At 44.1% G+C, this 72,089-nt stretch overlaps 2 long non-coding RNA genes across 3 annotated transcripts; both read right to left on the reverse strand.

Annotated features, from left to right (window-relative positions):
- Positions 1–26,666: 26,666 nt before the first annotated feature.
- On the reverse strand, positions 26,667–37,464 carry LOC120099839 (uncharacterized). Of its 2 annotated transcripts, XR_015646865.1 has the most exons (4): positions 37,425–37,461; positions 34,665–34,758; positions 32,778–33,000; positions 28,814–30,218 (listed from the first exon to the last, which is right to left on the reverse strand). It is a non-coding gene; the product is annotated as an uncharacterized LOC120099839 (long non-coding RNA). The 2 variants fall into 2 exon arrangements; XR_015646864.1 differs by lacking the exon at positions 34,665–34,758 and having other exon boundaries at positions 26,667–30,218; positions 37,425–37,464.
- Positions 37,465–54,696: 17,232 nt separating this feature from the next.
- LOC148007706 (uncharacterized) lies at positions 54,697–59,986 on the reverse strand. Its single transcript, XR_015646873.1, has 3 exons — positions 59,951–59,986; positions 57,190–57,283; positions 54,697–55,531 (listed from the first exon to the last, which is right to left on the reverse strand). It is a non-coding gene; the product is annotated as an uncharacterized LOC148007706 (long non-coding RNA).
- Between the last annotated feature and the right edge of the window lie 12,103 nt (positions 59,987–72,089).

Consider the following 72,089-nt stretch of genomic DNA (forward strand, 5'->3'; position numbering starts at 1 on the left):
TGTTCCGGATCTTTTCATGCATGGAGTCTTCCAAAGATGACATTCCCACGGTTACCTGGGAGGACCCACTTCTCTGTACCAGTCGTTTCGTTCTGCCTTAGACTCTAGCTGTTTGGCTTGACCAAGAACAGCAGAAACTTGTTGTGAATTCTGAGGTTTCCTCCCCCGTTTGTAGCTCCCCGTACGGTCTGCCTGCTCTAGCCAATGCCGTCAATGTGTATTTCACCCGCGTTTTGATAGAGTTGAAAAGTTTATACTGCCAACAATGAAGTCTCAGCATCTCAGATCCACAGAGGAATCAATACGTTCTTGTGGTCTAGGAGCTGCTATATAGAAAGCTTTACTCCCTTATTACTATTAGTCTCCGTCACTGTTCCCCTCAGCAACAGTTTTTCCTCCTTGGCTCTCTTCTGTGCACGCGGCATTTTACGGCAGGAGACATAGCATCTCCATGTGAAACGCGCACACGGTGAGCACCTGTGCTGATGAGACCTTCACCATGAGTGTGCTTTCCTGTGGCCTGGCTGTGACTTTATACAGATGAGTTATGTCCTGCTCTCTGAACGTGTGTTATATGGAACATGATCCGAAGCTGCGCACTCTTCCTGTGCTAGATTGCCGAGTCATAACCATGCACTCGCCATTTCTATTGCTGTAAAACTATACCCAGTACTGTTCAACATTTGACAATTTTTTTGCATGCTTAAAAGGTTGCTGGATTTTGTGATGTTTAGCAAACTTATAAAATAAATAGAGGTACTCCCGTGCCGATTTTTTTAAGGTTTTGGAAGGCAACTAGAATTGCACCGCAGCATAATCACAGGTGACGTCACAGCCACAGTGTCAAACTACCGATTTTAAAGGTATTAAAAGCTATAAGGAGAAAAGGCCAACTCACCCACAAAGACACCAGAGCCAGGAGGAACGGAACGATAGATTTTCAAACCCTGAAAGTAAACAACTGCTAACAAAGATTTCTAGATCCAGAAAGGCCCAGAAAGACTGTCTTTTTACATTAATGCAGAAAAAAGGATTTTTTTTTAATACAGGCACAAACTTAGACAGGTCACAACCACAAAACCACCATTGGAGAAAGTACAAGAATTCTATGCACAAATAAGAGAGAGTTTCAACCGGAGAGGCTAGGAAAGAAATTTTCATGAGAAAGAGGTGCCTGGCAAGATATAAGAGGCACGTGGGACGTGACAGGGCCAAAAAGAACACCTCCACAATACATAGTAATCAAGCCATAAAATTTACAGATTAAAAAAAGAATATTAAAAGTTTTGAGAGAAAATGATCAAGTCACGTATCAGGGTGGGCCCATTAGAACCAAGCCTGAGTTTTCAATAGAGACTCTGAAAGCCAGGAGAGCCTGGGTGGATACTCCTAAAGCTCTGAGAAACACCACCAGACTACCATACCCAGCAAAAGTATCAGTGGCAATGAGAAAGAAAAATATCTCAGGATAAAAATGTTTTTTAATTTAATTTAAAGGGGGTGGGGGGCAATTTATGACCACCGATTCAGCTAGCTCTAAAAAGGATAATCAATGGAAAACTCAAGTACAGAGGAAAGTTTTACCATAGCAAAGATGGTCCCTATAACAAACCATCCCAGAAGAGCTAATCCAAGGGGGTGGGGCAAACACCACAGCAAAATAACAAGAATTAATAGAGTTTTCATTAATAACTCTCAATATTAATGGTCTCATTTCCCCCACTAAAAAGCCAAAGATGAACAGACTGTATTAGAAAACAGTATCCAGGGGTTGGGGATTTGGCTCAGTGGTAGAGAGCTTGCCTAAGAAGCACAAGGTCCTGGGTTCGGTTCCCAGCTCCGAAAAAAAAAAAAAAAGAAAGAAAACAGTATCCATCTCTCTGCTGTATCCAAAGAGGGCACCTTACCACCAAGAATAGAAAATCACCTTATGATAGAAAGATGAAAAAGGGTATTCCGAGCAAATGGAAGAAAGAAGCAAGTATAAGTCACCATTTTCATATCTGCAAAACAGACTAAAAACCAAAACTAATCAGAAGAGGTAGGAAGGACACAGCATACTTCTTAGAGGAAAAATTCAAGAGGAAGGCTCAATTCTAGACATTTATCCACTAATCTCAAGAGCACCCAAGTTGATTAAAAAACAAAACATATCTAAAAAACAGTATACAGTTTAAAATTACATATTGGCCTTCATATAGTGAGAGTGAGTGGTTTCAATACCCCTGTAGGCAATAGACAGGTTTTCAGGGTGTTGGTTTATATATGCCCAGGGAGTGGCCCTATTAGGACATGTGTCCCTGTTAGAATAGGTGTGTCATTGTGGGTGTGGGCTTAAGACCCTCACCCTAGCTGCTTGGAAGTCAGTCTTCCACTAGCAGCCTTCAGATGAAGATGTAGAACGCTCAGCTCTGCCTGCACCATGCCTATCTGGATACTGCCCTGCTCCCACCTTGATGATGGTGATCTGAACCTCTGAACCTGTAAGCCAGCCCCAATGAAATGTTGTCCTTTGATCATGGTGTCTGTTCATGACAGTAAAACCCTAACTAAGACATCCAGTGTGTTGGTTTCAATAAAAATTGCCAGTAGATTCATATATTTGAAAACTCAGTCACTAGGATTATTTGAAATGATTAGAAGGATTGGGAGGCATGGCCTTGTGGAGGGGGTGTGTCACTGGGTGTCAGCTTTGAGGTTTCAAAATCCCATACTAAACTCAGAGTAGCTCTCTCTGCCTACAGATAAGGATGTAACTCTCGGCTATTGCTCCAGTCTGCAGGAATGCTGGCAGGAGTACCAAGATGATAAAGGACTGAACTTCTAAAATGGTAGCAAGTCCCCAATGAAGTCTTTCTCTTGTAAGAGTTGTCATGGTCATGGTGTCTCTTCATAGCGATAGAAGAGTAGCTAAGACATCCAGACAAAATCTAGCAGAGAAATGCTGAAATTAAATAATATAGTAAATAAAATATACCTAACAAACAGATAGCTACAGAACACTCTACTAAAGGGTATGCTTTACAGACTTATAGAATATGTATAGAATATACTTATACAAACACTAAAGATTATACTTTCAGGAAGACAACATCCAGAGACCCACTTGATGCCAGAAGCCTGCCTGCCTCCATACTGTGTGGTGGAGCCGGTAAGCAGAGGACACTCAGAGGCCAGCCTGCCTGCAGACACACAGAGATCTGCCAGCAGCCCCACCAAAGGTGTGAGTGTGTGGAGGACACCCACAGACCTGCCTGCCACCACAAACACAGCACAGGCAGAGAACAACATCCAGAGACCCATTGGCCACCATGTCTGTGCAGACACACAGTAGCTTGCCCGAAGGCATGCCATGTAGTACAGGCAGGTAGAGGACATCCAGAAGCCCACTCCCACAGCAGCAGGAGCCCCTAACGATGTGCAAATATGTGGTGGGAAGATGAAAGAAAGAGAAGTGAAACAGTTTGAGCATTATGAAGAGAGATGGAACTGGAGACACAAGGGTGGGGCAGCTGGGCCTGCTACCTGAGGCCATGGTGAAGGCCCAGCCCACGCTGCTGCTGAGAGCCTTGTCCGGGTCAAAGACCACAAAGCAACAGGGGGGTCCGTGTTGATGTTCATGACTAAAGACCATGTGGGCATCTCTGGTCTGGGTTGCCAACTGAGACCAGGTAGATGTCCAAGGACTGTGCAGAACTGGCCCTGCCCCTTAACTGGCCTTGGCATTCTGGAGAGGGGGCTCCACCTTTAACAGGCTGCAGCACTTGGGAGAATGGTCTCTGTATCTCACCTGGGCAGCACAGTAGAGCTGGTCCTGGTGGCAGGGGTGCAGATGAGCCTGTGTGAGCACAGGAGAGCTGGCCCCACCTGACATTTGAGATAATGTGAGTCCCTTACCATTCACCAACTGCAGCACTCAGGAGAGTAGGCTCAGAACCTCAGCTGAGCAGCACAGGAGAGCTGGCTCTGGTTGTGAGTGCCGGTAAGATGACCCCAAGGGCATGAGAGCAAAAGAGTTGACACTGCCTTTGCCAGCTGCAGCACTGGGTCAGCTAATTGGGACAGTGCTCGAGAGCTCACCCTGGTGGTGCCAGTATGGCAAAACTGGCAGATTCACCAACTCAGCCATCACTCAGGCTCAGACGCAGGGTTTTGTCCCTTCCCAAAATCTACCTCCTCCATGAACTGCTGCAGTGTGTGAAGGGGCCAGTCCTGCAGATCCAAAGTTGCAGGATCTCCATGACACTGGGCCACAACAGGATAACTGAGAGGAGTCCTGGTCAAGATCCAGTACTGATGGTGTAGCAGAAGCCAGAGGCCTGGAGCCAGACCAGTGGCTCATTGCAAATGAATGTTTGCAAGTAAAGATGTGGGACGCACTGTAACAGACCACAGCTTCCATGACAAGATGTTTTCTATGCTTCTGCTGTTTGCTTGTTTGTTTTTCATTTTCTTTTGGGAGGGAGGTTGCAGGGCAGAGGGTGGATACGAAAGGGACAGGGAGGTGAATGGGATTGGGTGCAAGATATTAAACTCACAAAGAATCAATAGAGTTGAAATGAAATAAAAAAGAATAAACTTACTTCTCAGCATCCCATAGAAATTCCACTAAAACTGACTACATAGTACTACACAAGTCAGGTTTCAACAAATATTTTTTTTAATTGAAATAAAACCCTGCAGCCTAACTGGCTACCATGAATTAAAGATGGATATCAACAAAGGAAATTTCAGAGAAATTTCTGAAATTTATGAAAACTGGGCCAAGACAGAAATCAAGAAGGAAATTAAAAACCTCAGAATGGATGGGACTGAAAGCAAACGTACTACGACTCTTGGATTCATCCCCAAGAGAAAAGGCCACACATATAGGGACCGACACACAGGGAATAATCTGGAGAACCCTCGCACTCATCACTTAGTGACACACTTGAAAGCTGCAGAAAATCAACTAGAAACACTGCCCCAAGACAGCAGAGGAGAAGAAATAACCACCCTCAGGGCTGAAATCAATGAAGCACAAACAAGCAAACAACACAAAGAATCAACAGAATGTGTGAGTTTTTTGAGAAAAAAAATAACAAAATTGATGACCTTTAGACTAATTAAGCAAAAGATTCACAGAGTGAGAATCCAAATTGACAAAACTAAAGACAAAATGAGGATATTACAACAGATACAGGGGAGATTCAGAAAATCATAAGTATGTACTTTTTAAAAAAAAAATCTTGATTCTACCAAAATGGAAATTCTAAAAAAAAAAAAATAAAATAAATGCAATTCCTTGATATCTACCAAAGTTAAGTTAAATCAAGTTGAAACAAACTATTTAAACAGACCCAGAAGCCACAGTGAAAGAGAAACAGCAATCAAAAATATCCCAACCATTAAAAGCTCAGGACCAGATGGAGGCAGACCAGAATTCTACCAGTTCTTCAAAGAACTGACACCAATCCTCACTCCTCAAATATCTCTGCAAAACGGAAACTGAAGGAGAATTTCCTAATTCTGTTTACAAAGCCATAACTACCCTGATACCAAAACAACACAATGAGCAGGAGCAAACAGTAAAGGAAAACTACAGACCAAGATAATATCCCCTGCGAACACAGAGGCAACAATTCTCATTAGAAGTCCTGCAAACCAGACTCAACAACACATAAGAAATTATCTACGGTGAACAAGTTGGCTTCATCCCAGAAGTTCAGGGATGGCTCAACATGCATACGTTGATAAATGTGACCCACCACATTAAATTGACTGAAAGACAAGAAAATCACATGATTATTTTATTAGGAAAGGCATTTGACGAAATCCAATATCCATTCGTGGCAAAATTTCCGGAAAGACGAGGGATACAAAGGACATATGTCAATATGATAAAGGCGGTTTACAGGACGCCTACACTCAACACCATCCTACACAGGGAGAGACTCAAGGTATTTTCACAAAAATCAGGACCAAGGTAAGGATGTCCACTCTCTCCATAACTATTCATTACAGGGACTGAAGTCCTAGCTAAAGCAGTAAGACAACTGAAGGAGATCAAGGGGATGCGTATGGAGAAGGAAGAAATCAAAGTGTCCTTATTTGCAGATGACATGATTTTATGTATAAAAGATCCTTAAAACTCCATCAGGAAACCTCTACAACAGATTAACACTTTCAGCGAAGCAGCAGTATACAAACGAATCCTCAAAAGTCAATAGGCTCCCTATACCCAAAGGACAAATGGACAGAGGGGAGGAAATCGGGGAAACTTTTCACAATAGCCCCCCAAAACCCCACCCTCTGTGGGGCAGTGGACCATGCCAGGAAACTTGGTAATGTTGAGTGGGTTTGATACCCCAGCACCCAAGTACCAATCTGAGAATGGTAGGCATCTCCCTGCTCCCTACCAAAATGTCTGGCCCAGAGCCTATGACTACACTCCCCAGAAAGGGACTTGACCAATGGTCATGTAGCCCAAAACAGACTTCTCCATGCTAATGAGGTAGCTAGAGGCCCTGAAAGTAGCCAATAAACTTCCAGGACATTCCTCCCTGCAAAACGTATGTAATCTCTGGTCCAGTGTGAAGAGGTGGTATGCACCCATTTTCCACGATGAACAGTAATAAATGGTATGGATAAGCATGAACTGTCTCTCTCATCAAGAACTGCCACCAGATGATGAGCAGAGAGTGGGGGGATCTGAAGCGCTCAGTGCTCATGGGATGCGTTCATCAAATTCTCTCCTCAAGGCTCAGAGATCTGTGTGGAAGAGGAAATTTTAAGAGCCAGAGGTGGTGGATGACTCCAAGTAAACTATGACTTCCAGATGTAACAACACTAACATACATATGAACTCACAGAGATGGTGTAAGCCACAGAAAACCTATACAAGTTCAAACCATAAAATACCCCAGCAGTGAGAAGGGGAAGTAGTCACAGTCCCACCCTAAACCAAGGAACGATCTGCAACTGACGCTGATGATTGCTGGGAAGGGAAAGTCCGTTCTGTAGGGGAGTGCCACTGGGTGTATCAAGCACAGCTTGGGGGAGCCCATGCCAGCAGCTGTTGACCAACACAAAACAATTTGTTTGGTTTGGTTTTATTTTAGGTTTGTTTTTGTTTGTTTGTTTTTTAGAAACACAGAGAGGAAAAATATGAAGTGGGGTGGGTAGAGAGATGGGAAGGATCCTGATAAAATAAGAATGGGTTATAAAATAACTACATATACACATACACATACACACACATACACATATACACACATACATACACATACACGCACATACACACACATACATGCATATACACACCTACACACACATATACACACATACATATACATACACACACATACACACACATATACATATATATGAAATTTTTTGATTTTCAGGAAGTTTCTATATAAGGCTTTTCAAAAGACTTTTAGTATTACCTGTCCCTCCATGACTCTGCCCTCCCATCTCCTCCTTGATGTGATGGTATGTCCCAGGTCTCCTAGTACCTCGTTATGCTATGTTAATGGTGTGGTGGTTGATGTCCCTGGAATACCTACTCTTTTTGGAGGGGAGGGGAGGAAAACTGCGGTTGGGGTGTAATATATGGTAAAATTTTTAAAAAGTGGGTACAGACATGCATATCTTGTCAAGGTTGGACAAGGCAATCCAGTAGGAGGGAAAGGGTCCCATAAGTAGGCAAAAGAGTCAGAGACAGCCACTCACACAAGATTCCCATAAGAACACCAAGCTACTCGGCCATAATATATGTGCAGGCGACCGAGGTCAGACCCTTACAGGCTCCCTGATCGCTGTGAGTAACATAGCACTGGGAAGCTGGAAAAACAAGACAGATTCTTGCAATTCACTGCTCAGTCAACCAAGCCAATCAATGCACCATAAATTCAACGAAAGACCCTGTCTCAAAAAACATGGAGAGTAGTTGAAGAAGACATGCAACACCAATTTTTAACCTATGCACACACACACACACACACACTCATGTATCTACACAAGCACATGAACACACACACTCTCTCATGCATCTACACAAGCACTCTCATGCATCTACACAAGCATGTGAACACACACACACTCATGCATCTACACAAGCACGTGAACACACACACACTCTCTCTCATGCATCTACACAAGCATGTGAACACACACACACTCATGCATCTATACAAGCATGTGAACACACACACTCATGCATCTACACAAGCACGTGAACACACACACACACACACACACACACACACTATAAAAGGCAGGAAGATAACTCAGCAAATAAAAGTGCTTGCTAAGTAACTGAACAACCTAAGTTCAATTTCAGAATCCACAGAAGCCTGAAATCAATGGGGAACATCTGTAACCGTAGCGTCCCTATGAAGGAGGGAAGCTTTTCATGAGTGTGGAGACCAGAGGAGAACTTGCAGGGTTAGTTCTCTCCTTCTGCCATTTTGTTTCTATACTGCATACTTCAAGCTAACTAGCTGGTCTGTGAACGTCCTGTTAATTATCTTGACTCTAACTCCCATCTCACCACGGAGACGATGGGATTACAGATGTCTGTGATCTTAACATTTTGCAGCAAGAGCAGAGACAGAGAAAGGAGAATAATAAGGAAGCTCCTGAGCCAGCTGTTCTGCAGTACATAGTACAGGACACTCTGTATGTGTGTGTGTGTGTGTGTGTGTGTGTGTGTGTGTGTGTGTGTGTGTGTATAATGCATAGTTTTTAAAAGAAGTTATTACATTTGTATACATGCACACACACACACACAAAGCACTGAGACTTCTAATTTATAAAACAACTCTAGAGAACACAAAAGGTCAGATAGAACCTGATATAGTAAGAATGGGGCTATCTCAGTACCTGCCTCCTATCCCTAGATGGTCATCTAAACTAAAACTCAGTAAAGAAGCCCCAGTTAAACTATACCATAGGTTAAGTTAATTTAGCAGGTGTACATCGACTATTGCATACAACAGACACAAAATATGCCTTCTTCATGGCAGCCCATGACACCTTCTCTAAAACCGACTACATTCTAGGCTGCTAAGAGAGTCTAAACAATTGTGAAAGAATAAAAATACATTTTGTACCTAATCACACTGACGTAGAATAAAACCAGAAATCAGCAGCAATCCCAGAAACTGCACAAATACTGGAGCCTGAGCAATACACGCTCGAGTGACCCATGGGTCTGTTAAGAAATGGAGGAGAAACTTAAAAATTCACAGAATCAAGTGCAAATGAGAACCCAGCGTACCAGAACCTCTGAGATACAGCTAAGGCAGTTCTTTTTTTTTTTTTCCTATTTTTCGGAGCTGGGGACCGAACCCAGAGCCTTGCGCTTGGTAGGCAAGCGAAGGCAGTTCTTAGAAGGAAGTTAATGCTGTGGCTGATATTTAATCTCAGTCAGGGGGTTGGCAGTTATAAGTGCTCACACAAATAACCTAATGATGCACATTCCAGCCTTGGGAAATAAAACCGAACAAGCCAAACCCAGCACCAATGTATAGAGTGGACGTCTATAGGATCAATCAAGCGGCAAGATGGTTCTCTGAAAACATAAACAATCTCAGCAAACTCTTAGCCAAATATTCCAAACAAAGGCCCAAATTAATAAGAATCAGAGATAAATAAGGCTGTTATAACAGATCCCAGGGAGACCCAAAAGTTGATTAGTAAATACGTTGAAAGTTTATATATTTTTAGACCTGGGAAATGCAGAAGTAACGAGTAAATTCCTAGACAAACCTGACCTGAAAGATAGATACCTCAAGAAGATAGAAAAACACTTTAAAAGATTCACAACGGGGGCTGGGGATTTAGCTCAGTGGTAGAGCGCTTACCTAGGAAGCGCAAGGCCCTGGGTTCGGTCCCCAGCTCCGAAAAAAAAGAACCAAAAAAAAAAAAAAAAAAAAGATTCACAACGAGCAATGGGGTTGAGGCGTACCGAAGTCTCCACGGAAAGAAAAGCCCAGCAGGAAGATAGTTCCAGTGGTAAACGCTTGCCGTAGTTCAGCTAGCCAACACTGGCATAAAAAGTCAGGTCCAGCATTGTGCAACTGAAATTCTGGAGTGCAGTATGGGGTAGGATTGGGGGTACCATCTCCAAAACAAACAAACAAATGAACAGATAAACAAGATGGATTGTGGTGGAGAGAAAAGGACACTTGACATTGATCTTTAGCTTCCACATTAAAAAAAATAGTAAGAATAAAGATAGAAATAAAAGTTTAGGGCCAGACATATTTATTAACGAATAAATTCTATCCAACATTTAAGGGAGAACTCACATCAATACTTCATAAACTGCTCCACAAAAAAAAAATGGTGAAAATGAAATACTGCCAGATTAATTCTACAAACCAGTATTAACCTGGTACTAAAACTTGACAGAGGTACAACCAAACAAAAACAAAACTACAGATTAATTCCCCTGATAAATATGGGCCCCGAAATTCTCAATAAAATACAAGTCAAATTCATGAGGACATGATAAAGACTGTACTCCACAATCATCTTGGTTTTACTTCAAGGACTCTCTAAAGTTGATTTCAACATACAACATTTGCATAACATATTGTGTGTAATGTAGCACATACATAAACCCGAGGGATTACGTGATTAAAGGGTTTGTGAACTCTCCTCTCCAATGGTGTTTGCTCAGCATTTTCTATCCTTGGCTTGTTTAGCGTGACCTTCCTGTGTGATGACTTTTGTGCTTGTGTCGGAAAACATGTTTTTAAACAACTCAATGCTGTGTCTGACATCGCTGAACAAAGATATATGTGCTATTCCCCTGGAATCTGCCTCCGCACGCGTCTTCATTCTTCATGAAAAAGTGGCCGCAAATCATCTTGCAGATGGGGCTTGAGAAGTGAGCCCTTTATGTAATGAAAGGAAACGGGGGCTGTGAACACCTCGTTCGGCTCTCCTGGGCTCTGCCACTTCTGCAGCCTCTGAGATGCTAACACATCGTGTGCCTGCCGAAGATTTATAACTATTATAATGTCACCTCTCTAGCCCTCCCAGTTTTAATCTACAGATTGATCAACACAATCACAGCCATACAGACTGGGCTGAAGCAGTAGGCTCAGAATCTAAACATTCGGCTGCACTGGCAACGTCACCCGGCTGTGTAACCAGGGGCAGAAGATCCCTTTTCTTGTGTGGATGTGGTGGTGATGCCTAGGGTTGCCAGGAGACTTGAAGGACAGAATGGATGGAAAGGCAGTTCAACACACACCGCTCCTGTGAGATGGCACCAACACGCTTGTACAGTTGGCTCTCGGAGAGTTTCCTTCTTGGCGTCGTGTTCTGCAGTCGTGGGTTGACTTTAACACCTCCCCACCAGATACCACACCAAATAAAGACATACGCTTACTTCCCTAAGATGGTGTCACATTTAGAAGCTGAAGGTAAGGGAGGTAGAGTCTTACAAAATCTCACCACCATCCTGGCCCCTTAGTGCCACGTTTCTTCTGAAATGTGTGAAGCATTTCTTCTGATGGTCCTGGCGCTTCCTGGCTGGCATCAAGGACCACTAGTGGATCAAGAAAGAGAGGTAGGCACTCTGCTAACCCTCGACTTCTGCTCTGACTGAACTAGCTATGTGTCATTTAATTGGTTTCTTTGTAGGTTTTCGGGAAGGTTGTTGTTTAGGGTTTTCTTTTTGTTTGTTTGTTTGTTTGTTTGTGCAGTTTTATTCTGTAGCCTGGGCTGACCTCAAACTCACAGTCTACCTGCCTCAGCCTCTCGGGCATAAGGCTACATATATGCACCACACGCCTAGCACATCCAATCTATTTCTATATGACACACCTAAGTTTCTAGATTGAGGAGGGGCAGACAACAACAACAAAAGATAAGTGTTTACATCTGAGATCCAAGACCTAGAACAGGCAAAGGCCGATCACGAGTGCTATATAGACCCGTAGCTAGAATGTATTCCAGGCCAGTATCTTCTCCACCAATTCCCTCTCCATGGTGCCTCAAGACTTTGTCTCCACCTTATGACAAGAAATAGAACCAGTCACTGGCCAACGGGAGCAAGAAGTCACATCAAAGATTTCTAAGTCAAAGAAGCAGTGACCGTGAATGAAGGCAGATTTAACTCACCTTTGCATCCTTGTCGAGGACTGGTCCCTTTGCATTTTCTAATTAGCATAAAGATTCTGTATCAACTAGCCTCAGCCATCTCTCCAGCATGACCAGTAGAGAGTGCCAAAGTTCTGCTTCTTTCTTCTGACCCCTTTCAGGAAGTTCCCATTTCATCCTGCCAGCACTATCTCTCAGGAATAGGACATAGGACACATGAGTTTGGGATAAAGCCAATCTTTTTATTTATTTATTTATTTTGTATTGGGTTTTGTTTGTTTGTTTCAATAAGTGTGTCTTCCAAGTTAAGTAGGACTAGAAATTGTAATAGCTAGTTCAGGCCACTAGGGTGCCATTTAGGAAATTACTTCCTAGGTAAAATGGTGTAAATTACCATTGTAATTTAGTGAGAGAAGCCTACCCTTGGGCAAATTAGTGCCTCAATGCCGTGGGCTCACTTAATGCATGCAGCCCAGTGGCATCCTTGTGACCTGTGATCCTTAATGCTCTTCTAAGTGCTCACACAAAGGAGGCATTCCTGTCAGAGAAGGCATCCAGGTTAATTACCTTCTGTGGAGAGGAGAAAGACCCAGCATCTTTCTGAGGTCACAGAGTGCCCCCACTCTTCTCTAAGTAGGACTGATCTCAAACCTCCACAGACATCCTGTATGACTGGTCCCAGGGCAGAAGAGGCAGAGCACTGAGCAGCCCTGCCACTTTCAGAAAAACAACCTTGAAAGCAGGAAGGAAAGGAATTTCCTATGGTTGATAGGGTCAGAGATTTTAAAGGAATCCAAATGGTTGTTCATGCCAATAATAAGAATGCTTTCGAAGTGTCCTGGCACAATTTCCTGTTGGTATGCAAAGAACGCCCAGGAGACCTGAGATGAGATTCTCCTCAGCTCAGGAAACTGCTGTGCAAGGAGGTGACTAGTAATACTTCCGACATTCATCTCACACATTAATTACAGGCCAGTCTCCCAACAGATATCAATAAGCACAATTTTGCCTTCCTAGCTTTCTGAAAACATTCATCTTTCTCCCTAAAATCTTTTTTTCAACACCCCAACACACCAAAACACTGGAGATTATCTTTCTTTGCAAAATAAAGCTATTCTTCTATAGGCGAGCCCTGCTATCCGTGGTTTCCTAATAACGCGTGCTCTTGAGATGGATGCCTGTGTAGTTCCTCGGTCCTCTTTCAACGAAATCATTCAATTTAGGAAACTCTTGCTGAGAGGAAACTTTCTCATCCTCACAACACAGAAAGAGAATTATCAAAGCACATCCCCCTTCTCTCTCTCTCTCACACACACACACACACACACGCACGCACACACACACACACACACACACACACTCAAACACACTCACAGACATACACAGACACACAAACACGAACACAGTCACACACAGGCACTCACACACACAAACGTAGACTCAGTTAAGGTTCCTTCTTCCCAAATAACTGGCTTGTGTCAAGTTGAAAAAAAAATAAAAATAAAACATTAATTGGGACAAACTTCTTAGGAAACTACTCTTAGCTCCCATAGTTCAGTTCGCTAAATCTCAAAATGGCTTCTCCCTTGATTCTTTTCTCTCCATTCATATTCACATATGCCCACATCATCACTCATACACACACACACACACACACACACACACACACACACACACACACACACACACACTTCAGCATCCCAAAAGAGACGACAATTCACCTGATCTATGATTGGATAGTTTTTTTTTTTCCAGAGCTGAGGACCGAACCTAGGGCCTTGTGCTTGCTAGGCAAGCACTCTACCACTGAGCTAAATCCCAACCCCATGGATAGATTTTTCTATCCAACATCCATACATCATCTAACCTGCTATGGGCTGGCTCATGTGCCTGACATTCTAAAGCCCCTGGTCTTGTGGGCAGACACTTATCTAGAAATAAGGCCTTTGCAGATGCAGTCAAGTTGCGTGTGCTGCTGAGCTTTCATCAAGTTGACACAAACCAGAGTCATGTGGGAAGAGAGCCTCTCGGTTGGGGAATCTCCTTCATCAGACTGGTCTATAGGCAAGCCCTGCTATCCGTGGTTTCCTAGCGCTCTGGAAGCCTCATCCCCATGTCATTCCCCACCTCATTCTAACTGCCCCCTCCCGTAGAATCATCTGTTCATCAGAAGCAATTCAAGTTCCAAAACAGACTCCATGAAAGCCAGCCCTGTCTCAACCCGCAGTCTGCTCCCCACACAGCATCTACGCTTCCCCGTCACGTCTACTCTGGATGGAAATGCTGACACTTCCTCTTTCCTACCTTGGTTCCACCAGAGAGTGTTGGTCACCTTTGTCCAGGTCAGACTAGTCACGTGTTGATAAACAAAGGACAGCTGCAAGACCACCATCAAGTGGTTATTGGGAAGAGCGGGTAAGCGTAACTCGGTTATGATGTGGGCACAGCATCCTTTCCATGGGTTCTGTGAGTCTGTATGCACATGATCATTTTGCATAGGAACACACGCACACACGCACACACACAGGCACACACATGCACACACATGCACACACGCACACACACATGCACACACACGTACACACGCACACACACGCACACACGTACACATGCACACACACATACACACATACACCACACACACACATGCACACACAGACACACATGCACACACACGCACACGTGCACACATGACACACGCATGCTCGAGAGCACAAAATGTACATATAATTAATGACGTTTGAGCAATGTTTGTGGATCATATCATTGTTGCTTTTAGGCTTGAGATTATACAATAGTTATAAAATGCCATGCTGGAGAAACTGGGCGAGGAGTGCATGGGGCTTTCCTAAGTGCTTGTGCCCAGAGCCTACTTTATCTCGGCTTCATGTTGATGAGAGGAGACAATGAGACCAGTCTTGACTCCCATCTCTCTCAGAGAAAAACAGATCCTGAGACCCCAGGCTCCCCAAAAGGTGCTGCCAACCTAGCCATCTTGCCACCACCTACTCTTCACCAAACGCACTGGAGTGCAACAGGCTTCCTTCCAGGATGGTTTCCAACTTGCCCTGCCCCGAGAAGCCCCTGATGGGTTCTGACATGGTAGGACCCCTGATCATGCAGTCCTGGCTCCTTGAAAATTTTCTCTTGAGGTACAAAAAAAATTCTCATCTTCCTTATCACATGATGGACTCAAAGTTGTCTTTGATCATGTTTAGATCCTAAGCATCTTGTGTTGGGACTAGAACCTAGGAAGCATTCAGTAGGATTTCCTTTTTAATAAATAGGTGGATGACTGGAAGGGTTTTAAGCAAGGCAACAGTTTGGCTTGACATTTTAAAAACAGACTTTTTGTTTTAGGACTTATTACAGAATAAATATGAGAACAGAGCAGTGCTCCTGTTTCCTCATTATGAGCATCTTACTTCAGTGCGATATCTTCACCACAATTACAGAACTGGTTTGGACAAATTGTGATGAATGGAGTCCATACTTCATTCAAGTTTTTTCCCAAGGGTTAGCCCATAGATACATTGTCTCTAGTTGTCATGCCTCCTTTGACTTTTCACAGGTGTGACAATTTGTCAGACATTCTGTATTTTTTTAAGGCCCTTATGTTTTAAGAATTTAGAACTAGTTGTTTTGCAAACTTTAATTTGGAAATCTGCATGTTTTCCTCACAATCAAACTAATGTCTTTTGAGGAGGAAGAAGGGGCAGAGGGCCTTTCCCCACCATGTCATGTCAAGGTCATACACTGTCACCACAGTTGCTGTTCACAGTGACTTTGACCCTTAGTGGCTGGGTGCCAGTCTGTCCCTGGTGGAGTTGGTCCTGCCCCTCACACCATCCTCATAGCACGAAAGTCACAGAGTATAACTCACACTTGGTTACCAACTTCTTAAGAACTCTGTGGTCCATAAGTTATAATGTTTCCACTCAAAAGAGCTGCTCCTCTTCCCCCATCAATGCGGAGATGTATTTTGTGAGCGCTTCTTTATTTACCGACAGATGCACCAGCCTCAAATCTCCAAGTTCTAGACTCAGCCATTTTCTTAAGGAACCTTAGTTGCTTCAATTGGAAGATCATATTAGAAACCAATATCTACACACCATACATATTCCTGGCTGCTGAGAAGTCATTGCTGTCGAGGCTTTGCAGCTGACATGTGAGTACACGTGTATATTAACCTGTGTTGGTACCTGTATATATTTCTGGATGTAGACATCTCTGTCTATGTTAGAACAGACGGGAATTCACGCGGTGCTCTCTACCCCTACCTATTACTACCTGGGTCCTTACGGCCTCTCCTTCTAGTTATTTATAACTCAGCATTCTTACAGTGAGAAGTTTCCATCATCTGTTTAACTTACCTCACTTTTTAATTCCAATGTATAGGACCCAGTTTCAGAACTGTCAGGCCACACTGCATGGGACTAACTTCATCACCGCCTGCCTTTAGTTTTGTAAACTCTGTGTCAACTTTGATCACTGTGACAAAGTATTGGAAAATTAGTTTAAAGAGGGAAGATTTCTTTTGCCTCATGGTTTTAGAGTGCTCTGTCCGCATTTAATGGGTTCCATAACTTTTAGGCCTGGAGCAAGGTAGACACACTCATAGTGGAAGGACTTTCCTCAGTTCATTGTAGGCAGGAAGCAGTCAGGGAGGGACCAGGATAAGATGCACCCACTGAATGCAAGCCTGTGTGACCTACCTCCTCCAGGAGCCCTATCCATGTCAGTCATTCATCGAAGGATTCGTCAATGGAAAAGTCCATTGGTGAAGTTTAGAGACCTTGTGATCCAATCCCCCTCTCCACAGAGTCACCATCTGAAGACCATGCCTTTAACACGGAACCTTTTGGGGGATAATGGAATCCTTGGTTTCAAACGTGATTCAGTCCATGTTTTATTCCTTGCTGCCTTCAGTGAGGTTCATTTACACCCCTGCTGCCCATTTAGATCCTCTGGTTGTATTTCACATCTCATCCTGGGTTCCCAAATTTCTCATTTTTAAAAAATTTGGCTAAGATTTGCTCTGTGCTGTAAGTTTTTAGAACTCTCTCACGTGACTCTCACAGATAGTTGAGTTCACCGTTGTTCTGGTACCATTTGCCCTACAACAACCTCCATCCCTCACCTCTTCAACCTGCTGGCGGCTTTGGAAGCTTTTATTGTCTCCTATTTTTGTTTCTCGTGACTGTCATAGGGTTGGACATGGGGAAATTTACAGGGTTGTTTACAGTTTGGGGAAATTATGAGTAAAGCCAATGTAAACATTTGCACCAAGGGTTTTGGATGGACGAGTTTCAGTCAGGTAAGACCATGGCCTCTGAATGATGGGATTGCTTAGTGCGGCAAAATCCACCAACTTGTCTTCCAAAGTGTCTATACAGTTGTCATATCAGTAGCAGCAATGAATGACGTCCCCCTCTTGATCTTCATCGCCTCTGAGAGTTTGTATATCGCATTGGCGATGAGGGTTATCATTTATAGGTGTGGGAAGGCATCTCATTATGAACAACAATGGAAACATTATTAGTAATTCTCCAATACCAAAGGATAGTGAGCTACAGATAAATTATTCTAAAAGCGTGAACTAGACAGATGTGTCCATTATTTAACTACATTAACTTACAACTAATGATCAGACTGATTCAGAAATTTGATTCAGCCACAGAGTAAGGGGGATATTTAGCTGCTAGTTTTACTTGTGACGTCCAAGGGGTCATTAATAATTTCAAGTTTCATACTTAATACTGCTAAGAGATTTTTATCACCAAGATTAGATTTACTATTTTCAAACAAAGCTGTGTGTGTGTGTGTGTGTGTGTGTGTGTGTGTGTGTGTGTGTGTTGATTTTGAAGATTTCATATCCCTCCATCTATTCATCCACTGCTGAACTGACCTAAAATCCTGACCCAATCCAGTAGTACATCCTGAACTGGTCTGCACGCAGGAGAGCTCACTGTCTTGTAACATGCTAACAACAAATACATAATTTTACTTAAGTGTCCAGTTAACCAGAGCCTCAGTTCTCATTGTTAAATCGTGTCACTGAAGTTAACAGGCAGCATGGTCTCCCTCAAAGACGGCAGGAAGCTTCGGTAAGAAAATTAACAGTGGAGCAGGAATACTTGAAGACGGTATTGATCGCCCACTTGATTAGACTAATAAGGACAGATGGATTCAACTTGTCCCCAGTGAAGAAGCCCTGGAGAGACGCACCGTGAAGTCCTGCTTTCCACATACCCATAACCATTCTGGGCCACATCTGTTGCAGGCTGATAGCTGAGGTTCTCATGGCTGATGAGCAATCAGCAGTTCATGGAGTACAGACCAAGCCATCATATGAGGTATAAATGGCTGGATCCTAACCTCCGTCCTTCCTGGGTAAGCTCCTTCAGCTTGCTAAGCCTGTGCCTTCATACCTGTTGCAACCTCAGCTTTTAATCAAGACCAGAAAAATGCTGTGTATAGAACAGCACCAGCATTTGACAGAGAAGTGGCCACTGCCAGCCGGAACAGCTCAGAACCACACTGTGTTTTCCATGCCCAGGGATCCACTTATTTTTTCAAAAGTTTCAGCCAACCTTTCCAAGTTAGGAAATCTCATAGAAAGCCAATGATTCTAGTTTTAAAAATAAAAATTAATGAGTCATATACTCCAGGTCTACATGTCCAAGAGCCAAGTAGCAGCCCAGCTCATAAGACTTGGTAGCTCTCCAGGATATCGTAAATCTGAACCTTCCCAGCTGTCTCTGTTTTATAATAAAATCATAACTGAACGATAGAGGGGACTCGGCTAGGGAGGACTTCTTAATGCCTCATGTTATTGTAAGTAGGGCTCTGGGGACCAACCCCTCCAGGACAGTGTTCCTCAACCTGTGGGTTGAGATCCCTTGGTGTTGAACAACCCTTTCATGGGGGTTACATATCAGACATCTTGTGTATTCTATACTTACATTACAATTTATAACAGTCTCATGAAGTAAAATTTCCTGGGTTTGGGGGAATTTTTGTTTTGTTTTGTTTTCTTTCTTTTTTGGAGACTCGGTTGTGTCATGTGATGTTTTTCTGGAAACTGTCTTCTGAGAGGATGTTTTTGCTGAAGCAGACATATGGGAAGATGTTTTGCTGAGAACAGGCACGTTTTTATGGAAGCGGCCTGGAAAGGAGGCATGTGATGTTTTTCTGGAGTGGCTGCTTGAGAGAGCATGCGATGTTTGGGAAGGACAGACAGTGGGCGGCACTGTGTGGCATTGGTTCACCCTGCCACTCTCTGCTGGTCAATCATCGTCTGTCATGACTTTGTAGAAAGCAATGCATCAAAAGATTTCTGGTGGTTTTCCGGGAGCTCCTTGCCACTTCCGCAGACTCGGACCGATTGTATATGAGAGTTCATGGAGCTATGCTGATTCGTGTGACCGGAATGCTGATATCCCGACAACACAGATTGGATTCGCCCCCAAAAACACTATTTCTAAGTAGTGGTGGGTGTGGGCTAGAAGAGAGGGCACTTAAGTACACATATTAAAGTAGGTTTTAAAGTAAAATAAGCCCACAGTAGCAAAATTACAGTTAGGAAGTAGCGACGAAAATGACTTTACGCTTGGAGGTCACCACAACACGAGGGACGGGGTTAAAGGCTCTCAGCATCAGGGAGACTGAGAGCCGCAGCCTCAGAGTAAGGGAAGGCGCCTGCACACAATTCTGTTGGCTGAGCACCGGATTCGTCCCCAGTTGTCCGTGGTCTTTGCGATCTGAACATGCTCAGCTAGAAAACTGCATCTTAGACCTGCACTCTGACAGCAAGTCATTTGTCAACCAAGTTTCTTAAGGGTGAAAATGTCTAACAGTGTCTCCTTCGACATTGAAGAGTTACTGCGAGCCCTGTCACTTTGCTGCTCTCCTCCATTGACACCCTTCTTTCACTGTTCTGTTCAAACTGGAAATCCCAACTCTTACATCATCATCATCATCACCATCACCACACCACCATCATCACCATCACCACCACCACCATCATCATCATCATCACTATCATCATCACCACCATCATCATCACCATCACCACCACCACCACCACCATCATCATCACTATCATCACCACCACCATCATCATCATCACCACCACCACCATCATCACCATCACCACCACCATCACCATCACCACCACCACCATCACCATCACCATCATCACCATCATCACTGTCATCATCACCACCATCATCACCATCACCACCACCACCATCATCATCATCATCACTATCATCATCACCACCACCATCATCATCATCACCACCACCACCATCATCACCATCACCACCACCACCATCATCACCATCATCACTGTCATCATCACCATCACCATCATCATCACCACCACTCCCTTCATCTTCTCTCAGTCTACACAGTGGACCTCTCCCTGCTATGAGCTCACAAGGAAATTCACATTTATAACAATTATTTCGTGTCAGGAACAGTGGCGCAAGTCTATAACGCCAGTACTTGGGAGGCTGTCACAAGAGAGTTCAAAGCAAACCTGGGCCACATTGCCAGTCTCTGTTTTTAAAAGTTAATTAATCTCTTAACCATGAATCCTAGGTGGGTTTTTGTTTTGTTTTTGTTTTTATTTTTTGATGCCTATGTATAATGTCTTATTGTATAGTCTACAATTTAACTTCACATTTAGGTGAGCCCCTGGTTCAGCTAGAAGGGGAAGGAAGAACAAGTTCACATGTAGATGAATTGTTCAATTATAGATTATAATGGTCGCATAGAATCGTAATAATGGCCATGAAATCTGAAACCACACAAAGAAATATCATTAATCAATAGGAAAAGCAAGACTTTTCAATGACACTGAAAAATGCTCTTCAGAACACTTAAAATCTGTCCTACCAGCAGTTTAGGAAATTGGGCCTAGGAATAGGAATTTAGGAGTGTGGCCCGGTGATAGCGTGCTCGCCAAGCACGCCTGAGGCTCTGGGCTGGGTCTGAGCACCACATAAATGAACAAATGGGTAAAACAAATAGAATACGAATATTTGTGTCAACACATTCTAAATTGAAACAATAGAATTTGAGACCCGAAGCCCTTCATTTCTTTGTTAGAAATTTGACAAGGCAGAGCAGTGACCTTTGTGTCTCAGGGCCTCAGTGAGCTGGCACGACCTCCTATTGGGGATCCCGCCTGCTCCTCTGGTGTTTCCAGTGTCCCTGGGGTGTACCAGACAGACTCCTTTCCTGTCAAGTGTCTTTGGCTTGGGTTTGGAACTTGCTGACATTCCTTTCCCTGGGACACACCCACCCTTGTCACACCTTCCCTCTGCTTTCATGTCTGTCCGTTGGGCATCAGCAAATCCCTTCTTTATTTACCTTCGGGTTCTCCAGATGTGTCAGGATTATTGAAGTGAGAGAGGAACACCAGGGGCTTGTCATTTCTGCCACACTGACCTTTTATGGCAGGCTTGTCACCTAAGGCTCCAAAGACACTAAAAGGCCAGCACAGATAAGAGGCAACCCCCCTTCCCTGTGGGACAATAACATCAGTTGTTCAGCCCACCCAAACTGCATGTTCCCAAAACCAGTGGACACGTGATAAACTCCTCCCCGTGGATTGACCAGGATCCCTCTCCTCCGGAGTCTAGCACCCACCCTGGATGGCTGAGGTGTTTGAGTGAGGAATACCCCTGCACTGGCTTGGGTATGAACTCTTGGTTCCTAGCTGGTGGTGTTGTATGACCTTGATGGAGGAAGTACGTCCCTGGGAGCAGGCTTTGGGAGTAGCTAACCTTGACCCTCTGCACGCTCTGCTTCATGTGTGCGGCGTGATGCCTCTGCTTCTGTTCCTGTCGCCATGCTTGCCTCTTGCTGCCCAGTGTGATGAGCTCCTCCCTCTGGAACCATCTCTTCTTTAAGTTGCCTTTGCTCATGATATTTTATCGCAGCAACAGAAAAACAACACAGTCCCCTAATACAGTCAGGGAAGCTGACTGAATTTCTCCTCAAGCAACCTGGGAACGTTTATGAGGAAATGGCCTAAGGTCCTGACTATGTGACTCAGCTCCGGTGAGTTTGTGTTTCTACCAGCATGCTCTGGAAACAAATATCTGTCGGCCACTGGACTAAAGTGAAGACTGCTTATCAACTGTTTCCTCTGTGACCCCGCTTACATGCAATTCCAATTTCACCTGTCTTCCTCGCTTTTTAAAATACAGACTCGGATTCTTATTGGCCAACTCTTCTTCTGGTTACCCATTCTTCTAACGTGTCACGTACGTAGACTCATTCCTGAGAATAACATGGGAGCATAGCGGCCCGATGCCCGCCGTGAGTGAGCTGTGACTGCTCTGCAAAAAGCGTTGGAGGAAATGGTGTGGTCGGCCACTGACTGTGACCTCAGCCGCTGTTTACACGTGGACTTGTGGAGCCTGCACTGGCAGAGCCTGTACGCTGCAGTTTGTATTCTCGGCTAGGATGTCCTGGCAACTGAAACTGGAGCCAAGGTTTTGGGAAACTGGAGTTACTTAGCTGAACCATAATAACTGAATTTCATGGGTATCAGAGCCATGAAAATCGAAGACGGCCAGTGTTTGTGTTTTGCCCTCGCAGGTCCAGTATGAGCCTGAAACCAGCGAGACCCTTGACCTAATATGTAATCCGCTCATACCTCCCACCCTGACCTCCAAACACCTACCATAGCACCTCCTGTCAAAAACAAAACCAACAAAACCAACCAAACCAAACAAAACAAAAAACCCAACTCGGTAAGATGACTGCTACTTCCTACATCAGGGAAAGGACCGCGCAGATCTAACAGCATCAGAAGCCAGGAGACCTCAGTTCTTGGACAGGATCTGGCATGGATTGTGTATTACTTTCAGATTTTCCATCTTTCTTTTAAAAAAAATATTTACTTATTATATATGAGTACACTGTAGCTGTCATCAGACACACCAGAAGAGGGCATCAGATCCCATTACAAATGGTTGTGAGCCACCATGTGGTTGCTGGGAATTGAACTCAGGACCTCTGGAAGAGCAGTCAGTGCTCTTAACCGCTGAGCTATCTCTCCAACCCATCCAGATTCTTCATCTTAAAAATGACAGACTGCTCTTAGTTTTTATGTATTACCTATGGATATGATCAGAACCCTAGCAGTTTAGGGTCTTAGTCATTTCAAAATGGAGAAACAAAACATTGTCTGGTGGAACTAAGCAACAAATGCCGACAAAATCACTCCTTGCAACAGGTCTCACATGGGAGGTTTATTAAGAGGGGTAAGAAGAACGCAGAAGCTGTCTCTGGGTGAAGGAAGGGAAGAAAGGGAGGGGGAAGGAAAAAACTGTGGCTTTTTCTCGGGCCTGGCACATGCGTGGGAGGATATGCGACACGGGCAGCTGTGGGAATGTATCGCTTCTGGTCAGCAAATGGTAACACGCCCTGTTGCCCAGTCAGTCAGGGCTGACCGTGGAGGTGCCTGATTGATAACGCTGTTGTCCCCTAGCTGCTTCTGTCCGAAATGTGAACAACGCAGCCCAGGTGTTAGCCCTGCCCACCCTGGAAGAACCCTGCTTCCTTCACTCAGTGAGCCTGCTCTATGAAAAAGGCACCATCTGGTCCATTTCCATTCTCCACTGAGGCTGGCCCACTTGCCTAAGTCTCCGTGTACTTAATGCATACAATATGTCATGCTGTTTCCCTCTAGTACAGAGAGAGAGAAAAAACGATCTGCTCAAAATACAGTCTAGAACCCCAATATGTATGAAACCCAGAGTCCAAAACTTTGCAGATCCCCAAAGTAGCGCCCCCAAGTGACACCGACACGAGTACATTTCCCCTAAGGCTAAAATGACACCTGGAACTTTCCGGGGACTTTTAGATCTGAAGCTAGTCCATAAATGTTGGAATAAAGTCTTTTATGATTTATAAGGCTAATTAAAGCCCAACTGTAGCACTCCTGAGTGATATTAATTATGAGTTCTTCCAACTGCTGAAATGAAGCTATTGAAATGATGCCGCCTTCGCACTTCCCCACGAAGCATGAGGGTGCGGTAGGTTTAGTCATTTGATGAGAGGCTGAGCTGTGTGAAAAGGAAGGCAGACACAAGTGACAGCTCAAGCTGGTGACGATGAAGGGGAAGCCCCCTCCACTGCTGGTGGGAGTCCTAACTTGTACAGCCACTACGGATATCAATGTGGTGGTTCCTCAGAAAGTCGGGGCTTGATCTACGTCAGGACCCAGCTATCCCACTCTTGGCCATATACCCGAAGGATGCTCCTTCCTACACAAAGACACTCGCTCCACCATGTTCACTGCCACTTTATTCGTCATAGCCAGAAACTAGGAACAACCTAAATATCCTAATGTCCACCTTGGACATGATAGGTTTTTTTCTCCATCTTGTTATATTTTATTTTGTCACGTTTGGTTGTCGATCTCATAGAAGTCTGTTCTTTTCCTAATGAGAGAAAAGGAGTAGATCGCGATGAGAGGTGAGGTGGGTGAGGAACTGGAAGGAGTGGCGGAGGGGAAACCATAATCAGGATATATTGTATGAGAAAATAACCTGTCCTCAATAAAAGGACAAAAAAAGCTTAAAACGATGAAAAAATCAATATATTTTAAAAGCGATTTTCTTTAAAAGAGATGACCACCTTCTGCTGCTTTTCATAGAATACCGTTAATTCTCCTACGATACCATTAGTGCACCCGTGATTGACATGCATCTCCACTAATTGGTTAAAACTTGATCTGCCTTACTCGTGCCACATCTGTACTTGTGCAAAAAACGTAGCCGCTAAAGTGACGCAAGTCCACGCCAAAGTCGGCGTACGCGGCGCTCATCCCGCCGTCTTTTGTACGGTAGACTCAGATGCTGGCTCTTTTACGTGATTTTTGGGAAATGGTTTGTTAGCTTGCTACGCGTTCTGAATCTCCTCACGCCCACCTCGGCTGGCAAGGAAGACGCAACACGGTCGGATTCTTCTCAACAGCCTTTATTGCAGGACCACCTCTTTGCTGATACAGGGACCTCGAGCAGCAAAAGCGCTCGCCTTATATACACAGCAGGCTGAGGCTATGCTAATTGTCCTTCAGGGATTGGCGGAGCATGAATCCTTCATTAGCATATTAACGTCCAGGCCAACTAACACCTGGTGCAAAACCCGCGCATGCGCAGTACCGTTGTTCACCACAGGAGGGCCCCGGATCACCTCATTATCCAACGGCTGCCCTGGCAAGTGGACAAGCCTGCGCATGCGCGATAAGTCGTTTACTTATAAGACGGGACTGGATGTGGGCGCCATCTTTGTTTTACCGCGCTGTTCCCTACAGTTGATTTGTTCTGCGAGATCTCTCTAGTGTCCTCTGTGACCTGTGCTGAAGGTAAAACGGCCACATTACAGGCAAAGCCGTGGCATCGGGCGTTTTAAACTAAGCTTCGGAAGATCTCCAGGGCATCGGAAAACTTAACGAAAACCTCTTAGAGGTTACAATAGAGGAACTGAACCAGTGAAAGCAGTTGTCACATTCTGAGATCCAGCGCCCAGTGGGGTTAGAATGATCTCGGACATAAGTAAACGGAGTGCAGGACTCATATTACTTAATTTCATCTTGTTTACTTATATTAATCTCTACCTGTGGCTACTAATAAAGATTTTCCATTTAATGTGTTCATTTAATAATTCTCCTTTTAAGCTACTCTTTTTTCTTTTAAAGTGTCAGGAACTATACCTGTAACGTCTCACCAATGTGACTGCATAAACAGGACCAGAACAAGGGTGTCACCAGCAGATGTTAACGTAATGAGAGGAAAGGTCCCAAGTCCTCAGCTCTACGTCAGAACTAAATGCACTGAAGGAATGCAGGGAATGGGAGGGAAATGTCTTCCTCAGCAAGAGGATATCAATCAATTATCCAATACCCAACAGCCAGCCCTGAAAATATATACATGTAAGTCACATGATACAGACTGAGCAGACTGTATGATGTCTTTAAGAGTACAAATATATGTCTACAATTAATGGTAAAAGAGACGATGAATTTGAGAAGGACAAAGGAGGGGTGTAAGAGAGGGTTTGGAGAGCAGAACGGGGAGGAGGAAGTGATATTATAACCTTAAAACATACCACCTCCCCACACATATGTAACAGATGTGCAGCTTGGTCTTCGTGTGGGTCCCAAACACATGGAGCAGGGGCTCTCCCAAATGCCATTGCCTGTACTATGTGGGGTATGTTTTTCTAGCTGGACTGTCCTGTCTGGCCTCAGTGGGACAGGATGGGCCTAGCCTCACAGAGACTTGAACTGCCAGGGTAGGGGGGATACCCAGGGGTCCCCACCTGCTCAGAGGAGAAGGGGAGGGAGGTAGGGAGGATTGTGAGAAGTAGTGAACAGGAGGTAGGCCATAAGCAGGATTTAAAGTAAATAAGTAAAAAATTAATAATAATAATAATAATAATAATAATAGTAATTTTAAAAATAAATAAAAACACAACAGGAATCACAAATTTATCTTGAAGATTTAAATAAAAGTACACAGAGTTGGGTAGGTAGGGATGGTGGGAAGACCAAGGATGTATTGAGAGGGAATATAATCAAAACACATTATGAAACTTTCAGTGAACTAACCAAGATTCTAATATCCTAATCTCAGTAAGTAAAAGGAGTAATATTTAAAATGTCTTTCGAAGTGGCCCAGACCTGTAAATCCCAGAATTGATGAGGCTGAGGGAAAAGAATTAAGAGTTTTGTGCCCACAGCCCTAGGCAGCTCTGGGACCAGAGGCTTCATTTTGCAGGGAGCATCAGTCAATGGAATGATGCCCGTTAGGTGAAAGTGAGGAGAGGGCCACATCCCTGGCTCTAAAAGGTCATCTACATCATTTCCTGCGTCCTGGCTCAGAGAACATCATGAAAAAGGAAGTAGAGAGAATCTAAGCGCGGGAGGAAGGGACTAAGGAGCTCTATATTCTGTACAGACGTGGGTTTGCACTCAGGAACTCTGCAGCACTGATCACCTGCACAAGGCCCAACTAAGATCAGCCAGATAAAATCTAGGTGTGGTGGCCATTCCTGGTGGTCAACTAGACTATATCTGGAATGAACTACAATCCAGAAGTGGAAGGCTCACCTTTGATCCTGATCTTGAGGCTGGGAGATACAAGTGTCTAACCTGGCTCTTGATATGGAGACCTTGAGGCAAAGTGGTTATGAATCCAAGGAGCTTAAGGCAAGGTGATCTCTGAGTTCAAGGTCACCTGGGACAAAGCAAGTCCCAGCATATAGCTTTAATCTGGGACACACCCTCTGCTGGAGATTTACATAAAGACATTGGAAGAAGAGAGAATTTCTCTTTTTTGCTTGTCTGCCTGCCTCATGGGACTGAGCCACTGCTAGATTCTTGGGCTTCCGTTCATAGCTGCTGCTGACCATTGTTGGGGCGTTGGACTTCAGACCGTAATAAGTCATCAACTAATTCTCTTACTGTATAGAGACTACCCAAGCGTTCTAACTCTAGAGAACCCTAAGACACTAGGATAGATGGGCTAGAGCTCCAGGTTACAGGCATTGCTTGGGAGCTTTGGGAGTTAACAGGTGCTGAAGAAGAGAAAAATCTTTTTGAGAAATGTGGCCATGTGTACGTTTCCCATGCCCCAAAGGATAGACCCTCATCCATGCACAGATGGGCGACGCCAAATGGACAGAGAGGGTTATCAAACAAATATGACGTTGGGAAGGGGAAGTTGGGGGTGGGCATGAGGAAAGCTGGAGTGGGGCAAGGAAGTAAACAGGATCATATTCATAATAAAATGTATGGCGTCCTCACCGTCGATGTCCATTTTCTTTAAAGGTTATTTTTTTCCAAAGGAATGTATGTACTGCTTCTTAGAGTGCTCCTGGAGGCCACTTAATGAACCCCAAACACGTAAATCTGCTTGGTCATGAGATGCTGGCAATCAGTAGCTTTAGTCAGAACTGAGTTAACTGACGTGTGTGTGTGTGTGTGTGTGTGTGTGTGTGTGTGTGTGTGTGTGTGTGTGTGTATACCTCCCAGGAAATGATATTCAACTTTACAGCTCACCATGCTGACCAGGATCTTCCCAAGGATGACCCAGACCACTGGAGGGCCAGCTTCTTTTTCGGGAAATCCACCCTCCCATTCATGACCACAGTGTTGGAGTCACCTGAGCACTCTGGCAGAATCTTTCCAGGCTTCCAGAAGCCAGATCACCTGTGGCCTGGCTCCTGAAACCATGAAGAAGCAGCCAGTCATCCATCCTGATCAACACCAGAGCCTAGTCCTGACCTGTCAAAATCAGCAGCCTGCCCAAGCTTAAGTGGTGCTAGACCAGAGTCCACCCTCTCAACCCTCCTAGGAACTAGGAAGGCTGAACAGACACCCGCAGGAGCTGGAGAGAGCCCCCTCTTGGTTCATAGCACTGAGCTTTCCTGACCCCATAACTTGAAGAAAGCAAAAAATAAACTCGCAGCAGCTATCAAAAAAAAAAAAAAAAAAAAAAAGAGGGGTGGGGGTGGGGACACTCTGGAGCAGGTGACCTCAGAGAAGAGAAACTGGAAGGTAAGCAAGGGATGCTGGGCTCAGGACCTGGCTCTGACTAAGGCTCTCTTCCAGAGCCAGAGAGAAAGTGCTGCCCATTACTGAACAAGATAAGACAAAAGCCACCCAGAAACAAGACTTGAAATTCCTATTTTCCTCTTGAATGATGTATTTGATAACATAAAATCTTCATCTTTCTGTGTGGTAAGATTCCTCAGCAAAAATTTCGGTATGCAGCAGAGGTAGTGACAGCACTTGTCCCTTTCCATCTAACAAGAATTAAAAATGAAAATGGCTCATAATATGCAGCAGGTAAGTCGATGAAAACAATCCAGTAGAAAACGGGATGAAAGGCACGTACACGAAAGGGGACGGATAATATGTGGGAAGCTAGTCACACTGGCCACCCAGGAAATGGAAATGGAACTGGGAATGGCTGGGTGTGGTGGCACACACCTTGATTCTAGTACTTGGAGGCGAGGCAAATGGGTCTGTGTGAGTTCCAGGCCCGTTTGATCTGCATAGAGTTCCAGGCCAGCCAGGACTACATAGCGAGGTCCTGTGTGAGCGGCTGTGACTAGGAACTATCTAGACACAATATTGTTTAAAAACTGAGCTCTCCCAGGAAGGGGAGGAGGCAGAAGCCTGGGAACAAGCAACAATCAATCACAAGGTTTGGGAGAGGAGTCCCTGGGTCACCTTTCGGATTAGGCTTTATTGGGAGAGAGATTTTGGAGGGCAGGGCGTGCTGGAGACTTGAAGCTGAAGAACGCTGGAGAAGAGCATCATACCAGACAGCATGGTGCTTTCCTGAAGGGAGAGAGCCTTCAAAGCCCAGAGGATCTGCGAGACAGCTGCCACGTTTAATGTGGTGGGGATCCCGAAGGAAAGAGCCTCAAATCCGGCCAACCGAGGGGGTTTCTGGCTCAGATTTGCAGAGGGGTAGCAGGAAGTTCCATACCACGTGACTTAGCTAGGCCTAGCCTACAAGCCGAGGGGAGCGGCAGGCAGTAGGTAGGACTACAAACTTACAGGGGAGCAGCCGGGCTTATTTTCCATCGAGCTCTCTCACACAGAACAGACAGCCGTGAGGCACAGCCTGACTGTCCCCAGCTGCTGCATATGACTGATCGTTAAATGGCAGGTTCGTGATCTAACCCGTCACAGCCCCAGAGTGAGACATGGCCACCTCAAACAGTCACCCGAGTGGGATGGATGGCCAGATGCTGACAAGCCAAAAAAAATAAAAAAAAAAAAAATTAAAAAAAAGTCCAGGCAGTGGGAGGCTCAGCTTGGAGAGTGGAAGAGTGTGGAGCTCTCAGAGCTCTCAGAGCTGACTTCACTTCAGAAAGCCCTAACTTGAGATCAGCAGCGGGATCAACGCTGGAGCCGAGCCGTGGGGTTTTCGAAGTCAAGTCTGAGAACTCGGAAGCTGGTCAGGTGACACGAAGGCCCCTCTCTCCAGCAGGCTGTTCAAATGCTTCTGAGGGTTAGAAGTACACAATCGGGTCCGCCTGCCCAACACTGTCTTTCTCTATTCCTTTGAAAAGTGCTGGAATTAGAACACTCCCGTTAGTATCTTAACCAGCCCAAACTGACTTCTCCAGAGGGCGGAAGAACCCACTTGCCCAACAGACTGAAAAGCCAAGTGTGTCCAGCAGAGGCCTCTGGTGTGCAAATAAGAGAACCTCCTGAAGCAAAGCCAGTGCTGGTGGACACTGTCCAGAACAGGCTCGGCAGGCGGGGCAAGGAAGGACAGTTCACAGGGCAACTGACCATATCTCTGTCTGCCTGCCTCGAGGACGAAATTTTAGAGGACCCAGAAACAAATGCTCCAAAATTCATTTTTCTTTCCCCTTTATGGTTCCCTTTTTTCTTTATACAACACTTTTACAAATACTTTGACTCTTAGAGGGAGGGAGGGAGGGAGGGAGGGAGGGAGGGAGGGAGGGAGGGAGGGAGGGAGAGAGAGAGAGGTTTTTGTGTTATTTCTTATTTAATTTATTTGTGATTTTATTCACAACCCCCCTCCTTTTCATTCATCCTAGATATTCACACGCAAAAATATACACCCTATTTCTTCATCTGTATAAATATTGAGTCAAAATGGTCCTTCATAGACACTATGAAGGACCCCAAACTCAGAAATTGCCAGAGGGAAATGGGGAGGGAGGGGCTCTTGAGATTTGACTTAGAATAGGAAAGGCATATTCCTGGGAAGAACTCCGAAAACTCCAGAAATAATCGTTAGACCTGACAGACAAGAGCAGATGAAATTTAAAAGTTTCTGCACCACAATGCCAAGAGTCACAAGGGTAAAGTAGGAGCCTATAAAACCAGAGATCTGCAGCCGTACACCAGAGCGGGGATTGACACCCAGAATCTACGGGGCCTCCTCTGAATTAAATACCATCACCACAAAAATTAGCAAGCAAATCATCCAATCAATAAATGGACAAATGAGTGAGACCATTCTCAAAAGCAGAAATACAAATGGCCAATAAACATTGGAAATCTGATCAATGTCCTGAACTAGGAGGGAAATATAAACTGAAATCACATTAATAGACCATCCCACCCCATCAGAGTAGCCACCATCAAGAAAATGAATGAACAGAAATGTCGGCAGGGATGTGGAGAAAGAGAAAGGGGTGCCACACAGATTCTCACATGAGCCTCTTTATGGTGGCTCTATACTCGGTACTGAGGGAGAGTCTCAGGAGAGCGGCACAAGGATTGTGTTTTGTACTGTGGTTGAGATTATAAATTGGTGCAACCCTTGACAATAGCAACTGATTGCCTTTTACTTGTTTATGGTGTTGGGGATCTAATCCTTGCAAATTCCAGGAATGGCTGTACTATGGAGCACTCTCCAGCTTTGACTGTCTCTTCCGGTGAAAAAATGGTGAAATGTGGGCCAGCAAGACACTCAGCACAAGTCTGATTGTCAACCAAGTCTGAGTTCAGGCTCTGGAACCCAGGGTAGAAAGGGAAAGCCATCCTCTGACCTCCACACATGTGGGCCCACATTCACACACACACACACACACACACACACACACACACACACACACACGCACACATGCACACACACACCATGCACATATACACACACTTATCATACATGTAAGCAAAAAAGAAACTGTATTATGTCTTAAAAGTGGCCAGACTTGGAATGGTGCCACAACTCATGATTCCAGTATCTATAAGATTGAGGGTGGAGGTTAGGGTCAGTCTGAGCTACACGCAAATCAGAGAGAGAGAGAGAGAGAGAGAGAGAGAGAGAGAGAGAGAGAGATCAGCAACAAATATAAGGATATTCATTTACGGGGCTGGGGATTTAGCTCAGTGGTAGAGCGCTTATCTAGGAAACGCAAGGCCCTGGGTTCGGTCCCCAGCTCCGAAAAAAAGAAACCAAAAAAAAAAAAAAAAAAAAGGATATTCATTTACATGGCCCAGGAAAAAAAGAATCTCTATAAAATACAGGCCTCCATCATTTTTCAAATAATTTTTGAAATAATCGAAATAAACTTTAAGACAGTTTAACGTCTGTGTAGACACCCTCTTATTCAGAACACACTGTTCCAAGTAACTCTCAATTTTCTTTTCTTTTCAGATATTATAAGCCTCTGAAGTCACTGTACATGTCACCCAAGAACATACAGTGTTGAGAAATAACGGAGCTTATTAAAGAAGCAATCTACCCAAACCGTTTTGAATATTGAAATTCTATATGAAACGCAACCCAAGTTAAATATCTCAGTGCCAAGCTATTTCTCTGGGGGGGGGGGAGGGATCTCTGTTAAGCCCCATACATTCTAAAGCAGGGGGGTAAAGAAGAGTGTGCCCAGCTTAATGTTAGGTGGGGCAGCCTTTACCAGTCACAGGAAGAAGAGGATATGGAGAAACCAGCGCTGTGGTTGCCCCTCGGTGAATACTGTGAGGACATTGCTGGAGTTCAGACCTCTAATTCCGTGGATGTCCGGTGTTGAAGCATGTCCGTCCCCAGAATGGAGCTAAAGCATGTTGTGGGGCTTTAAGAAGTGGAGCCCGCTGAGAGGTCTTCAGGATTATTCGAAGCATGCCCTCCCTCTGCCCCTCCTTTACTTACTGGCCATGAAGTGAGGGATTCTGTTCACTGTGCTCCAAGCAACGCCTAACTGACTGTGACCTCAAGAACCAAGCAAAACAAACGTTCCAAAGAGGATCATTTCGGACATCTGCTCCCGCTACAGAAAGCTAACGTCCCCAAACCCATTCAGTGGTGTTCCTGGGGACATCCAAACGCTGGCTAACTTCAATCACACCCAGCCAGGAAACAGGCAGAGGGGATGCTGAAATGAGAGAAAGCCTTATGGTTTGTGTAGCCTCAAAAGGTGTTGAAGCAGCAGCCAGCAGCCCTGTGCTCCTACCCCTGCCCCCTCCCCCTGAGCCCTTGCCTCCACCCTCACAGCTGTCAGACAGACAGCTCCCCCTGTGTGACAAACAGAAAATTAGAGGGAACAGAGCTTCTGACTCTTTGAGAATTCCCCCCCCCCCTGAGGAATAACAGGAGCAGTGAAAGCTCAAGAGGTACATAGTGAAAGTCTGTTGGCTTTTCACCTTTGTCCCACATTCCTAATGTCCATGTGTCCTGAGGACACACACACACACACACACACACACACACACACACACACACACACACACACAGTCTTTCCTTCCTCTTCCTCTTAGCACTGCCCTGTTCCATTTTGACTCTTCTGTCCAAAGTGACTGCTCTGTCCCCTTGCTCCTTGTCTTGGGGCTTTTCCATTGTTCCTTGCCGGGCAGAACTCATGGTTCCACTGTCTCAGTTGATCACCTGAACTTTCTCTTGAAAGCCTGGATTGTTCTGAGACTCTGTTGTTGTTGGCTCTTTGCATCTACCTTTCTGGATTCCTTACTTTCCTTGGCCCTGGGTAGCATGCAAGTCTTGGTGCTTGGCTTATGTACATTGATATTAGCAATGATAATTTGGGGCCTAATTCTGTTGTAAATATTGCCCTCGGGCTTTTGATTTTTGCCTCCTATTTCTCTGTATAAATGAGGATCTGGAGAAATTAAAGAGTTGTATCTCAGGCTAGAGAAAAAGCTCAGTGATAGTGTATTGCTGTCCCCAATTAGGTGGCAGTAGTCCTTGCTACCCATGCCAACATTCTGGGTTCTCTCTCTCTCTCTCTCTCTCTCTCTCTCTCTCTCTCTCTCTCTCTCTCTCTCTCTCTCTTTCTCACACACACACACACACACACACACACACACACACACACGGCCTTATATTTAATATGCCTTAAATAGCTCAATGGCTGAGCCACTTCCAAACCTCCGTGTGGCTAATACACACCCATCTGATATTCCTGAGTAATTACCAAAATCTATATCCCATCTTCATTGCCCTAGACCCAGTTGGAAGACTCCCTGAGGCTGCTCTTCCCCAGCTCTTATGCGTTGGCTGTCTCTCTGTCCTGCACCTCTCAGGTGTGATGCTCCCTTTCCATCCCTGGCATGACAGCTATCTTCTACCTGCTCCTTCCTCAGCCCCTTGCCCAGGGAGTCCTAAAATCCCGCCTCTGTCTCCCTGCCAAGCCATTGGCCGCCAGCAATTTTATTTACCAATCAAAACCAACTGGGGGCAGGGTCCCTCAGTGTCTGACAGGGGATGTGTGGATTCTTGTGCAATCTGGGGGACCAGATGAACACAATATAAGCAGCATTAGACCAAATTCACAAGAGTAATGAGCACGTACAGTTATTCCAGAGGACCTAGTCTTGATTCACAGCACCCACATGACAGCTCACAACTGTCTATAATTCCAGTTCCAGGGCATCTGATGGCCTCTTCCACCTTCTATAGGCACTAGACACATGTGTGGTACATAGCCTTACATATATGGAAGAGAAAATCCATACAGGTAAAATGAAAACAATACCCTTCTATGTGGAGAATAGCTGTCTCTTGTGCAGGGTCTTCTATACTCACTGGAACAGTCCTTGGTTGATAACCAGGTAGGTTGGATCAGAGCTTTGTCATCACAGTCAATACACAGTACACAAGTGTGGGCGAATCTGTACCCCTGCACGAGTGTGAGTTTATCTGTCAGAGTGACGCTATGTTCAAAGGAATGTGCATGTTCAAAATGCCTCCCTCGGGTTCTTACTTTTTCCCTAGTGTCATACAGGAGATGACTGCCATAAAAATACTGCTGGCAAACAAACCCTCCTGACCTGTCCCCTACTCCTGTCACTGCATGAGGCTTCCCCTCTACTTGCTCTCCCAGACTTGCCCACCTGGAGTGAAGTCAGCTTAAAACTCAGCAATTCTCCCTTTGGAGATTTCAGCCCAGACATGGCTGTCTTAGTTAGGGTTTTACTACCGTGAACAGACACCATGACCAAGGCAACTCTTATAAGGACAATGTTTCATTGGGGCTGATTTACAGGTTCAGAGATTCCGTCCATCATCATCAAGGTGGGAACATGACAGTGTCCAGGCAGGGATGGTACAGGAGGAGCTGAGAGTTCTACACCTTCATCTGACAGCCTCTAGGAGAAGACTTGCTTCCAGGCAGTGGAGAAGGGTCTTAAAGCCCACACCCACAGTGACGAATTCCTCCAAGAAGACCACACCTACTCCAACAAGACCACACCTCCTAATAGTGCCACTCCCTGGGCCAAACATATTCAAACCATCACAATGACCTCTTTGGAGCTCTGGAAAAAGAAAGGACAAGAATTGACAGAGTGTGCATGTATGCAGGGTGTGTGTGTCTGTGTGTGTGTGTGTGTGTGTGTCTGTGTGAGAGAGATGTGGGAGGGTATGACGTGTGTGTTGGTAAGTGTGGAGTGTAGTGTGTGTGACTGTGCATGTTTGTGTGTGTGTACATGTGCATGTGTGAGAGAGAGAGAAAGAGAGAGAGAGAGAGAGAGAGAGAGAGAGAGAGAGAGAGAGAGCATAAGACAAAGGTCAACCCCCAGTGTCTTTATTCCCCTGGGTTTTTTGAGGCAGTGTCTCTTACTAGGACCTGGAGGTTACCAACTAGGTTAGGTCCAATGAGTCTCCTGGATCTTTGTATCTGTGCTTACCCAGTCTGAGATCACAAACATGCCCTCCCTCCCCTCACACTTGATTTTTAACTTTACTTGAGTTCTGGTTGTTGAACTCAGGTCCTTTTATTTACATGGCAAACACTTTCCTGACTGAACTCTGAACTCATTTGGTCTATTCATTTTCTTTTATCACAACAAAAGCTAGCTTCTTACAGAGAAGAGACTTATTTGGCCCACAGTTTTGGAGGTTCATGGGCACAGTGCCTATGTTGGCTCAGCTCTAGTAAAAATCCCATCGCAGCTTCTCAAGTGTCCAGCCCTGTAAGTCAGCCTGACTCTCCCCTTTGGCACACACTGCCCAACCCTCTAGATCTAGGTTGGGTCCCACATCAAATGTCTTGGCCTATCCGGCAACCCGTACCTGTACTTCAACCAGCACTTAGACACCTATCAGGACCTGTTCTGTCTGCTCCCCAAGCCAAATTGAAGCTTTACACCCAGCCAGATCCACCACCACACTCCTGGCTTGGACCATGTTACACATCCTGCTCTGTACACCTGGCTTCATCCTACCTAAACTATTTCCAACTTCTTGACCAAATCTGCCCTTACACCCTCTATTCTGCTCTAACCTGCTCTGTTTGTATCAAACATAGAACTAACAAAAGAGGTCCACACACTCAAATCTCACTGCAAAAGTACAAACAATATGAAAGATCAGGCCATGATGTCATCTCCAAAACCTACCAGTCCTGTAAAATGTTTGTCAAATGAGAAATACCTGGACAATCCCAAGTAAATGGACACAGAGTTCAAAAGAACAATCATAAATTTCATCAAAGAATTCAAAAAGTTTAGAAAGGACAAAAACAAGAAGAAGAAAGAAGGAGGAGGGGGAGAAGAAGAAGAAGAAGAAGAAGAAGAAGAAGAAGAAGAAGAAGAAGAAGAAGAAGAAGAAGAAGAAGAAGAAGAAGAAGAAGGAAAAGAAGAAGAAGAAGAAAGAAGAGGAGGAGGAGGAGCAGCAACAACAACAACAAAGAAAGAAAAAATGAAGTGAGAAGAGAAAAAAATCTCAATGAAATTAAGAAAAGGAATTGAGGAGGATAAATGCATGAATGATACCAAAGGAAACAGAAGCATAATGCTGATGTAAATGATGAAGGCAATTCTGGACTTGGGAAGAGAATTCAATAAAGAAATAGAAACATTGAAAAGGACTCAAGCATGGAGCTGGAAAGATGGCTCAGCGGTTAAGAGCACTGACTGCTCTTCCAAAGGTCCTGAGTTCAAGTCCCAGCAACCACATGGTAGCTCACAACCATCTGTAATGAGATCTGATGCTCTCTTCTGGTGCGTCTGAAGACAGCTGCAGTGTACTCATATAAATAAAAATAAATAAATCTTTTTTAAAAAAAGAAAAGGATTCAAGCTGAAATGAGGATGGAACTGAAAAGCTGGATAGCCCAGTTAGAAAACTCAAAGGAAAGTATCATGAGAAGAACGGAGCAAGCAGACAATGTTATACCAGGACTCAAAGATAGAATAGATCTAAATCAAATAAGCAAGTAATAGAAAAGAAAATTTAAGCACAAGAAAACAACATATTGGAAATGTAGGACACCATGAAAAGGCCAAAGATTAGAATTATACCCATAGATGAGAGAGAATTCCAACTCAATTGCATAAAACAGACCTTCAACAAGATCATTGAAGAAAACTTTCCGAAGTAAGAAAAGACATACTCACACGGGTATAAGAAGTGGAAACTATGGGGGGAGGATGGAAAGGGGAACACCCATACAGAAGAGGAGGGGGAGGGTTAGGGGGATGTTGGCCCGGAAACCGGGAAAGGGAATAACAATCGAAATGTAAATAAGAAATACTCAAGTTAATAAAGATGGAGAAGAAAAAAAAAGAAGTGGAAACTATGAAAGCCATAAGATCAATGCATTACAAGTCCTAAAAGACCATGATGGCTAACCTAGGCTAATATACCCAGCAAAAGTACCTACCATAGTTGAAAGAAAAGAAAATTTTTCTATGATACAAGCAGCTTTTAAATTTTTATATCCATCAAACCAAACCTAAGAAAACACAGCCAAGAGACATTGGAAAAGAATACAAAGACAATGTAAACACCAAGGTCCACTGAGAACACAGACAGCAGTGCCCAAAATCAAGAACATGATGACCTCAATTAACAAACACATTTCAGTAATAACTTGAGATCTTAGTGACCTCAATTCTTCAATCAGGGAACATAGGCAAACTGAATTGGTCAAGAAACAAAGCAGAATATTATCCTAATAGCTGAAAACACAGACTTCAAACTGAAACAAATCAGAAGAGATAAGGAGGGATATTTTATTCTAATCAAGGGAACAGTTAACCAAGAAGACATTACGATTATAAACATATATACACCAAACTCTGGTACACTCAATTTCATTAAAAATGTACTACTGGATTTAAAGACACAGATTAATATCAATCCACTAGCAGGTGATTTCAATACACTTTACTAAGTAAACAGATCAAGTGGACAAAAACTACTTTAGTTGACATCAGACACCAATGGACCTGACAACAAAGAACACACATTCTACTTAGCAGCACATGGAAATCTCTCTAAAACAGGTCACTTCTGAGATTCAAGATAAATCTTTACAAATTCAAAAAGATTAAAGTAACTCAATGTATCCTGTTGGAATACGATACAATAAGCTTAAAATTGACAGAAAAAAAAAAGTTTCTGCACCACAATGCCAAGAGTCACAAGGGTAAAGTAGGAGCCTATAAAACCAGAGATCTGCAGCCGTACACCAGAGCGGGGATTGACACCCAGAATCTACGGGGCCTCCTCTGAATTAAATACCATCACCACAAAAATTAGCAAGCAAATCATCCAATCAATAAATGGACAAATGAGTGAGACCATTCTCAAAAGCAGAAATACAAATGGCCAATAAACATTGGAAATCTGATCAATGTCCTGAACTAGGAGGGAAATATAAACTGAAATCACATTAATAGACCATCCCACCCCATCAGAGTAGCCACCATCAAGAAAATGAATGAACAGAAATGTCGGCAGGGATGTGGAGAAAGAGAAAGGGGTGCCACACAGATTCTCACATGAGCCTCTTTATGGTGGCTCTATACTCGGTACTGAGGGAGAGTCTCAGGAGAGCGGCACAAGGATTGTGTTTTGTACTGTGGTTGAGATTATAAATTGGTGCAACCCTTGACAATAGCAACTGATTGCCTTTTACTTGTTTATGGTGTTGGGGATCTAATCCTTGCAAATTCCAGGAATGGCTGTACTATGGAGCACTCTCCAGCTTTGACTGTCTCTTCCGGTGAAAAAATGGTGAAATGTGGGCCAGCAAGACACTCAGCACAAGTCTGATTGTCAACCAAGTCTGAGTTCAGGCTCTGGAACCCAGGGTAGAAAGGGAAAGCCATCCTCTGACCTCCACACATGTGGGCCCACATTCACACACACACACACACACACACACACACACACACACACACACGCACACATGCACACACACACCATGCACATATACACACACTTATCATACATGTAAGCAAAAAAGAAACTGTATTATGTCTTAAAAGTGGCCAGACTTGGAATGGTGCCACAACTCATGATTCCAGTATCTATAAGATTGAGGGTGGAGGTTAGGGTCAGTCTGAGCTACACGCAAATCAGAGAGAGAGAGAGAGAGAGAGAGAGAGAGAGAGATCAGCAACAAATATAAGGATATTCATTTACGGGGCTGGGGATTTAGCTCAGTGGTAGAGCGCTTATCTAGGAAACGCAAGGCCCTGGGTTCGGTCCCCAGCTCCGAAAAAAAAAAACCAAAAAAAAAAAAAAAAAAGGATATTCATTTACATGGCCCAGGAAAAAAAGAATCTCTATAAAATACAGGCCTCCATCATTTTTCAAATAATTTTTGAAATAATCGAAATAAACTTTAAGACAGTTTAACGTCTGTGTAGACACCCTCTTATTCAGAACACACTGTTCCAAGTAACTCTCAATTTTCTTTTCTTTTCAGATATTATAAGCCTCTGAAGTCACTGTACATGTCACCCAAGAACATACAGTGTTGAGAAATAACGGAGCTTATTAAAGAAGCAATCTACCCAAACCGTTTTGAATATTGAAATTCTATATGAAACGCAACCCAAGTTAAATATCTCAGTGCCAAGCTATTTCTCTGGGGGGGGGGGGGAGGGATCTCTGTTAAGCCCCATACATTCTAAAGCAGGGGGGTAAAGAAGAGTGTGCCCAGCTTAATGTTAGGTGGGGCAGCCTTTACCAGTCACAGGAAGAAGAGGATATGGAGAAACCAGCGCTGTGGTTGCCCCTCGGTGAATACTGTGAGGACATTGCTGGAGTTCAGACCTCTAATTCCGTGGATGTCCGGTGTTGAAGCATGTCCGTCCCCAGAATGGAGCTAAAGCATGTTGTGGGGCTTTAAGAAGTGGAGCCCGCTGAGAGGTCTTCAGGATTATTCGAAGCATGCCCTCCCTCTGCCCCTCCTTTACTTACTGGCCATGAAGTGAGGGATTCTGTTCACTGTGCTCCAAGCAACGCCTAACTGACTGTGACCTCAAGAACCAAGCAAAACAAACGTTCCAAAGAGGATCATTTCGGACATCTGCTCCCGCTACAGAAAGCTAACGTCCCCAAACCCATTCAGTGGTGTTCCTGGGGACATCCAAACGCTGGCTAACTTCAATCACACCCAGCCAGGAAACAGGCAGAGGGGATGCTGAAATGAGAGAAAGCCTTATGGTTTGTGTAGCCTCAAAAGGTGTTGAAGCAGCAGCCAGCAGCCCTGTGCTCCTACCCCTGCCCCCTCCCCCTGAGCCCTTGCCTCCACCCTCACAGCTGTCAGACAGACAGCTCCCCCTGTGTGACAAACAGAAAATTAGAGGGAACAGAGCTTCTGACTCTTTGAGAATTCCCCCCCCCCCTGAGGAATAACAGGAGCAGTGAAAGCTCAAGAGGTACATAGTGAAAGTCTGTTGGCTTTTCACCTTTGTCCCACATTCCTAATGTCCATGTGTCCTGAGGACACACACACACACACACACACACACACACACACACACACACACAGTCTTTCCTTCCTCTTCCTCTTAGCACTGCCCTGTTCCATTTTGACTCTTCTGTCCAAAGTGACTGCTCTGTCCCCTTGCTCCTTGTCTTGGGGCTTTTCCATTGTTCCTTGCCGGGCAGAACTCATGGTTCCACTGTCTCAGTTGATCACCTGAACTTTCTCTTGAAAGCCTGGATTGTTCTGAGACTCTGTTGTTGTTGGCTCTTTGCATCTACCTTTCTGGATTCCTTACTTTCCTTGGCCCTGGGTAGCATGCAAGTCTTGGTGCTTGGCTTATGTACATTGATATTAGCAATGATAATTTGGGGCCTAATTCTGTTGTAAATATTGCCCTCGGGCTTTTGATTTTTGCCTCCTATTTCTCTGTATAAATGAGGATCTGGAGAAATTAAAGAGTTGTATCTCAGGCTAGAGAAAAAGCTCAGTGATAGTGTATTGCTGTCCCCAATTAGGTGGCAGTAGTCCTTGCTACCCATGCCAACATTCTGGGTTCTCTCTCTCTCTCTCTCTCTCTCTCTCTCTCTCTCTCTCTCTTTCTCACACACACACACACACACACACACACACACACACACACACGGCCTTATATTTAATATGCCTTAAATAGCTCAATGGCTGAGCCACTTCCAAACCTCCGTGTGGCTAATACACACCCATCTGATATTCCTGAGTAATTACCAAAATCTATATCCCATCTTCATTGCCCTAGACCCAGTTGGAAGACTCCCTGAGGCTGCTCTTCCCCAGCTCTTATGCGTTGGCTGTCTCTCTGTCCTGCACCTCTCAGGTGTGATGCTCCCTTTCCATCCCTGGCATGACAGCTATCTTCTACCTGCTCCTTCCTCAGCCCCTTGCCCAGGGAGTCCTAAAATCCCGCCTCTGTCTCCCTGCCAAGCCATTGGCCGCCAGCAATTTTATTTACCAATCAAAACCAACTGGGGGCAGGGTCCCTCAGTGTCTGACAGGGGATGTGTGGATTCTTGTGCAATCTGGGGGACCAGATGAACACAATATAAGCAGCATTAGACCAAATTCACAAGAGTAATGAGCACGTACAGTTATTCCAGAGGACCTAGTCTTGATTCACAGCACCCACATGACAGCTCACAACTGTCTATAATTCCAGTTCCAGGGCATCTGATGGCCTCTTCCACCTTCTATAGGCACTAGACACATGTGTGGTACATAGCCTTACATATATGGAAGAGAAAATCCATACAGGTAAAATGAAAACAATACCCTTCTATGTGGAGAATAGCTGTCTCTTGTGCAGGGTCTTCTATACTCACTGGAACAGTCCTTGGTTGATAACCAGGTAGGTTGGATCAGAGCTTTGTCATCACAGTCAATACACAGTACACAAGTGTGGGCGAATCTGTACCCCTGCACGAGTGTGAGTTTATCTGTCAGAGTGACGCTATGTTCAAAGGAATGTGCATGTTCAAAATGCCTCCCTCGGGTTCTTACTTTTTCCCTAGTGTCATACAGGAGATGACTGCCATAAAAATACTGCTGGCAAACAAACCCTCCTGACCTGTCCCCTACTCCTGTCACTGCATGAGGCTTCCCCTCTACTTGCTCTCCCAGACTTGCCCACCTGGAGTGAAGTCAGCTTAAAACTCAGCAATTCTCCCTTTGGAGATTTCAGCCCAGACATGGCTGTCTTAGTTAGGGTTTTACTACCGTGAACAGACACCATGACCAAGGCAACTCTTATAAGGACAATGTTTCATTGGGGCTGATTTACAGGTTCAGAGATTCCGTCCATCATCATCAAGGTGGGAACATGACAGTGTCCAGGCAGGGATGGTACAGGAGGAGCTGAGAGTTCTACACCTTCATCTGACAGCCTCTAGGAGAAGACTTGCTTCCAGGCAGTGGAGAAGGGTCTTAAAGCCCACACCCACAGTGACGAATTCCTCCAAGAAGACCACACCTACTCCAACAAGACCACACCTCCTAATAGTGCCACTCCCTGGGCCAAACATATTCAAACCATCACAATGACCTCTTTGGAGCTCTGGAAAAAGAAAGGACAAGAATTGACAGAGTGTGCATGTATGCAGGGTGTGTGTGTCTGTGTGTGTGTGTGTGTGTGTGTCTGTGTGAGAGAGATGTGGGAGGGTATGACGTGTGTGTTGGTAAGTGTGGAGTGTAGTGTGTGTGACTGTGCATGTTTGTGTGTGTGTACATGTGCATGTGTGAGAGAGAGAGAAAGAGAGAGAGAGAGAGAGAGAGAGAGAGAGAGAGCATAAGACAAAGGTCAACCCCCAGTGTCTTTATTCCCCTGGGTTTTTTGAGGCAGTGTCTCTTACTAGGACCTGGAGGTTACCAACTAGGTTAGGTCCAATGAGTCTCCTGGATCTTTGTATCTGTGCTTACCCAGTCTGAGATCACAAACATGCCCTCCCTCCCCTCACACTTGATTTTTAACTTTACTTGAGTTCTGGTTGTTGAACTCAGGTCCTTTTATTTACATGGCAAACACTTTCCTGACTGAACTCTGAACTCATTTGGTCTATTCATTTTCTTTTATCACAACAAAAGCTAGCTTCTTACAGAGAAGAGACTTATTTGGCCCACAGTTTTGGAGGTTCATGGGCACAGTGCCTATGTTGGCTCAGCTCTAGTAAAAATCCCATCGCAGCTTCTCAAGTGTCCAGCCCTGTAAGTCAGCCTGACTCTCCCCTTTGGCACACACTGCCCAACCCTCTAGATCTAGGTTGGGTCCCACATCAAATGTCTTGGCCTATCCGGCAACCCGTACCTGTACTTCAACCAGCACTTAGACACCTATCAGGACCTGTTCTGTCTGCTCCCCAAGCCAAATTGAAGCTTTACACCCAGCCAGATCCACCACCACACTCCTGGCTTGGACCATGTTACACATCCTGCTCTGTACACCTGGCTTCATCCTACCTAAACTATTTCCAACTTCTTGACCAAATCTGCCCTTACACCCTCTATTCTGCTCTAACCTGCTCTGTTTGTATCAAACATAGAACTAACAAAAGAGGTCCACACACTCAAATCTCACTGCAAAAGTACAAACAATATGAAAGATCAGGCCATGATGTCATCTCCAAAACCTACCAGTCCTGTAAAATGTTTGTCAAATGAGAAATACCTGGACAATCCCAAGTAAATGGACACAGAGTTCAAAAGAACAATCATAAATTTCATCAAAGAATTCAAAAAGTTTAGAAAGGACAAAAACAAGAAGAAGAAAGAAGGAGGAGGGGGAGAAGAAGAAGAAGAAGAAGAAGAAGAAGAAGAAGAAGAAGAAGAAGAAGAAGAAGAAGAAGAAGAAGAAGAAGAAGAAGAAGAAGAAGAAGGAAAAGAAGAAGAAGAAGAAAGAAGAGGAGGAGGAGGAGCAGCAACAACAACAACAAAGAAAGAAAAAATGAAGTGAGAAGAGAAAAAAATCTCAATGAAATTAAGAAAAGGAATTGAGGAGGATAAATGCATGAATGATACCAAAGGAAACAGAAGCATAATGCTGATGTAAATGATGAAGGCAATTCTGGACTTGGGAAGAGAATTCAATAAAGAAATAGAAACATTGAAAAGGACTCAAGCATGGAGCTGGAAAGATGGCTCAGCGGTTAAGAGCACTGACTGCTCTTCCAAAGGTCCTGAGTTCAAGTCCCAGCAACCACATGGTAGCTCACAACCATCTGTAATGAGATCTGATGCTCTCTTCTGGTGCGTCTGAAGGCAGCTGCAGTGTACTCATATAAATAAAAATAAATAAATCTTTTTTAAAAAAAGAAAAGGATTCAAGCTGAAATGAGGATGGAACTGAAAAGCTGGATAGCCCAGTTAGAAAACTCAAAGGAAAGTATCATGAGAAGAACGGAGCAAGCAGACAATGTTATACCAGGACTCAAAGATAGAATAGATCTAAATCAAATAAGCAAGTAATAGAAAAGAAAATTTAAGCACAAGAAAACAACATATTGGAAATGTAGGACACCATGAAAAGGCCAAAGATTAGAATTATACCCATAGATGAGAGAGAATTCCAACTCAATTGCATAAAACAGACCTTCAACAAGATCATTGAAGAAAACTTTCCGAAGTAAGAAAAGACATACTCACACGGGTATAAGAAGTGGAAACTATGGGGGGAGGATGGAAAGGGGAACACCCATACAGAAGAGGAGGGGGAGGGTTAGGGGGATGTTGGCCCGGAAACCGGGAAAGGGAATAACAATCGAAATGTAAATAAGAAATACTCAAGTTAATAAAGATGGAGAAGAAAAAAAAAGAAGTGGAAACTATGAAAGCCATAAGATCAATGCATTACAAGTCCTAAAAGACCATGATGGCTAACCTAGGCTAATATACCCAGCAAAAGTACCTACCATAGTTGAAAGAAAAGAAAATTTTTCTATGATACAAGCAGCTTTTAAATTTTTATATCCATCAAACCAAACCTAAGAAAACACAGCCAAGAGACATTGGAAAAGAATACAAAGACAATGTAAACACCAAGGTCCACTGAGAACACAGACAGCAGTGCCCAAAATCAAGAACATGATGACCTCAATTAACAAACACATTTCAGTAATAACTTGAGATCTTAGTGACCTCAATTCTTCAATCAGGGAACATAGGCAAACTGAATTGGTCAAGAAACAAAGCAGAATATTATCCTAATAGCTGAAAACACAGACTTCAAACTGAAACAAATCAGAAGAGATAAGGAGGGATATTTTATTCTAATCAAGGGAACAGTTAACCAAGAAGACATTACGATTATAAACATATATACACCAAACTCTGGTACACTCAATTTCATTAAAAATGTACTACTGGATTTAAAGACACAGATTAATATCAATCCACTAGCAGGTGATTTCAATACACTTTACTAAGTAAACAGATCAAGTGGACAAAAACTACTTTAGTTGACATCAGACACCAATGGACCTGACAACAAAGAACACACATTCTACTTAGCAGCACATGGAAATCTCTCTAAAACAGGTCACTTCTGAGATTCAAGATAAATCTTTACAAATTCAAAAAGATTAAAGTAACTCAATGTATCCTGTTGGAATACGATACAATAAGCTTAAAATTGACAGAAAAAAAAAAGTTTCTGCACCACAATGCCAAGAGTCACAAGGGTAAAGTAGGAGCCTATAAAACCAGAGATCTGCAGCCGTACACCAGAGCGGGGATTGACACCCAGAATCTACGGGGCCTCCTCTGAATTAAATACCATCACCACAAAAATTAGCAAGCAAATCATCCAATCAATAAATGGACAAATGAGTGAGACCATTCTCAAAAGCAGAAATACAAATGGCCAATAAACATTGGAAATCTGATCAATGTCCTGAACTAGGAGGGAAATATAAACTGAAATCACATTAATAGACCATCCCACCCCATCAGAGTAGCCACCATCAAGAAAATGAATGAACAGAAATGTCGGCAGGGATGTGGAGAAAGAGAAAGGGGTGCCACACAGATTCTCACATGAGCCTCTTTATGGTGGCTCTATACTCGGTACTGAGGGAGAGTCTCAGGAGAGCGGCACAAGGATTGTGTTTTGTACTGTGGTTGAGATTATAAATTGGTGCAACCCTTGACAATAGCAACTGATTGCCTTTTACTTGTTTATGGTGTTGGGGATCTAATCCTTGCAAATTCCAGGAATGGCTGTACTATGGAGCACTCTCCAGCTTTGACTGTCTCTTCCGGTGAAAAAATGGTGAAATGTGGGCCAGCAAGACACTCAGCACAAGTCTGATTGTCAACCAAGTCTGAGTTCAGGCTCTGGAACCCAGGGTAGAAAGGGAAAGCCATCCTCTGACCTCCACACATGTGGGCCCACATTCACACACACACACACACACACACACACACACACACACACACGCACACATGCACACACACACCATGCACATATACACACACTTATCATACATGTAAGCAAAAAAGAAACTGTATTATGTCTTAAAAGTGGCCAGACTTGGAATGGTGCCACAACTCATGATTCCAGTATCTATAAGATTGAGGGTGGAGGTTAGGGTCAGTCTGAGCTACACGCAAATCAGAGAGAGAGAGAGAGAGAGAGAGAGAGAGAGAGAGAGAGAGAGAGATCAGCAACAAATATAAGGATATTCATTTACGGGGCTGGGGATTTAGCTCAGTGGTAGAGCGCTTATCTAGGAAACGCAAGGCCCTGGGTTCGGTCCCCAGCTCCGAAAAAAAGAAACCAAAAAAAAAAAAAAAAAAGGATATTCATTTACATGGCCCAGGAAAAAAAGAATCTCTATAAAATACAGGCCTCCATCATTTTTCAAATAATTTTTGAAATAATCGAAATAAACTTTAAGACAGTTTAACGTCTGTGTAGACACCCTCTTATTCAGAACACACTGTTCCAAGTAACTCTCAATTTTCTTTTCTTTTCAGATATTATAAGCCTCTGAAGTCACTGTACATGTCACCCAAGAACATACAGTGTTGAGAAATAACGGAGCTTATTAAAGAAGCAATCTACCCAAACCGTTTTGAATATTGAAATTCTATATGAAACGCAACCCAAGTTAAATATCTCAGTGCCAAGCTATTTCTCTGGGGGGGGGGGGGGGGAGGGATCTCTGTTAAGCCCCATACATTCTAAAGCAGGGGGGTAAAGAAGAGTGTGCCCAGCTTAATGTTAGGTGGGGCAGCCTTTACCAGTCACAGGAAGAAGAGGATATGGAGAAACCAGCGCTGTGGTTGCCCCTCGGTGAATACTGTGAGGACATTGCTGGAGTTCAGACCTCTAATTCCGTGGATGTCCGGTGTTGAAGCATGTCCGTCCCCAGAATGGAGCTAAAGCATGTTGTGGGGCTTTAAGAAGTGGAGCCCGCTGAGAGGTCTTCAGGATTATTCGAAGCATGCCCTCCCTCTGCCCCTCCTTTACTTACTGGCCATGAAGTGAGGGATTCTGTTCACTGTGCTCCAAGCAACGCCTAACTGACTGTGACCTCAAGAACCAAGCAAAACAAACGTTCCAAAGAGGATCATTTCGGACATCTGCTCCCGCTACAGAAAGCTAACGTCCCCAAACCCATTCAGTGGTGTTCCTGGGGACATCCAAACGCTGGCTAACTTCAATCACACCCAGCCAGGAAACAGGCAGAGGGGATGCTGAAATGAGAGAAAGCCTTATGGTTTGTGTAGCCTCAAAAGGTGTTGAAGCAGCAGCCAGCAGCCCTGTGCTCCTACCCCTGCCCCCTCCCCCTGAGCCCTTGCCTCCACCCTCACAGCTGTCAGACAGACAGCTCCCCCTGTGTGACAAACAGAAAATTAGAGGGAACAGAGCTTCTGACTCTTTGAGAATTCCCCCCCCCCCTGAGGAATAACAGGAGCAGTGAAAGCTCAAGAGGTACATAGTGAAAGTCTGTTGGCTTTTCACCTTTGTCCCACATTCCTAATGTCCATGTGTCCTGAGGACACACACACACACACACACACACACACACACACACACACACACACACACACACAGTCTTTCCTTCCTCTTCCTCTTAGCACTGCCCTGTTCCATTTTGACTCTTCTGTCCAAAGTGACTGCTCTGTCCCCTTGCTCCTTGTCTTGGGGCTTTTCCATTGTTCCTTGCCGGGCAGAACTCATGGTTCCACTGTCTCAGTTGATCACCTGAACTTTCTCTTGAAAGCCTGGATTGTTCTGAGACTCTGTTGTTGTTGGCTCTTTGCATCTACCTTTCTGGATTCCTTACTTTCCTTGGCCCTGGGTAGCATGCAAGTCTTGGTGCTTGGCTTATGTACATTGATATTAGCAATGATAATTTGGGGCCTAATTCTGTTGTAAATATTGCCCTCGGGCTTTTGATTTTTGCCTCCTATTTCTCTGTATAAATGAGGATCTGGAGAAATTAAAGAGTTGTATCTCAGGCTAGAGAAAAAGCTCAGTGATAGTGTATTGCTGTCCCCAATTAGGTGGCAGTAGTCCTTGCTACCCATGCCAACATTCTGGGTTCTCTCTCTCTCTCTCTCTCTCTCTCTCTCTCTCTCTCTTTCTCACACACACACACACACACACACACACACACACACACACACACGGCCTTATATTTAATATGCCTTAAATAGCTCAATGGCTGAGCCACTTCCAAACCTCCGTGTGGCTAATACACACCCATCTGATATTCCTGAGTAATTACCAAAATCTATATCCCATCTTCATTGCCCTAGACCCAGTTGGAAGACTCCCTGAGGCTGCTCTTCCCCAGCTCTTATGCGTTGGCTGTCTCTCTGTCCTGCACCTCTCAGGTGTGATGCTCCCTTTCCATCCCTGGCATGACAGCTATCTTCTACCTGCTCCTTCCTCAGCCCCTTGCCCAGGGAGTCCTAAAATCCCGCCTCTGTCTCCCTGCCAAGCCATTGGCCGCCAGCAATTTTATTTACCAATCAAAACCAACTGGGGGCAGGGTCCCTCAGTGTCTGACAGGGGATGTGTGGATTCTTGTGCAATCTGGGGGACCAGATGAACACAATATAAGCAGCATTAGACCAAATTCACAAGAGTAATGAGCACGTACAGTTATTCCAGAGGACCTAGTCTTGATTCACAGCACCCACATGACAGCTCACAACTGTCTATAATTCCAGTTCCAGGGCATCTGATGGCCTCTTCCACCTTCTATAGGCACTAGACACATGTGTGGTACATAGCCTTACATATATGGAAGAGAAAATCCATACAGGTAAAATGAAAACAATACCCTTCTATGTGGAGAATAGCTGTCTCTTGTGCAGGGTCTTCTATACTCACTGGAACAGTCCTTGGTTGATAACCAGGTAGGTTGGATCAGAGCTTTGTCATCACAGTCAATACACAGTACACAAGTGTGGGCGAATCTGTACCCCTGCACGAGTGTGAGTTTATCTGTCAGAGTGACGCTATGTTCAAAGGAATGTGCATGTTCAAAATGCCTCCCTCGGGTTCTTACTTTTTCCCTAGTGTCATACAGGAGATGACTGCCATAAAAATACTGCTGGCAAACAAACCCTCCTGACCTGTCCCCTACTCCTGTCACTGCATGAGGCTTCCCCTCTACTTGCTCTCCCAGACTTGCCCACCTGGAGTGAAGTCAGCTTAAAACTCAGCAATTCTCCCTTTGGAGATTTCAGCCCAGACATGGCTGTCTTAGTTAGGGTTTTACTACCGTGAACAGACACCATGACCAAGGCAACTCTTATAAGGACAATGTTTCATTGGGGCTGATTTACAGGTTCAGAGATTCCGTCCATCATCATCAAGGTGGGAACATGACAGTGTCCAGGCAGGGATGGTACAGGAGGAGCTGAGAGTTCTACACCTTCATCTGACAGCCTCTAGGAGAAGACTTGCTTCCAGGCAGTGGAGAAGGGTCTTAAAGCCCACACCCACAGTGACGAATTCCTCCAAGAAGACCACACCTACTCCAACAAGACCACACCTCCTAATAGTGCCACTCCCTGGGCCAAACATATTCAAACCATCACAATGACCTCTTTGGAGCTCTGGAAAAAGAAAGGACAAGAATTGACAGAGTGTGCATGTATGCAGGGTGTGTGTGTCTGTGTGTGTGTGTGTGTGTGTGTCTGTGTGAGAGAGATGTGGGAGGGTATGACGTGTGTGTTGGTAAGTGTGGAGTGTAGTGTGTGTGACTGTGCATGTTTGTGTGTGTGTACATGTGCATGTGTGAGAGAGAGAGAAAGAGAGAGAGAGAGAGAGAGAGAGAGAGAGAGAGAGAGAGAGAGCATAAGACAAAGGTCAACCCCCAGTGTCTTTATTCCCCTGGGTTTTTTGAGGCAGTGTCTCTTACTAGGACCTGGAGGTTACCAACTAGGTTAGGTCCAATGAGTCTCCTGGATCTTTGTATCTGTGCTTACCCAGTCTGAGATCACAAACATGCCCTCCCTCCCCTCACACTTGATTTTTAACTTTACTTGAGTTCTGGTTGTTGAACTCAGGTCCTTTTATTTACATGGCAAACACTTTCCTGACTGAACTCTGAACTCATTTGGTCTATTCATTTTCTTTTATCACAACAAAAGCTAGCTTCTTACAGAGAAGAGACTTATTTGGCCCACAGTTTTGGAGGTTCATGGGCACAGTGCCTATGTTGGCTCAGCTCTAGTAAAAATCCCATCGCAGCTTCTCAAGTGTCCAGCCCTGTAAGTCAGCCTGACTCTCCCCTTTGGCACACACTGCCCAACCCTCTAGATCTAGGTTGGGTCCCACATCAAATGTCTTGGCCTATCCGGCAACCCGTACCTGTACTTCAACCAGCACTTAGACACCTATCAGGACCTGTTCTGTCTGCTCCCCAAGCCAAATTGAAGCTTTACACCCAGCCAGATCCACCACCACACTCCTGGCTTGGACCATGTTACACATCCTGCTCTGTACACCTGGCTTCATCCTACCTAAACTATTTCCAACTTCTTGACCAAATCTGCCCTTACACCCTCTATTCTGCTCTAACCTGCTCTGTTTGTATCAAACATAGAACTAACAAAAGAGGTCCACACACTCAAATCTCACTGCAAAAGTACAAACAATATGAAAGATCAGGCCATGATGTCATCTCCAAAACCTACCAGTCCTGTAAAATGTTTGTCAAATGAGAAATACCTGGACAATCCCAAGTAAATGGACACAGAGTTCAAAAGAACAATCATAAATTTCATCAAAGAATTCAAAAAGTTTAGAAAGGACAAAAACAAGAAGAAGAAAGAAGGAGGAGGGGGAGAAGAAGAAGAAGAAGAAGAAGAAGAAGAAGAAGAAGAAGAAGAAGAAGAAGAAGAAGAAGAAGAAGAAGAAGAAGAAGGAAAAGAAGAAGAAGAAGAAAGAAGAGGAGGAGGAGGAGCAGCAACAACAACAACAAAGAAAGAAAAAATGAAGTGAGAAGAGAAAAAAATCTCAATGAAATTAAGAAAAGGAATTGAGGAGGATAAATGCATGAATGATACCAAAGGAAACAGAAGCATAATGCTGATGTAAATGATGAAGGCAATTCTGGACTTGGGAAGAGAATTCAATAAAGAAATAGAAACATTGAAAAGGACTCAAGCATGGAGCTGGAAAGATGGCTCAGCGGTTAAGAGCACTGACTGCTCTTCCAAAGGTCCTGAGTTCAAGTCCCAGCAACCACATGGTAGCTCACAACCATCTGTAATGAGATCTGATGCTCTCTTCTGGTGCGTCTGAAGACAGCTGCAGTGTACTCATATAAATAAAAATAAATAAATCTTTTTTAAAAAAAGAAAAGGATTCAAGCTGAAATGAGGATGGAACTGAAAAGCTGGATAGCCCAGTTAGAAAACTCAAAGGAAAGTATCATGAGAAGAACGGAGCAAGCAGACAATGTTATACCAGGACTCAAAGATAGAATAGATCTAAATCAAATAAGCAAGTAATAGAAAAGAAAATTTAAGCACAAGAAAACAACATATTGGAAATGTAGGACACCATGAAAAGGCCAAAGATTAGAATTATACCCATAGATGAGAGAGAATTCCAACTCAATTGCATAAAACAGACCTTCAACAAGATCATTGAAGAAAACTTTCCGAAGTAAGAAAAGACATACTCACACGGGTATAAGAAGTGGAAACTATGGGGGGAGGATGGAAAGGGGAACACCCATACAGAAGAGGAGGGGGAGGGTTAGGGGGATGTTGGCCCGGAAACCGGGAAAGGGAATAACAATCGAAATGTAAATAAGAAATACTCAAGTTAATAAAGATGGAGAAGAAAAAAAAAGAAGTGGAAACTATGAAAGCCATAAGATCAATGCATTACAAGTCCTAAAAGACCATGATGGCTAACCTAGGCTAATATACCCAGCAAAAGTACCTACCATAGTTGAAAGAAAAGAAAATTTTTCTATGATACAAGCAGCTTTTAAATTTTTATATCCATCAAACCAAACCTAAGAAAACACAGCCAAGAGACATTGGAAAAGAATACAAAGACAATGTAAACACCAAGGTCCACTGAGAACACAGACAGCAGTGCCCAAAATCAAGAACATGATGACCTCAATTAACAAACACATTTCAGTAATAACTTGAGATCTTAGTGACCTCAATTCTTCAATCAGGGAACATAGGCAAACTGAATTGGTCAAGAAACAAAGCAGAATATTATCCTAATAGCTGAAAACACAGACTTCAAACTGAAACAAATCAGAAGAGATAAGGAGGGATATTTTATTCTAATCAAGGGAACAGTTAACCAAGAAGACATTACGATTATAAACATATATACACCAAACTCTGGTACACTCAATTTCATTAAAAATGTACTACTGGATTTAAAGACACAGATTAATATCAATCCACTAGCAGGTGATTTCAATACACTTTACTAAGTAAACAGATCAAGTGGACAAAAACTACTTTAGTTGACATCAGACACCAATGGACCTGACAACAAAGAACACACATTCTACTTAGCAGCACATGGAAATCTCTCTAAAACAGGTCACTTCTGAGATTCAAGATAAATCTTTACAAATTCAAAAAGATTAAAGTAACTCAATGTATCCTGTTGGAATACGATACAATAAGCTTAAAATTGACAGAAAAAAAAAAGTTTCTGCACCACAATGCCAAGAGTCACAAGGGTAAAGTAGGAGCCTATAAAACCAGAGATCTGCAGCCGTACACCAGAGCGGGGATTGACACCCAGAATCTACGGGGCCTCCTCTGAATTAAATACCATCACCACAAAAATTAGCAAGCAAATCATCCAATCAATAAATGGACAAATGAGTGAGACCATTCTCAAAAGCAGAAATACAAATGGCCAATAAACATTGGAAATCTGATCAATGTCCTGAACTAGGAGGGAAATATAAACTGAAATCACATTAATAGACCATCCCACCCCATCAGAGTAGCCACCATCAAGAAAATGAATGAACAGAAATGTCGGCAGGGATGTGGAGAAAGAGAAAGGGGTGCCACACAGATTCTCACATGAGCCTCTTTATGGTGGCTCTATACTCGGTACTGAGGGAGAGTCTCAGGAGAGCGGCACAAGGATTGTGTTTTGTACTGTGGTTGAGATTATAAATTGGTGCAACCCTTGACAATAGCAACTGATTGCCTTTTACTTGTTTATGGTGTTGGGGATCTAATCCTTGCAAATTCCAGGAATGGCTGTACTATGGAGCACTCTCCAGCTTTGACTGTCTCTTCCGGTGAAAAAATGGTGAAATGTGGGCCAGCAAGACACTCAGCACAAGTCTGATTGTCAACCAAGTCTGAGTTCAGGCTCTGGAACCCAGGGTAGAAAGGGAAAGCCATCCTCTGACCTCCACACATGTGGGCCCACATTCACACACACACACACACACACACACACACACACACACACACACGCACACATGCACACACACACCATGCACATATACACACACTTATCATACATGTAAGCAAAAAAGAAACTGTATTATGTCTTAAAAGTGGCCAGACTTGGAATGGTGCCACAACTCATGATTCCAGTATCTATAAGATTGAGGGTGGAGGTTAGGGTCAGTCTGAGCTACACGCAAATCAGAGAGAGAGAGAGAGAGAGAGAGAGAGAGAGAGAGAGAGAGATCAGCAACAAATATAAGGATATTCATTTACGGGGCTGGGGATTTAGCTCAGTGGTAGAGCGCTTATCTAGGAAACGCAAGGCCCTGGGTTCGGTCCCCAGCTCCGAAAAAAAGAAACCAAAAAAAAAAAAAAAAAAGGATATTCATTTACATGGCCCAGGAAAAAAAGAATCTCTATAAAATACAGGCCTCCATCATTTTTCAAATAATTTTTGAAATAATCGAAATAAACTTTAAGACAGTTTAACGTCTGTGTAGACACCCTCTTATTCAGAACACACTGTTCCAAGTAACTCTCAATTTTCTTTTCTTTTCAGATATTATAAGCCTCTGAAGTCACTGTACATGTCACCCAAGAACATACAGTGTTGAGAAATAACGGAGCTTATTAAAGAAGCAATCTACCCAAACCGTTTTGAATATTGAAATTCTATATGAAACGCAACCCAAGTTAAATATCTCAGTGCCAAGCTATTTCTCTGGGGGGGGGGGGGAGGGATCTCTGTTAAGCCCCATACATTCTAAAGCAGGGGGGTAAAGAAGAGTGTGCCCAGCTTAATGTTAGGTGGGGCAGCCTTTACCAGTCACAGGAAGAAGAGGATATGGAGAAACCAGCGCTGTGGTTGCCCCTCGGTGAATACTGTGAGGACATTGCTGGAGTTCAGACCTCTAATTCCGTGGATGTCCGGTGTTGAAGCATGTCCGTCCCCAGAATGGAGCTAAAGCATGTTGTGGGGCTTTAAGAAGTGGAGCCCGCTGAGAGGTCTTCAGGATTATTCGAAGCATGCCCTCCCTCTGCCCCTCCTTTACTTACTGGCCATGAAGTGAGGGATTCTGTTCACTGTGCTCCAAGCAACGCCTAACTGACTGTGACCTCAAGAACCAAGCAAAACAAACGTTCCAAAGAGGATCATTTCGGACATCTGCTCCCGCTACAGAAAGCTAACGTCCCCAAACCCATTCAGTGGTGTTCCTGGGGACATCCAAACGCTGGCTAACTTCAATCACACCCAGCCAGGAAACAGGCAGAGGGGATGCTGAAATGAGAGAAAGCCTTATGGTTTGTGTAGCCTCAAAAGGTGTTGAAGCAGCAGCCAGCAGCCCTGTGCTCCTACCCCTGCCCCCTCCCCCTGAGCCCTTGCCTCCACCCTCACAGCTGTCAGACAGACAGCTCCCCCTGTGTGACAAACAGAAAATTAGAGGGAACAGAGCTTCTGACTCTTTGAGAATTCCCCCCCCCCCTGAGGAATAACAGGAGCAGTGAAAGCTCAAGAGGTACATAGTGAAAGTCTGTTGGCTTTTCACCTTTGTCCCACATTCCTAATGTCCATGTGTCCTGAGGACACACACACACACACACACACACACACACACACACACACACACACACAGTCTTTCCTTCCTCTTCCTCTTAGCACTGCCCTGTTCCATTTTGACTCTTCTGTCCAAAGTGACTGCTCTGTCCCCTTGCTCCTTGTCTTGGGGCTTTTCCATTGTTCCTTGCCGGGCAGAACTCATGGTTCCACTGTCTCAGTTGATCACCTGAACTTTCTCTTGAAAGCCTGGATTGTTCTGAGACTCTGTTGTTGTTGGCTCTTTGCATCTACCTTTCTGGATTCCTTACTTTCCTTGGCCCTGGGTAGCATGCAAGTCTTGGTGCTTGGCTTATGTACATTGATATTAGCAATGATAATTTGGGGCCTAATTCTGTTGTAAATATTGCCCTCGGGCTTTTGATTTTTGCCTCCTATTTCTCTGTATAAATGAGGATCTGGAGAAATTAAAGAGTTGTATCTCAGGCTAGAGAAAAAGCTCAGTGATAGTGTATTGCTGTCCCCAATTAGGTGGCAGTAGTCCTTGCTACCCATGCCAACATTCTGGGTTCTCTCTCTCTCTCTCTCTCTCTCTCTCTCTCTCTCTCTCTCTCTCTCTCTCTCTCTTTCTCACACACACACACACACACACACACACACACACACACACACGGCCTTATATTTAATATGCCTTAAATAGCTCAATGGCTGAGCCACTTCCAAACCTCCGTGTGGCTAATACACACCCATCTGATATTCCTGAGTAATTACCAAAATCTATATCCCATCTTCATTGCCCTAGACCCAGTTGGAAGACTCCCTGAGGCTGCTCTTCCCCAGCTCTTATGCGTTGGCTGTCTCTCTGTCCTGCACCTCTCAGGTGTGATGCTCCCTTTCCATCCCTGGCATGACAGCTATCTTCTACCTGCTCCTTCCTCAGCCCCTTGCCCAGGGAGTCCTAAAATCCCGCCTCTGTCTCCCTGCCAAGCCATTGGCCGCCAGCAATTTTATTTACCAATCAAAACCAACTGGGGGCAGGGTCCCTCAGTGTCTGACAGGGGATGTGTGGATTCTTGTGCAATCTGGGGGACCAGATGAACACAATATAAGCAGCATTAGACCAAATTCACAAGAGTAATGAGCACGTACAGTTATTCCAGAGGACCTAGTCTTGATTCACAGCACCCACATGACAGCTCACAACTGTCTATAATTCCAGTTCCAGGGCATCTGATGGCCTCTTCCACCTTCTATAGGCACTAGACACATGTGTGGTACATAGCCTTACATATATGGAAGAGAAAATCCATACAGGTAAAATGAAAACAATACCCTTCTATGTGGAGAATAGCTGTCTCTTGTGCAGGGTCTTCTATACTCACTGGAACAGTCCTTGGTTGATAACCAGGTAGGTTGGATCAGAGCTTTGTCATCACAGTCAATACACAGTACACAAGTGTGGGCGAATCTGTACCCCTGCACGAGTGTGAGTTTATCTGTCAGAGTGACGCTATGTTCAAAGGAATGTGCATGTTCAAAATGCCTCCCTCGGGTTCTTACTTTTTCCCTAGTGTCATACAGGAGATGACTGCCATAAAAATACTGCTGGCAAACAAACCCTCCTGACCTGTCCCCTACTCCTGTCACTGCATGAGGCTTCCCCTCTACTTGCTCTCCCAGACTTGCCCACCTGGAGTGAAGTCAGCTTAAAACTCAGCAATTCTCCCTTTGGAGATTTCAGCCCAGACATGGCTGTCTTAGTTAGGGTTTTACTACCGTGAACAGACACCATGACCAAGGCAACTCTTATAAGGACAATGTTTCATTGGGGCTGATTTACAGGTTCAGAGATTCCGTCCATCATCATCAAGGTGGGAACATGACAGTGTCCAGGCAGGGATGGTACAGGAGGAGCTGAGAGTTCTACACCTTCATCTGACAGCCTCTAGGAGAAGACTTGCTTCCAGGCAGTGGAGAAGGGTCTTAAAGCCCACACCCACAGTGACGAATTCCTCCAAGAAGACCACACCTACTCCAACAAGACCACACCTCCTAATAGTGCCACTCCCTGGGCCAAACATATTCAAACCATCACAATGACCTCTTTGGAGCTCTGGAAAAAGAAAGGACAAGAATTGACAGAGTGTGCATGTATGCAGGGTGTGTGTGTCTGTGTGTGTGTGTGTGTGTGTGTCTGTGTGAGAGAGATGTGGGAGGGTATGACGTGTGTGTTGGTAAGTGTGGAGTGTAGTGTGTGTGACTGTGCATGTTTGTGTGTGTGTACATGTGCATGTGTGAGAGAGAGAGAAAGAGAGAGAGAGAGAGAGAGAGAGAGAGAGAGAGAGAGAGAGCATAAGACAAAGGTCAACCCCCAGTGTCTTTATTCCCCTGGGTTTTTTGAGGCAGTGTCTCTTACTAGGACCTGGAGGTTACCAACTAGGTTAGGTCCAATGAGTCTCCTGGATCTTTGTATCTGTGCTTACCCAGTCTGAGATCACAAACATGCCCTCCCTCCCCTCACACTTGATTTTTAACTTTACTTGAGTTCTGGTTGTTGAACTCAGGTCCTTTTATTTACATGGCAAACACTTTCCTGACTGAACTCTGAACTCATTTGGTCTATTCATTTTCTTTTATCACAACAAAAGCTAGCTTCTTACAGAGAAGAGACTTATTTGGCCCACAGTTTTGGAGGTTCATGGGCACAGTGCCTATGTTGGCTCAGCTCTAGTAAAAATCCCATCGCAGCTTCTCAAGTGTCCAGCCCTGTAAGTCAGCCTGACTCTCCCCTTTGGCACACACTGCCCAACCCTCTAGATCTAGGTTGGGTCCCACATCAAATGTCTTGGCCTATCCGGCAACCCGTACCTGTACTTCAACCAGCACTTAGACACCTATCAGGACCTGTTCTGTCTGCTCCCCAAGCCAAATTGAAGCTTTACACCCAGCCAGATCCACCACCACACTCCTGGCTTGGACCATGTTACACATCCTGCTCTGTACACCTGGCTTCATCCTACCTAAACTATTTCCAACTTCTTGACCAAATCTGCCCTTACACCCTCTATTCTGCTCTAACCTGCTCTGTTTGTATCAAACATAGAACTAACAAAAGAGGTCCACACACTCAAATCTCACTGCAAAAGTACAAACAATATGAAAGATCAGGCCATGATGTCATCTCCAAAACCTACCAGTCCTGTAAAATGTTTGTCAAATGAGAAATACCTGGACAATCCCAAGTAAATGGACACAGAGTTCAAAAGAACAATCATAAATTTCATCAAAGAATTCAAAAAGTTTAGAAAGGACAAAAACAAGAAGAAGAAAGAAGGAGGAGGGGGAGAAGAAGAAGAAGAAGAAGAAGAAGAAGAAGAAGAAGAAGAAGAAGAAGAAGAAGAAGAAGAAGAAGAAGAAGAAGAAGAAGAAGGAAAAGAAGAAGAAGAAGAAAGAAGAGGAGGAGGAGGAGCAGCAACAACAACAACAAAGAAAGAAAAAATGAAGTGAGAAGAGAAAAAAATCTCAATGAAATTAAGAAAAGGAATTGAGGAGGATAAATGCATGAATGATACCAAAGGAAACAGAAGCATAATGCTGATGTAAATGATGAAGGCAATTCTGGACTTGGGAAGAGAATTCAATAAAGAAATAGAAACATTGAAAAGGACTCAAGCATGGAGCTGGAAAGATGGCTCAGCGGTTAAGAGCACTGACTGCTCTTCCAAAGGTCCTGAGTTCAAGTCCCAGCAACCACATGGTAGCTCACAACCATCTGTAATGAGATCTGATGCTCTCTTCTGGTGCGTCTGAAGACAGCTGCAGTGTACTCATATAAATAAAAATAAATAAATCTTTTTTAAAAAAAGAAAAGGATTCAAGCTGAAATGAGGATGGAACTGAAAAGCTGGATAGCCCAGTTAGAAAACTCAAAGGAAAGTATCATGAGAAGAACGGAGCAAGCAGACAATGTTATACCAGGACTCAAAGATAGAATAGATCTAAATCAAATAAGCAAGTAATAGAAAAGAAAATTTAAGCACAAGAAAACAACATATTGGAAATGTAGGACACCATGAAAAGGCCAAAGATTAGAATTATACCCATAGATGAGAGAGAATTCCAACTCAATTGCATAAAACAGACCTTCAACAAGATCATTGAAGAAAACTTTCCGAAGTAAGAAAAGACATACTCACACGGGTATAAGAAGTGGAAACTATGGGGGGAGGATGGAAAGGGGAACACCCATACAGAAGAGGAGGGGGAGGGTTAGGGGGATGTTGGCCCGGAAACCGGGAAAGGGAATAACAATCGAAATGTAAATAAGAAATACTCAAGTTAATAAAGATGGAGAAGAAAAAAAAAGAAGTGGAAACTATGAAAGCCATAAGATCAATGCATTACAAGTCCTAAAAGACCATGATGGCTAACCTAGGCTAATATACCCAGCAAAAGTACCTACCATAGTTGAAAGAAAAGAAAATTTTTCTATGATACAAGCAGCTTTTAAATTTTTATATCCATCAAACCAAACCTAAGAAAACACAGCCAAGAGACATTGGAAAAGAATACAAAGACAATGTAAACACCAAGGTCCACTGAGAACACAGACAGCAGTGCCCAAAATCAAGAACATGATGACCTCAATTAACAAACACATTTCAGTAATAACTTGAGATCTTAGTGACCTCAATTCTTCAATCAGGGAACATAGGCAAACTGAATTGGTCAAGAAACAAAGCAGAATATTATCCTAATAGCTGAAAACACAGACTTCAAACTGAAACAAATCAGAAGAGATAAGGAGGGATATTTTATTCTAATCAAGGGAACAGTTAACCAAGAAGACATTACGATTATAAACATATATACACCAAACTCTGGTACACTCAATTTCATTAAAAATGTACTACTGGATTTAAAGACACAGATTAATATCAATCCACTAGCAGGTGATTTCAATACACTTTACTAAGTAAACAGATCAAGTGGACAAAAACTACTTTAGTTGACATCAGACACCAATGGACCTGACAACAAAGAACACACATTCTACTTAGCAGCACATGGAAATCTCTCTAAAACAGGTCACTTCTGAGATTCAAGATAAATCTTTACAAATTCAAAAAGATTAAAGTAACTCAATGTATCCTGTTGGAATACGATACAATAAGCTTAAAATTGACAGAAAAAAAAAGTACATACACAAAATATTAAACAATTCATTACTGAATGAGTCAAAGAAGAAATCAAGAAAAAGATAGAAGCTGCCCTGAACTAAATGAAAATGAAAATATAGCACAAGAACCCCCTGGGGCACGCTAAAAGCAGTGCTACAGGAGAAATCCTTGGCTTTAATTGCCCACATTAAAACTTCAGAAAGAACACAAATAAATGAATTAATGATGGATGCAACTCAGAACTTTGGAAAAACAAAGAAACCCAGATCCACTTGAGAATAAGAGGCAATAAAAATCAGAGCAGAAATTAACATAATAGAAACCAACAGCAAGCAAAGATCGGCGAACCTAAGAGCTGGTTCTTTGAGAAAGTAAACAAGATTGACAGACCCTTGGCCTGGCTAAGCAAAAGGAAGAAAAAGTAAAACAAAATTACCAGAATCAGAAATGAATAAGGGACCGTTACAACAAACACCAAGTATACTCTGGATATTATAAGAGAATACATTTAAAAAAAAAAAAAAAACAAAAACCCTGTACTCTGTTAGGCTGGAAAACCTAAAAGGAATGGATGAATTTCTGGTCTTATACAAGCTATTAAAGTTAAACTAAGAAGAATTGAACGACCTAAACAGACGCATAGCAAATGAGACTGAAATGGTAATAAAAACCCTCCCAGTGTAATGAGAAAAAAGTCCAGGGCCAGACGGATTCAGAGCAGAATTCTGACATTCAAAGAAGACCCACAGCCAATTCTTCAACAATTCAAAGGAGCGCAGAAGACGTCTGTGAAGTCAGCATCACCCTGAGGTAGTTTAAATGAGAATGCCCCCCATAGGCTTGTACATTTGTATGCTTGGTCTCTAGTTGGGAAAGTTTAGGAGGTGTGACCTTGTTGGAGGTATGTCTCTAGGAATGGGATCTGAAGTCTCAGAAGCCCACATGTCAGATAGGCTATTCTAATCAGATGCAAGCTCTCAGCTACTGCTCCAGCGCCTGCCTGCCTGCCTGCTGCCTGCCTGCCTGCCTGCCTGCCTGCCTGCCTGCCTGCCTGCCTGCTGCCTGCTGCCTGCCTGCCTGCCTGCTGCCTGCCTGCCTGCCTGCCTGCCTGCTGCCTGCCTGCCTGCTGCCTGCTGCCTACTGCCTGCTGCCTGCTGCCTGCTGCCTGCCTGCCTGCTGCCTGCCTGCCTGCCTGCCTGCTGCCTGCCTGCCTGCTGCCTGCCTGCCTGCCTGCCGCCTTTCTCACTGCAATGATGGTCATGGTTTCACCCTCTGAAAGTGTAAGCAAGCCCCCAGTTAACCACCTCTGTTTTATAAGTTGCCGTGATCCCAGTGTCTCTTCACAGCCTTAGAAAAGTAACTAAGACATATTCTAACATCAAAGCCAGGAAAGACACACAAGGAAGAGAACCACAAGTATACATGAATTAACGACGTGTTCACCAAAATATCCACAAAGAGAATACAAACAAAAACTAGTAACAGAAAGAGGACGAGCGTGGTTGGGGATTTAGCTCAGTGGTAGAGTGCTTGCCTAGCAAGTGCAAGGCCCTGGGTTTGGTCCCCAGCTCCGGAAAAAAAAGAATAGGAAAAAAAAAAAAAAAGAGGATGAGCCTCCAGAAACTTCTTTTTTTTTTTTCCTTTTCTTTTTTTCGGAGCTGGGGACCGAACCCAGGGCCTTGTGATTGTTAGGCAAGCACTCTATCACTGAGCTAAATCCCCAACCCCCAGAAACTTCTTATATGCAGCTAGGATCGCTCTAATAGCGAAACTAGTTAAAGAGGCAACGAAGAAAGAAAACTGCAGACCAATATCCCTCATGAACACAGATTTTTAAGCGCTCAGTAAAATAGTTGAAAGCGGAATACAGACATCCATCTAAAAGATTATCTGCTGGGACCAAGTAGGATTTATCCCTGAACTGCAGGGATAATTCAACATACGAAGTCAATAAATGTAATAAGCTGCATAAGTGTACTTAAAGATAAGAAGCATATGTTTGCCTCAATGGGCGCAGAAAAAGTCTTTGACAAAACCCAGTGTCCTCATGATAAAAGTCTCAGAGAATTTAAGACTAGAGGGAACATACCTCAACACATAAAAGCTACATATACAGGTAACACACAGCCAGCATCATTCTAAATGGAGAAAACTCAAGGATATTCTACTGAAATCGGGAATATGTGGCACCCACTACTCCCACTCCTTTTCAATGTATGTTTAAAACACTAGCTGGAGCAATAAGACAAGAAGAAAAAGAAGAGTCCAAATCCCTGATTGCAGATGACATAATGTTATATATAAGAGATCTCAAGAAATCTACAGGAGAACTTCTAGAAATTGTTTTTTAAAAACTCAGCAATATGGCAGGATACAGAATCAACTTGTACAAATAGCTTTTCTTTTTTAATTATTTATTTATTTTATGCATATGAGTACACTCACTGTCTTCAGACACACCAGGAGAGGGCATCGGATCTCATTGTGAGCCATCATGTGGTTGCTGGGAATTGAACTCAGGACCTCTAGGAGAGCAATCAATGCTCTTAACTATTGAGCCACCTCTCCAGCCCACAAATAGCTTTTCTATGCTCCAACAGCAAACCTACAAAAAAGGGGGGAGGGGAGATCATGGAGAGACTCCCATTCACAATAGTCTCAAAGAAAATAAAATATTTAGGAATAAACCTAACCAAATAAGCAAGGGGCCACTAAAATGGAAACTTTAAACCTCTGAAGAGATAGTGAAAGACACTAGAAAATAGAAATTTCATGTTCATGAACTGGTAGACTTAATATTGTAAAAGCAACCATTTCACCAAAAAGCTACTTACAGATCCAGTGCAATCTCCGTCAAAATCCCCATCTCATTCTTTATAGAAATAGAAGAATTAAAATTCATATGAAACCACGAAAGTCCATGCAAAGTTAAAACAATCCTAAACAAAAAAGCAATGCTGGAGGGGCTACAATTCCAGATCATAGGACATATTGTAGAGTCACACTAATCAAAATAATATGGTACTGGTGCAAATACAGACATGAGGACCAATGGAACAAAGTCAAAGATGCAAACATGAGTGCCATTTACTATTCAACAGAAATGGCAAAGTATACACAGGAGAAAAGAAAGCACCTTCAACAAATGGCACTAGGAAAATTGGTGTCCACGTGCAAAAGAATGAAATGAAACCCACATCACCTTGCACAAACCCTAACTCCAAGTGGATCAATGACCTAAACTTTGAAATCTGAAACACTGAAACTACTAGAAGAAAGACAGGAGCTACCTACATGATGGACTCTCTGATAGGACCTCATTTGACCAAGAATTAAGGCTAACAGTTGACAAGTGGGACATCAGAAAACCAAAAGACTTGGCACAGCTAAAAACACAAGTGGATGAAAAGGAAGCCCATTGAATGGGAGAGAATCTTAACCTTTGCTCTGTGTGTGTGTGTGTGTGTGTGTGTGTGTGTGTGTGTGTGTGTGTGTGTGTGTGTATGTATATATGTATGTGTGTATGCATGTATATATGTATGTGTGTATGCATGTATATATGTATGTGTTTGTATATACAAAGTATACATCTAGCAGAAGATTAATATCCAGAATATATAAGAAACTCAAAACACAAAACAAAGTCAAAAAACATGTAGCTTATTCAAAAATTGGTCTGGGATCTGCATAGAGAATTATCCAAAAGGAGGAGGAGAAAAGAGGAGGAAGAGAAAGAAGAAGAGAGGGAAGAGGAAGAGGAGAAAAGAGAAAAGAAAGGAAGGAAGAAAGAAAACAAGAAAGAAAGAAAGAGAAAAAGAAAAGAAAAATGGCTAAGAAATATGTCCAAATCTCTTTGTCCCTAGCGATTAGTGAAATGCAAATCCAAACAACTTTGAGACTCCCAGTCAGAATGGCTAAGGTCAACAAAGTGACTGACAGCAAATGCTAAAGGAGATGCAGGGAGCCAGCGAGTGACAAATGGGACTTCATAAAACTAAAAGAGAGGGTCTGCACAACTGAAGACACAAACTAGTGGGTGAAGAAAGGGTCCACAGAATGGGAGAAAATCCTTGCCATGTACATACATACATACATACATACATACATACATACATACATACATACACGCATACATACATACATACATACATACTTATATACATACAGCAACTAAACATCTGAGAGAGGATTAATATCCGTAATATATAAGGAACTCAAAAAAGCAGAATATACCCCTAACTGCAACGCTAACCCTAACCCATTCGCTGTTGATAGTATTACAAACCTGTGCGGCCACTCTGGCAATCAATGTGAATACTTTTTAAAAAGCTAAAAACGAATCTATAGCATGACCCAGCTGTATCACATGTGACATGTGCTCTGAAGGACTCACTGTCCTACCCCAGAGGCACCGCCTCAGCCATGCTCTCTGCTGCTCGATTCACAACAGCTAGACAATGGAAGCAGCCCCATTGTCCTAACTGATGGGTGGACAGTGAAAATACTGCATATGTACACTGGAATACTATTAAGCCGTGAAGAAAAATGACATCGGGAACTTTGCAGGTAAATGAAAGGAATTAGAAAAGATCATGCTGAGTGGGATAGCCCATGTCCACAAAGAAAAATGTCACGTATTCTTTCTCAACCGAGTCTCCTAGCTCCATATCGTCACATATAGTATACACCCTAGAGCAGCTGAAGAAAACATGAGATTAAAAAGAGACCGTCTCTGGGGTATAAGTCAGTAACGGGAGGAGGTGGGGTTAACAGGGTATGCATAGTCTGACTGGACAAGAGGGAAAAGTAAGAGTAGCTCAAATTGAGATGAGATTAATCCAGACGAAGGAGGGTAAACTTACAGCGAGGATGTTTGTGGTGATCATAAGGAGTTGTAATATTATCCATCTACCTAAAAATGTTTGTAACACATGTGGTCTGGGAGTAAGCATACACAACATTTAAGTGAAATTTTATCATCTGCGATGACTGTGGCCCCTCTAAAAGCTAAAGACCGCCTAACAAAGACCCCAACACCAAGTATGAGAAGCCCTCTCTGGGGTTGTTCATCAGGGGCGACGGAAAGGCTCCTGAACTATGTCAAGCTATTGCTGTTACTGTTATCATTGCCCCTGCTTGAAGACACCGTGTTCTTCAGACACCGGGCCCATAGACCGCTGAGCTGGAGCGTGTCTGAAAGCCTCGTCCCTGAGGTCTAGCTTTCACGAAATCAGAAGACGCCATGCAAGCATCCAAAGGAAGGAGGTGACCAACAGCCCTACCGAGCTGTGAAGCCTGCAGATCACAACAGTGACCGACGATAACCTACGGGTGCAGTAGAGCTACGCTTTGCTGGCGGGAACCAGCACTTCCCTGATTGGCTTCAGATCTGCCCCACCCCTAAAAAAGGGAAATCATGCCTGGTAACGTAAACTTAGCCAGTTACCCGTGGCAACAGAAGTCATGCACCCTGGAGGAGAACCAACAGCCACTATTTCACTAACTGTGTTCTAAACATTTGTCCTTATAACTGCAGAGAAGTGTAGTCCTCACTCCAAATCAAGGAAGTATCCCTTTGCAACAGGAGATGGTTACCAGTCAAAACGCAGAGCTCAATCCCAATGGATATATATGTACACACACACACACGTGTGTGTGTGTGTGTGTGTGTGTGTGTGTGTGTGTGTACCTATAAGACTCCTGCAGATGAGATTCAGAGATCACTGAGAAAGTGGGAACAAGAGATTGTAAGATCCACTAGATTCTTGGACTTCCCATTCACAGCTGCCCGTTGCTGGGTTAGCTGGGCTACGCACACAGTAAGTTCCCTCAATATAGAGAGACATTCCATATTGTTCTGTGACTCCAGAGAACCCTGACTAAGACAAGAGTAAAGTGGAGCAAACATCTCCTCCACACCGTCTCCCCACCAGTGACCTAACCTTTCTAAGTCTCATCTGGTAAAGTTTTGTCCACCCCCTAAAAGCCCACTAACCTATGAACCCACAATTGGAGAATCCACCGATGAGCTTAACCCCCCCCCGGTCCCCATATATCCAAAGCCCCACTCTGGATGTTGCTGCACTGGGAACTAGGCTGGCAACACATATACTGGAATCTTAAATCTAAGCCAGGGGCTAACAAGGTTAACTCAAACCACAGCCCAGAGTCTCCTGGAATTCCATGGCTCCTCCCAAACACTCTTGCTGTTCCCTGATCTCCGTTGAACGAAGAGATAACTCAGCTCAGCCTCATCTTTCTCTGGCACGGAAATCTCATTCAGGAAATATCTTTGAGCAACTATCAAGGGTCTTCTTGGCTCACCTTTTACTTCGAGCTGACTGGCTGGTTCTGCCAGGATATTCTGTCCCCCTATGGCTGTACCTATGTCTCTAACCTTGTATTCTCTGATTTAATGTGGGAAAATCCCCAATATATGTAAAAACGGATTTTTGTCCCCTTTTAGCAATGCCATGAAATTCTTGTTGGATCCTCTGCATATCCAAGGGCTTTCTTCTCCTTGGGAGTCAGGTGGTTTTTTCCTTTGTTTTTTTCATCCTATCTTGGGCTTCTGATGTTTTTGCTACTTATTCTGCGAATTCCTTAATGGTCCTAAAATAAGACTCCGTCTTTCCATGTTAATTACATATCTGGGTCTCTGCTGCAAGCACACTTGATAGGTTTCCCACCTGTCCTGGAGTTCCTTGAAGTCTCTCTGAAGCCGTTCAACAAGGAGAAATCTCATGCTGGGATATGAGACTCAGAGGAGAGAATGCCAGTCTGGTTCTGAACAGTAGTTTCTTGCCTCGGTGTTGCGGTGTGAAGATATTCTTTCTAAGAGGTAACAAGCCCTGCTCAATAGCGCATTTGCTGATGGCCTAGATACTTGAGGAATGGGAGCTCAGAAGGTTAGCTTTCTCTATGGTTCACACATCACTTGAGGTGACCTGGACCTGGGGGGGGGGGGTGGGGAGGTCACAGGATTACACGAGCAATAGTGCTAGACAATGCACGTCCAATAATAGGGATAGGGACAGCTTGCAAACTTCAGAGCAGACAAGTCCCTTTTGATGTGTAACCCTCATTCCCTCGGAAGAAAGCGTTTCAGGCTGAGCAGCCCCTTGTCCATCACAAAAGCTCCTTGCAATGAGCTGCCTTTGACAAACTAACAGCACCTAACCCCGAGAGCAGACTTCTCTGTGATAAGATGGGGCAGAAGCAAGCTTGTAGTATGTGAAGAAGAGGCCTTTGATACCATATAAAAGGCCATGGTGGGCCAACAAGGCGGCTGGATATCAGGAGACTATACCTGGGTGCTACATTTTCTCTTAATTCCCCTACTCTGGGATACACTGATGCTCACACAGTGGTCTCTTTGAAAGATTTTACAGAAGTTGTTAAACTCGTTTTGTAAAGTGTTGGCCTACTAGCTTATTGGTGCTTATGTGCATGTGTGTTAGGGAGAGGAAGAGAGACTGAGACAGACAGGTACATTTCCAGATGTGGCTAGTTCTGCCAGGTGAGCATCAGAGGTTGACAACGTGTCCACGGAGATGGTAACAGTGTGAGGCTGGGACTCGTCAGTCAGGGAAAGCCTCCCTGAGCTGGAGGCTAGGAGTTTCTGTTGGACAGTTAGGTAACAGCCCGTGAGCATCTCCACCCTAAATGCCACAACCCATGACTTCCTGACCATGTTGGAGGTCCTCTTGAAGCAATTGAATTTTATTTTTATTGCTGGCGTTCACTTTGCTTTCAAGTGATTTGAACAAGAGACTTAAGGGGAGGGAAAGGTCCATTTCTGACACGTTGAAAACACATCAACGTTCATTAGCAGCGCTGTGGTGTCTCCCCTGAGAAGGCTTCGTTGTAGGCCCAGCATCTCAGCGAGGAAAAGTCTGGCAGCCAGGTCCTCAGTGAGTTTGAGTGTGGATTCCAATGTGAGACTCTAAGGTCACAGGGCCCATGCTACAGGCTGCTGACGTTGACACAATGCAATGGTTTGCTGTGATCCAATTTGCTTCCCACTGACAATGCTAACGAGGTTAGACTGCGATTCCCTCTGTGCTCCAGCAGGAGAGCTGAGGCTGTGAGACACAAGGGGTGGGTTTCCTAAAGACACACAGGCACTAAACAGAGGAGAGAAGACTGGGGCACGGTTTGTCTAGCCTTACCAGCTGAAGACCCCACCAGGAGGTAGCAAGGCTTGAGATAACACCACTAACAACAAATACAGAAGGTGTGGAAGTGCCAGGTCCTGGAAGGATATCTGAAAATACCCACGAATGTTTTGTTCCTTTCTGTTTTGTAAAAAAAAAAAAAATTTTGTTCCACACACAAAGTAGTGGGTTCCATCCTGCTCATACATATATGTTACATATGTGCTCTGTTCTCCATCCTGCTCATACATGTGTTACATATGTGCTCTGTTCTCAGTCCTGCTCATACATATGTGTTACATATGTGCTCTGTTCTCCATCCTGCTCATATATATGTGTTACATATGTGCTCTGTTCTCCATCCTGCTCATACATATGTGTTACATATGTGCTCTGTTCTCAGTCCTGCTCATACATATGTGTTACATATGTGCTCTGTTCTCCATCCTGCTCATACATATGTGTTACATATGTGCTCTGTTCTCCATCCTGCTCATACATATGTGTTACATATGTGCTCTGTTCTCAGTCCGATCCTCTCCTCTGCCTCCTCTCCCCAGCTGCTTCCCTCCCCCTGATGTCTCCCCTGCTTCCCTAGCCTATGCATCTCTTTCCATGTCCCACCTCCCTTGAGATCTCTTCCTGTTGAGGGGGGGCAGTCTATAAAGATTTGCCCTGCACACAGAAGGTCCTGCGTTCGAGCCACAGAACCTACATAAAAAGGTTGGGCATGGTGGTGCATACTTATGGTCCCAGTGCTGGAGAGGCAGAGTCAAGCAGCTCCCTGGACCTCTGTGGCCAGCCAGCTTAGCGGCGAGCTCCAGGTCTATGAGAAAGCCTGAGTCAAAGTGGGTGGCTGGTGTTCCTCTGTTTCCATGGTTTCCTAACCTAGAGGGCTGCTGGTGCTGTGCTGATGTTTCTGCCTCTGGAGGAGAGTTGGCGTTTTGCCCTTGCAGCTTTTAATGCTGTGTCTTTGCTGTGTAGCTTTACATCCTCGCTGCTGTGCTTCCCAGGGTGTGCACCTCTGGGCACATCTCTCTGGGGCTCCAGATGTCTCCTTGTGTCGGAATGCCTATTTCTTTCTCTAGATTTGAGAATGTTTCTCCATTGAGGTAAGAGTATGCATTCTCTGTGTCTTCGGTGTCTGTCTCAGTTCCTGCTCCTTCTGGACTCTCACATTTGGTATCTTATCCATACCCAGGGGTTCTCAGATGCCACGGTCATATCCTGTCCCCTTGCCGAAGTCCAAACACAGCATCTCCTCAGCCTTTTTCAGCCTCTTGCTATCTTTCTTCTGCTCTGCCAAGCCTGCCTTTGATGCTTTTCACTGTGTTTCTGTGTGAGTCACTGAGTTTGCCATTTCCAACGTTTCTATTAATTTTTTTTCAAGTCTGAAATCCGTTGCTGACTTTTTCGTCCATGTTGCTGACTTTTTCATTGGTGTTGTTTGCTGATTTTCTTATTCACTCTGCTGACTTCTCCCCCCCCCCCCCCCCCCCGTGGTGCTGACTTCTGCCTCTAGGACCCGAATTGGATCGATACGCTTGTTTGTAACTTCTTTTAGGTCATCCATCATCTTTGCCGCAAAACTTGAATCTTCCTCTAACATATCGCTATTCCAGAATCTGAGCTCAGCAGCTGAGAAGTGCCCCCGTGATCTTTCGGAATCATGGTTGCTCTGCTCTTCCAGGCTCTTTGACATTCTGTGTTGCAATTTGTGCATCTATCAGTTTGGCCCTCTCTTTGGGATCTGGAGTGGGGCAAGGACCTTCCTACTGAGAAGCTTAAGCCTTGAAGGTGCAATCCCTGGTATACCACTCAGCAGGAAGGGGACAAACTACCTTAGCAGAGTGACATCACTCTATGCAAGAACCATGGTAGCAGGACAACATCACACTATGCAAGATACAGCAGCACTGTTACAGTAATTATAGTCTGCTAATCCATCGCCAGTGAGCGCAGAACTGAAGAAGCCCAAACCGTTGTAGAATTCGCTACGAATAGTTTAGGGTAAGTATGGGGATGGCAAATGAATAAGATAAGAAAGGAGATAGGCAAAGTGGGGAGAGGGAAAAGTGAGGTTTGACAGAGGAACAGAAAATAAAGACTGGGTGGAGAAGAAAGCATCAAGGGAAGAGAAGAGGAAGAGGTTAAAAAATTTTTAAGGAAGAAAAGGAGAACAAAGCAAAACAAAACTTCCCAGTATTGGGAAAGTTCTAAAATTTAAGTAAAATGTAAAAGGGGGCATGGAAATCTAAGCATACTTTAAAAATCTGGTAAGGCAAAGTAAAAAGATTGCTGAATGCGAAGGGATAGAACAGAGGAGATAAATAGGGAAAGACAGTGTCCTCCAAAGGCTGGTGTTGTCACGCCCACCTCGGCCGGCAAGGAAGACGCAACACAGTTGGATTCTTCTCAACAGCCTTTACTGCAGGACACCTTTGTTGTTGACACGGGGACGCAAGCAGCAAAAGTGCTCGCCTTATATACACAACAGTATGCTAATATTCTCTCAGGGATTGGCGGGACACGAGTCACCCCACTGTTATCCCAGCTACTTGTCCTCCAGAGATTGGCGCAGCATGAACCTCTATTAGCATAGTACTGCCCCAGCCAGACTGACTTCAGGTGTAAAACCCCGCGCATGCGCAGTACTGTTGTTCACCACAGGAGGGCGCCGGATCACCTCATTATCATACAGCTGCCCTGCCGGGTACAAGTCTGCGCATGCGTGGTAAGTTATTCACGTTCGAACGGGGCTGGCTGTCGGCGCCATCTTTACTTCACCGTGCCGCGCACTACATGGTGTGACCAAGGTTGGGGTCCAGGTGGCACTATTGGGAGGCAGTAAATATAAACATTAAGAAGTGGGCCTGGGGTTGGGGATTTAGCTCAGTGGTAGAGCGCTTGCCTGGCAAACGCAAGGCCCTGGGTTCGGTCCCCAGC

Source organism: Rattus norvegicus, chromosome 1 (assembly GCF_021556685.1).
Source record: "Rattus norvegicus strain SHRSP/BbbUtx chromosome 1, alternate assembly SHRSP_T2T, whole genome shotgun sequence".
Lineage (NCBI taxonomy): Eukaryota > Metazoa > Chordata > Mammalia > Rodentia > Muridae > Rattus > Rattus norvegicus.